At 37.7% G+C, this 71,515-nt stretch overlaps 7 protein-coding genes across 9 annotated transcripts in view; 3 read left to right on the plus strand and 4 right to left on the minus strand.

The window, feature by feature from the left end:
* Window positions 1-3,007: 3,007 nt before the first annotated feature.
* Window positions 3,008-6,488, minus strand: Trs20 (TRAPP subunit 20). The gene is made up of 2 exons (XM_065239520.1): window positions 6,265-6,488; window positions 3,008-3,388 (listed from the first exon to the last, which is right to left on the minus strand). The coding sequence occupies exons 1-2, from the start codon at window positions 6,352-6,354 to the stop codon at window positions 3,056-3,058; spliced, it is 423 nt and encodes a 140-aa protein (XP_065095592.1). The 5' UTR covers window positions 6,355-6,488; the 3' UTR covers window positions 3,008-3,055.
* Window positions 6,489-12,552: 6,064 nt separating this feature from the next.
* Window positions 12,553-31,568, minus strand: Girdin (protein girdin). 2 transcript variants are annotated; one of them, XM_065239427.1, is made up of 9 exons: window positions 31,478-31,568; window positions 30,981-31,419; window positions 28,101-29,098; window positions 27,746-28,037; window positions 24,237-25,961; window positions 23,931-24,169; window positions 23,794-23,869; window positions 23,446-23,726; window positions 12,553-13,750 (listed from the first exon to the last, which is right to left on the minus strand). In XM_065239427.1, exons 2-9 carry the CDS (start codon window positions 31,029-31,031, stop codon window positions 13,231-13,233), a joined length of 4,182 nt encoding a protein of 1,393 aa, XP_065095499.1. In that variant the 5' UTR covers window positions 31,032-31,419; window positions 31,478-31,568; the 3' UTR covers window positions 12,553-13,230. The 2 variants fall into 2 exon arrangements, with proteins under 2 accessions (XP_065095499.1, XP_065095500.1); XM_065239428.1 differs by having other exon boundaries at window positions 30,981-31,156; window positions 31,478-31,561.
* A 6,055-nt stretch (window positions 31,569-37,623) lies between these two features.
* On the plus strand, window positions 37,624-40,582 carry eIF2A (eukaryotic translation initiation factor 2A). The gene is made up of 3 exons (XM_065239385.1): window positions 37,624-37,713; window positions 37,939-38,591; window positions 38,655-40,582. Exons 1-3 carry the CDS (start codon window positions 37,683-37,685, stop codon window positions 39,876-39,878), a joined length of 1,908 nt encoding a protein of 635 aa, XP_065095457.1. The 5' UTR covers window positions 37,624-37,682; the 3' UTR covers window positions 39,879-40,582.
* A 3,776-nt stretch (window positions 40,583-44,358) lies between these two features.
* On the plus strand, window positions 44,359-46,170 carry LOC135717452 (uncharacterized protein K02A2.6-like). Its single transcript, XM_065239542.1, has one exon. It carries the CDS (start codon window positions 44,359-44,361, stop codon window positions 46,168-46,170), a length of 1,812 nt encoding a protein of 603 aa, XP_065095614.1.
* A 6,290-nt stretch (window positions 46,171-52,460) lies between these two features.
* Window positions 52,461-52,966, minus strand: LOC135717330 (small integral membrane protein 8). The gene is made up of 2 exons (XM_065239329.1): window positions 52,763-52,966; window positions 52,461-52,697 (listed from the first exon to the last, which is right to left on the minus strand). Exons 1-2 carry the CDS (start codon window positions 52,886-52,888, stop codon window positions 52,542-52,544), a joined length of 282 nt encoding a protein of 93 aa, XP_065095401.1. The 5' UTR covers window positions 52,889-52,966; the 3' UTR covers window positions 52,461-52,541.
* Window positions 52,967-57,876: 4,910 nt separating this feature from the next.
* LOC135717331 (adipose-secreted signaling protein) lies at window positions 57,877-60,682 on the minus strand. 2 transcript variants are annotated; one of them, XM_065239332.1, is made up of 2 exons: window positions 60,670-60,682; window positions 57,877-59,964 (listed from the first exon to the last, which is right to left on the minus strand). In XM_065239332.1, exon 2 carries the CDS (start codon window positions 59,943-59,945, stop codon window positions 59,409-59,411), a length of 537 nt encoding a protein of 178 aa, XP_065095404.1. In that variant the 5' UTR covers window positions 59,946-59,964; window positions 60,670-60,682; the 3' UTR covers window positions 57,877-59,408. The 2 variants fall into 2 exon arrangements, with proteins under 2 accessions (XP_065095404.1, XP_065095403.1); XM_065239331.1 differs by lacking the exon at window positions 60,670-60,682 and adding an exon at window positions 60,028-60,282.
* Window positions 60,683-65,289: 4,607 nt separating this feature from the next.
* The window catches only part of kto (kohtalo), a 10,086-nt gene continuing 3,860 nt past the window's right edge, over window positions 65,290-71,515 (plus strand). The window contains exons 1-3 of the mRNA XM_065239398.1: window positions 65,290-65,772; window positions 65,837-67,592; window positions 67,651-70,034. Coding sequence (XP_065095470.1) covers window positions 65,841-67,592; window positions 67,651-70,034 — 4,136 coding nt within the window. The 5' untranslated portion in view covers window positions 65,290-65,772; window positions 65,837-65,840. The remainder of the gene's footprint in view (window positions 65,773-65,836; window positions 67,593-67,650; window positions 70,035-71,515) is intronic.

Below are 71,515 nucleotides of genomic sequence, written 5' to 3' on the forward strand. Positions count from 1 at the left end.
TTTGGTGAGACCGGATCGAATTCAACTTTGAAATCTGTGTTAGGAAAATCGCTTTTCGCAGGCAATCGGTGATAATTTTAATTATCATAGCAAAAGTTGCACATTCGTGCAGTTTTCAATAGTGACAATTTAAAAAATGATAAAGTCTTAAATTTAACAGATGCGTCGAAACATTTCTGATCGAATGGGGATAAAATTGTTGAAATTGGTTCAGGGGCAGCTGAGTTATTACCGTTTAAAAAAATCATAATTTTGTTACATGTTCCATTTTCTGTTTTCACAGAGTGTACCCCATATAGAAATCACAGACGTAGTCCTACGTCAATAAAACGCGCGATAACAATAAAAGTAAACTAAATAATTGGATTGTTTTCAACCAAATATATTGTAATGACGTTAGGTGGTGTGTCGAACAGGAAGGTTCTGTCCTCTGCATGATGTATGGAAAATCTAAAAGTGAACTTATTGTTAATATAGTAAATTTGGTTCAACTCTAAAAAAATAGTTGAAAATAATCCAACTTGGTTCGTCAGCTCGCCCGTAGCTTTTGACACAAGCAACTGTGTTTATATTTCGGTGCAAGTCACGTGATAGTATGTTTTTTCGATAGCAACTCATTGTTGCGGTGCCTGATGTTCATTCGCTTTTGCTGTTGCCCCTTTGGAAGTAAACAACTAGTGAAAATGTCGGTGGAAATAAAACTGACGATAAGATTCAGCTTCCGACATGTATCGGCGAAACCATCAATGGAAGAAATTGCGAATTTTGTGAAATCGCTGGATGCGGATCCCACTCAGGTGATCGCTACATATCGCATAATTCAGCAGCCATTCAAAATGTTCGTTATTTTATAAATTGTTGTTATGGTTCGAGTGACACTTGCCTTTGATAAAAAAACACGTCTACTGAGGATTCATATTTATGAAAAAATCATATATCAATGCAAGAGCAAATTTTCATTACGTCGAATGTAACAAAGGTAAACAAAGTCGAGCTATCAGTGTCAATCGATTCTCCTGCTATTACACTATATCAAGAACAACATGTGAAATGGGCATACAAGCTTTTTGCAAACAAACTTCTTATGCCTTTTTCTCGCCACCTATACGTCACCAACGCAATTCATCAACATCACCAGTAATTGGAAGCATTCACCTTCCCGATGATGTTGTTGGTTTGCGTTGGTGACCCTCGGTTGGCGAGAAAAGGGCCTTCAAAGGTTTGTTTACAAAAAGCTTGTATGCCCTTTTTACATGTGGCTCTTGATATAGGGTAAACGCTCCTGTAGTTGCAGTACGTTAGAAGCGTTAGGTTCCTATAGTTGTGTATTGAGTCTCCATGCACAACTGTAGGAACCTAACGCTTCTAACGTACCGCAACTATAGGAGCGTTTCCCCTACTGTCCGAATATAGGATCAAATCCCATTTTTAAATTTATTTGCCAGTCAAATTGCTTTTTGACGTAATCACCTTCCGATCAAAATAGTTTTCGATGTTACTTAAGTCACCCAATTTCTATGGAGATGCCGTTTGACTTAAGTAACAGCGCTGAGAAACCCGTGAAAAGTGTACGTTCGTCGTTTCGCTTTCTCATTATTAAAGTGAATAAATCGAACTGTTTGTTGCTAAGATGATTTCGGTAGTCCTAAAATGATGAATGGGCTGCACGTAAGGAGACGTAATTGATAATTCTCCCGAATATCCTGGTAAATACACTTTGACTTAAGTAACAATAGGGGCCACCAAACGACGTATAATAACTTTTGACTCAAAAACCAGTATTTTTTAGCATGAAAGCTAGCGGTTTGCATTTGTATGATTAAAACCCTGCTAAATATGTGAAACATTGCTATCACTATGAGATTATATGTGTTTACTTGGAAATAGGAATAACTTTTCGGTCATCAAAACAAAACTTTATTTTTCTCGGATTGGTGCGAATGTTACTTACGACATAATGAAAATTTGCTCTTGAATGAAACAGTCATCGGTCGTCATTGAAAAGCAATGCAACTATGTTCTGTCAATCTAATTGACTTTATTGGTTCTGTTGTCTTGTGAATTTTAGCTAAACGGCCTCTTTTCTGATTTTTATCTCTCAATCTATGAAATATACACGAAAACTATGTTGGAACGAAACTTCTAAAACAATATGAGGAACATTATGCCGTACACTACACATTTTAATATCATATGGGTGGAAAATTCGTAGAACAAATACTTTAAAATTCTTCACATTTTAAGATATCTTCGAGCATGAAACTAAGTGAAAATTCAATAAAATCACTTCGAATAGTCAACCTTTGACCACAAAGTTGGTAGATAACACATTAAGCTTTGCTATGAAAGTTGTTACAGCAGCTTTCGTTGTTTCAGTCTCGAGATACAAATATTATAAGCCGTAAATTACCTTGAAAACATAAAATTAACTAGAAGCACCTCTAAATCAACACCGATTTTGCTGAAAATTCGCACAAAAGTTCAAATTAACATGACGAACAGTAATCACGGTTGACCCGTTACATTCCGAACATTTCATTTAAAATGAACAGGTCTAATGTAGATATTATTATTATTAACTAGCGTACGAGATTAATAAATTAAGAATATCTTACAATTCATAAAACAATATTGGCGCTTGAAATTATGGCACTTCACGTAGGGGAAATGTTGGCTTCGGCCTATTATCGTCAGGGGGTAAACAACGTCCTTGAGAGCTCAATTTTAGCATGTGGATACATTGTGTTTCAGAGCATCTATTGGCCAAATTTGAGTGCTCTAGGACTTTATTTACCCCCTGACGACAATAGGTTAAGGTATTGCCGGAGCCTACATTTCCCCTAGCACATCTTAAGCTTTTTGGTCAACATTTAATAAAAATATTTATGAGTTTTTAACATTTCGGTTGCCATCCCACAAGAAAAGGAAAAGAAGTTTTCTTTCAAATAAAGAATCAAAATATGCTTTTGTATTTAAATAAACGTTATCCTTTCTTTACTTTAACCCATAAGAACGACATCAAACAAACCGCGATAAATGGAAACGGAGCTTAATTTTATGAGCCAAGAAACTTTCTTCCATACAACTGAGCCTTTTTTTCGAAATTAGCAGACTTGATCGGAGTATTTGGAGTGTAGAAAGGATTCATCAAATGTTTGATGTAGGTCTCGTACATTTCATTGAAGAAACTTTTAATACCTTCATCATTTCGATTATCATGCACCATGACGAAGCGTAAATGGGATGCAGTTACAAATCCTGATACGAACCATTGGTTAAACTTGTCGATAGATTTTAAGAAGGTGTTGTTCGTTTTCCATTTATGCTCATCGATCAGATCAAGAGCAGCATGGGCTATGAACTGGTTCAGATGTCGATGGTCCTCTTTCTGAAATGAAAGCAAATAGTATACACGCCTAGTGAAAACTTTGTCATTTGATGTGGGCCTGTGGAGAATAGAAGAATTACTATGAAAGTGATGACGATTTTAAAATTTGGCACGGTGAGGTATAGGGGTTGAATTCTTAGAAAACTTTTATTTCGCAATGAGCATTTCTTTAAATCTGGTTTTTGCTACGGTGGTAGAAAAATTAAAATCGGGGATTTAAAAAATGAATGGCTTCGTGAAAATAACGCGCACTACTTTATGTCCGCAAGGAAGGAATTAGAATAATTCTCATTGAAACCAGGCCGCCATTGACACATGGTCTTTAAATATTTATATATATCCGCTTGACTGGTCGAAACTGATGAGAAAATTTGATTGCCACTTTCCTTAGCTCAAATGCCCCTTGCTCGCCAAGGGGCCTTACAGTTTTCTAAAAAGTTGAATTTCTAGCAATTCTTGACATATTTACCATGTTAAATCTTTGAAATTGAAATGAAAATGGAACGCTACTGCAAACACGTTAATAAAACAGCAAAAAAAGGTTATCTTTCAATTAATTCCACTTAATTAATTTTGATATCCATGATTGATACGTATTTCGACTATAGATACTATAGATTCCATAGATAAGCGGAGGCACAAAAAGTTACTGGCATCCGTGAAAAACGCTCATGTCATCATAGGGTGTTTCGTTGTGCAGATTTGTTTTGTTTCGTGCGTAAAAGTTCAAAATGCTAAGCAAATCTTTGCAACAATGTATCGAGGAATGGTTTAGTTTATCTTTCCTTCTTCCGTTGTCCGTGAAATAAATCGGAATGTGGAGTGTGGAACGTGTTTTGTGCTCATAATATTACAATACTTCTCCCTCAAACAACACCTTGATGACGTCATGTTCGTTTGACTACACTAACTGACCGTTCGTTCGGCTACATAATACTTTTCCTCCGCTTATCTATGGAATCTATAGTATCTATAATTTCGACTACAGCGTGCAGCCTTCATCAGTGTCATTCCCACTAAACACCTATCAAAATCTAACCCCCTTAAGTACTCATCCCCTAGGTAAAAATGTCAAGATCACACGTGATGTGATGATGCTCCTTTACTTTACTTAAATCTTTGGTTATTATTAGTTAGGTAGGTTCCGATTCTACATGATGTAGCTTCATTTTTATACCTGTGATCTTGGCATTTTTATGAGAACCTAGGGACACGCAATAACCTTTAACTCTAACGCAGGCAACGGCTGTAATTAAATTAATTCCATTAACTACTGCTTGAATTACATTAATTACACAATGTAAAACATTAACTACTTTTTAACTCCATTAATTACAGTTGAAATTTCGTAATTAAAGTCCATTACTTACATTTTCAATACTTTTAATTACATTAATTACGGATAGATAATTTTAATTACCGTCAGTACTACTTCAAAACGCATTAATTACTTTAAGTACTTTTGATTGCATTTTAACTTCAACTCACCGGTTCTTTGTATTGCGTGCCCCTCGGGTTTTAGTAAGCCAGATATGGTAACAAGAAGATGAGTTTTACAAACTAATTATTAACAAGTTCAAATTATTGGAATTTTTTTACCCGGATGTGGAGATAATCCTCAGTATATTTATTTCAATGACGACCAGCAACTACTCAAGATATATTAAAATGAGTGACAAAATAAGGGTAGGTTAGTAAAAGAAATTTTAACGAAAAAGGATTGTCGCATTTATATTTCATTTGCTAGAATTTGAACATTGATATTAAATAGACCAGGGACCCCAAGGGTAGTTAAGACGGCCCTGGTTATGGTACATGGTTCGCAAAATGAATTCATTCTAAGATTGCTCTAGTATAATATGGTATGGTTTGAGAATATCATCACTATCATAATTCTTCTATTCTCCACTGGGGCTAACTTTGATTCATCAATAAAGTTCCTCATATCCCTAATATTTTTATATGATTTTGTTTAACGTGTTAGCTGTATCATCCAAACCATCTGTGGAATAGTTCTATCATTTATGTTATCGTTCGTTTATGGTATTTTTTATTAGGGCTTTTTAGTACGTTCAGACCGAGGTTCAGACTACAGAGTTATAACAACAATCAATACGAAACTAACGATTTTAAATTGTAAAGTAAAGTAATGAAAGATTTTAAATTGGCTCACCACTTTAGTAGCCTATTGGTCCCAAGCAAACGATTAACGTACCCTATTCTAGTTGAAATTCTATTACTACACTATGTTTGTTTTGATTCGCTATGAAAGTTTGACAGATAACATCAGGGGTGTGTGGATTCATGCAGAACATGCAGGGGTGAGTGAAATAGCTTGGGACTGCTTGGGACCGTTGTTCTGGTACTGAGTGAGCCAAAAATAATAATGATTTTCTTCGGGACCCAGTGGTCTTAGAGTTACCTCTATGGTTATAACGTTGTCAAATCATTTCAACACAGAAACCACAATCAATATAGCGCTATAACATGTTATAACGAAAGAGGCTGAATTGAGTCGAACAAGGCATTAGGCATGTAAAAAAAAATTAAATTTTTTAAATGAATTTTTGATTTACGAGTTCCCAACTCCTATATGTGGTGTCTACATCTATGCATTCTAGCATTGCCAGCGCTAGTACTAGCACTGTGCTAAAAGTAGCCAGCATAATGTAAACAGGGCATCGTCGTCTACCAGTATGAGATTTCACGAGCAACTGAAATTCGTGCTAGTTGGCTACTATAGCTAGCAAATCCGCACAGATGTAAACACCCCATTAGTGCACATTTTCAGTATTCTGTGCATTATCAATACCGACTCATTTAAATTTCGTTGAGAAAACATTTCAGCTTTGAATTTCTGTTAATACACCACTAACCTTTGCTTCCTTATTGGCGTTAATGAATTCCATTTCAAAGATCGGATTATCATTGTGACCAACGATAGCGAAATAGTAGCTGCTACTCATGATGTTCTTTACGCGAAAATTTATTGCCGATTAAGCTTGATGCAGAACGTGCAGAACAGAATCGGAATCCAGTAATTTGTCTGATTGAAATACTTCCTAGACTAGCAATATAATTCTGCAGGTTCCATGCAAATTTAGCGAACCTTATTCTTCAGAAGCCGAACGATAATAATACTTGTTTACCAAACACAGTATTTTTACGTTTGACATTTGCGTTGACGGCGACGGGACTCAATCTCATCTATACAAGGTACTGAGATCTAGCCCTCACGTATGTATTGGTTGAGGGAAAAAGGTAATATTGCGGGAGAGGCTGATCACGACGTCATAACACTTGAAAGTAAATTTGCGAAATTAAAATGAAGTGCAGCAAATCCTAGCTATGTTCGAGGGGGACGACTCTATCTACGATGCAGGAAATATTGTGTTTTGCTGTGGCTAGTTGCACGTACGCTGAGTAGATAGAAAGAAGATTTATCACGATTTTGAAGATTTCCTGCAAAAAGATGATACGCGATGCACGAAGATGCGAGAAATGAAAGAAGATTTTTCGAAGATTTATTCGCTAGTGTGAGATTTTTTGAGCATTCAGAATTGAGATTTAGATGTGTCGTCCCCCTCGGCTATGTTTGCATGATGATTGCGCTTGGCTATATTCTTTTGTAAATTCTACGGGAAATATCAGCTGGCGTTCTGTATTTTTACGATAACTCCTTTCTTGAAAACAGGCACAAACTCATCGGCAGGCTGCTTATTCATCGTATACAGTATGATAATACAACAATCAATAAATTATCTCAACATTCAGTAGAAGAAATTCATAAATTTTGGTTTAATACAGAAATTCTATACCTATTCGATATTAAATTTCTTATGCAAACGTTGATTGAAACCTAAGAGAAGAGGTGACAAAACGGGGGTGAAAATGAACCACTTTTCTGTCAAACGTGAACCAGCTCCTGATTGGCCGATTTCATGTGCGTAAGATAGAGATAGAGATAGATAAAGATAGAGATAGAGATAGAAATAAAAGAGGAAGAAGCCAATTGTCACCTCTTCCTCTTAGATTGAAGCAAACGTTATTACAACAATCAATACGAATCTAACGATTTTAAATTGGCTCACTACTTAACTAGCCTATTGGTCCCAAGCAAACGATTAACGTACCCCATTCTAGTCGAAATTCTACTAATACGCAATGTTTGTTTTGATTCGCTATGAAAGTTTGACAGGTAAAATGAGGAGTTATTGGTTTTTCCTATGTTTCGAGGGGTGAATCGATTAGCTTGGGACCGAAGAGAGTACCAGAGCTGAGCCAAAAAGTTGAGCACGTTATTTCAGAACCTTCTAGTCTTAGAGTTACCTCTATGGTTATTACGTCACTACACGGTAACCGCAAAATACACGGAGAAAAAATACTACCCAAAATTTGAGTTCTTTTTACTTAATATTGACTTCAGCCTCTCACTTGCACTCGTTATTGTTGTCAAAAAAGGAACGAGAGATTCGACCCAACGATATAGTTCAGCCCAATAAGCTACTTTTGAGTAAATTGCATATTCTCAAATTTGCGTGAATTAAACTTAATTTTGGGTAGAATATACTTAAGAGTAGGTAATTTTTTTGCTGGTGTTAAATGGAAACTACTATATGCGATTTACTCAAATTTGGGTTATTGGGCTGAACCCCGGAATTGAGGGAAAAGTACTTAATTTTGGGTTGTTTTTCATCTCCGTGTACCCAATAATGACTACAAGGTAAGCATTTTCGAGGAAGACAGGTAGTCCCATGCGAGGTCCCATGGACTACCCATTAAATGAGTAAACATATTACCCATTTAAGAGTATTTGTTATTCAAAAAAGAAAGAATATATATGATAAAGAAGGGAATATTCCCTTCTTTGAAAATATAAGAAAAGGAAATAATTAATTCTTTGGATAAACGATAAAGATGGGAATATTCCCTTCCTTTAATATATGAAAGAGAACATGATTAATTCGTTAAATAAATGATAAAGAAGGGAATATTCCCTTCTTTGAAAATATAACAAAAGGAAATAATTAATTCTTTGGATATCCAGCTTTCCATGCTCGGTAATGGCGGCCTGTTTGTATGAATAAATTTATGCTTCACTGTGCTTTTTGACACTAACTGGAGGGCGTATGTTGTTCCATTTTCTTCTGTTCCTGGGAGAGGGAAAGGGAAGGGGTTGAAATTCGAACATCCAGATAGTGTCAAAAAGCACAGTGAAGGATACATTTATTCATACAAACAGGCCGCCATTACCGAGCATGGAAAGCTGGATACAATAAAGAAGGGAATATTCCCTTCTTTGAATATATAAAAGAGAACATCATTAATTCGTTAAATATATAATAAAGATGGGAATACTCTGTTCTTTGAAAATTTAAGAAAAGGAAATCATTAATTCTTTGGATATACGATAAAGAATGGAATATTCCCTACTTTAAATATGTAAATAATATAAAAAAGAAGGGAATATTCCCTTCTTTGAAAATATCACAAAAAGAAAGAATTTATTCTTTGGATATACGATAAAGAAGGGAATATTCCCTTCTTTGAATATATAAAAGAAAACATCATTAATTTGCTAAATATATGATAAAGGAGGGAATATTCCTTTCTTTGAAAATATAAGAAAAGGAAATAATTAATTCTTTGGATAAACGATAAAGAAGGGAATATTCCCTTCTTTGAATATATAAAAGAGAAAATAATTAATTCTTTGGATGTATTATAAAGAAGGGAATATTCCCTTCTTTTAATATATAAGGAAAATATATAATCAATAGCTTTTCGCTATGACCATTTGGGATAATAACGAGTGGAATAATGTTATAAATTTGTAGTCGGTAGTTCAACGTTCCATGCACCGATTTTTTAATCCATCACGAGAAATTCTTCAACTCAGGTCGAACAATTCTTCGATAAGGTTTAACAGTTTCCGACTGGTTGAATTGGATTGCATAATAGACCCATAGAGGTAACTCTAAGACCACTGGGTCCCGAAGAAAATCATTATTATGTTTGGCTCACTCAATACCAGAACAACGGTCCCAAGCAGTCCCAAGCTATTTCACTCACCCCTGCATGTTCTGCATGAATCCACACACCCCTGATGTTATCTGTCAAACTTTCATAGCGAATCAAAACAAACATAGTGTAGTAATAGAATTTCAACTAGAATAGGGTACGTTAATCGTTTGCTTGGGACCAATAGGCTACACAGCAAAAAAAATTGTAATATCGATCAACGTAATTCAAGCTGATGTATGAAATAATGATGTAATAGCAAAAAGCAGATACAAAATTACATCAATGGATGTAATTTTGTTCGCAAAATTGATGTACACCGTATAATGTGATATTACACAACCGATGGATTGACCTGGTTGCAGCAGTTTCGATGTAATATTCAACAACTTTTTTTGCTGTGTAGTCAAGTAGTGAGCCAATTTAAAATCGTTAGTTTCGTATTGATTGTTGATAGACCCTTTGACTTATTAAATGATGAACGAAGTGCTCGAAAACTTGAAGGTTGTCATTTTATAAAGAGCTAAAAAATGGGTTGGAATGATGAATACATAGTTCCATTAAAGTAAACATAGTGTATTATCAATAGTAAAAAAAAAAGTGAAAATTACTAATTTCATCATCTTTTCTGGGGAATGGTACATTCTGGGCAATGGTTCATGTCAATATTCATTCACCAATCAAAAGAGCATCACACGTTTCCGAATAGAAAATCATCCGGCTGATTTTGTCATACGGTTTTCAGACAAATTGAAATTGGATGCAACTGAATGATGTTTCATTCTATTAATGGAGGATGATTTGGTTCAGTGTAGCCAGAAAACAATTCAGCGGCTGTAGTATATGAGTATTTTTATCGAAATATCTTAACAACAAATATTACAAATTCTTATTACTGATAATTACCAAATGTAGCTCACTGCGTGTTTATGATAAAGTACCTTTCGTAGAGCTTTCATCACCGACAAACCGACATGAATGACCATAGCAAAAACAATAAAATTTCTGACCAAAGCACACTACTGACATCTTATTTGGTCTTGTGCTGAGCATCGTGCAGTCAGATCTGAGCTGTACAATTCCCTTCGGGCTAGAGGTAGACAACCTAATGTTCCAGTTCGAGATATTTTGGGTAGACGCGATCTGGAGTTTATGAAACTTACACAGACAAACAGACATAACACATTGAATATTTCTTACTGTAAAACATCGTCGCTAAAACATTACCGCCATCTGTTGAGTACACTGTGGTGGGCACTACGCTGAACAGATGGCGGTAGTGTGTAAACGTCAAACGCAAGGGAATTCACTATGCGCGCCACATGTGGTGGTACTACCAACTACGATACTTTTAAATTGACCGTTAAATGCTTGTTCGATGAACAACTAGCGAGTGTTATGTCTGTTTGTCTGTGAAACTTATATATGTTTTCTTTAAGAATATTAACCTTAGATTGTAAGTTTGACTAATCTTGTGTTTAGTTTTTGTTTTGTTCGTGTGGGTTTTTTATAATGTTTGTTTCTGTAATAATTGTATCATTACACAAATTGAATAGGAATAAGTTCATGTTTTAGGAATAATGAAATATTTGTATCGTAAATCATAACTCAAACCTCCTCCTCCCTCTCCCCATCCATACAACTGTAAATCTCTACTAACCTCGAGATGACCGCGAGTAATCGGTTCAGTTCCTTTAAATCTAGACTTAAGACATCAATTATGTATAACGCAAATGATAACTTGGCTCTGTAAAGTTTATTCGATTGAGCCTGTACAAATAAATTAATTAATAAAAAAAAACACTACTGACATCTGGCTCCTTTTTCGCGGGAAATATTTAGCTGAGCCATGAACCCACATGCAAAAGTTATGAATAGGTTTGTGTCTGATCTATTCTGGACAAATTATTTTTATCTAGATCAAAAAATCCTATGGTTTTGACAGTTCGGATCACTGCACATTTAAATCGGCCGTTTAAGATTTTCGGGTATAAGTCAGAATTAAGGGGGGAAATACAAGTAAAAATTTTTTTTTTACATCGATTTTTTATATTTTACTTTAATTTTTTTTAAAAAATGCTACGAGCACGAGGAAGGAGTGATCTATGGCCCCGGTATCGCCGATTAACCGTAAGTTCCAGTTTTTTTATTTCTCGAAAGGGTGTTTTCCAAATTGGCGGGAAAGATAACTCAAAAAGTGCTCATCCAAATGACTTGAAACCTGGCGCATCTTAAAGGAAATAGATTTTTACTCTATGTGAACCACTGATATCATGAAAAAATTTACAATAAATAATTTTCAGGTCTGCCTAAAGGGGGAAAAAAAACAGTGAAAAATCAACTTATTTTTTCAGATATTTTTTTCTAAATTTTTAAATTGTTTTTTTTGGGTTTTAGAGGTTCACATAGAACAAAAATCTTTTCTGAATAAAGTCCAATTGATAAAAGTAAGTTTTGTCCATTTTTCAGGTCTCTAGAACGTCCGCCAATTGCTAATCCCCACCGGAGGCGATCTCCTTCCGATGTAACCCCAAGGAGCCACAGAGGTCACACACCAATGAATAAAATCTCAAATGTAGAGGAAGACTTAGGAATATATGCAAAAAAAAAACCCCAAACGTTTGCGTTGTATCATTTGCTCACAAAAAAATTCCGAAAATCGTCGAGTTTTTGACGTGTTACTTGTATTTCCCCCCTTAAGTGTCATGTCGGTTTGTAGGTGCTTTCATAGCACCGCTATATTTGTTTACTTTGCACGATAAGTAGCCGCTTTGACAGTTCAACGGGTAGACTCTTAAGTCGTCCGTGCAAGGGAATTGACTATGCACGCCACTGGTGGTGGTGCTACCAACTAAGAAACATTTCAGCTTGTGATTGTCTGTGGTAAATTAGTGTCTTTTGATCTCCCGCTGTTTAAATGGATGACGAAGGGATAAAATTTATGTAGAACTTTGATTTGTAAGATCAATTTTATTATATTGATACATCACTACCCTAGCTTGGTACATAAATATCAAGGGATATGAGATAATTTTTATGAAGTAGCTTATATATATATATTTGCATTTCATTAATACGTTAAGACAGAACTCTACAATAAGTACTATTTTAAACGTTAATGAATAATGATTTTTCGTTTATACATGTTTTTTTTTCTTTATCGTATAATTTGTTGGATTTCATTTATTTACACCAAAATGTTAAATTAATTTGAAAATTTGTCTTAAAACTAGCGTTAGCATGGTTAACAGTTACGTTTAAGTTTTATCACATTTATACATAATTTCTAGTAGTATTCCTTGTCTTATAATAAAAAAGCTTCAAATCGGCAAAAAGCATAACAATATAAAGCGCCATTTCTTATTTCTCAAACAATGAATGACTTATATTGAATATTTCCATAATCAGATCTTTTGAGTCAAGTCGAATGAATTAATTTGGTGCCTATCTTATTCGTTTTTACAGTCGTTGTATTGGTCACACATTTGTGCTATCTTACTCCTTGGAACGATTCGCGTTATGAGAAAGGAGTTGCATTTACAAAATTCTATTTCTTAGTACCAACAATATTCTGTTTCCTTAGATTTACATGTTTAAGCCTTCTTTCGTGGAATACGTTCTTTTTCAGTCTACTTGTTTTCTATAAATACAATTTTCTTGCGTGTTGAATGTCATGGAAAACAGTGTTGTGATTTTTTTTTTGAAATAAATGCATTTTAAACTGCCTGATTCTAAAAACAAAAATGGTCAGATGGTGCAGTGACGAGTTGCACGACAAAGACGAAATACCTCATTTTTACAGAAGGTATCATGACCTATTATCAAACACATCCGTACTCATACCAAATTGCACTATCGCGGTTTTTCGATTCATTCTTGGCTTTCTTATTGGTTGGATCTTTCTTGTTCGCATCATCAGTGTTGAGGACAACGGTTGCAGAAGTCGTGTTCGAAGGACTTCCAGAAGGATGTGGATTAACTACCATGGTTTGTGGAACGGAACTAGATTCCGTCGTTTTAAGTGTTGTTGTAGTGGAGACTCGATTAAGCAACAGAAACGTGTCGTTATTGTTGTTATTTGTGGCATTATTTGTCGAGTTACTGGAATTTGTATTATTTTGCATGTTCTGACCGCTGGACATTGCTTGAGCGTGAGTGGCACCCGATCCTGATGGTGGTGAAGTTAGCGATGCTGGAGGAGATGAACTTGATAATCCAGCTACGCCGGTCGGTGTACTAGATCCCGAGTTTGTAGCATTAGTTGCTTTTCCATCCATTAAATATACTGTACGTCGTGTTCCTGCAGTTCCAAGATTCAATGTATCTGTAGTAGTTTCGAATCTGAAAATACACAATAATTTATATAAACATTTCTAGATAGAGCTGGAATTAGGACGTAACAACCTTTTGTAAACAATGACTTCTCTCATTGATTTCTATGAATTCAAGACACGGTTGCACAAACCAACAAATCCATCGAGTAGGGGAAGACTTCCCCTACTCGATGGTGATGTCGATTTGCCAGGGAGAGCCATGACTTTCGAGAAATCATCGTTAAAGAAAAGGGCAATGAATGTTTTTAATAAATGTGAAATTTCCTGGTGTTCATACTTTCTATCACGTCCCTTGATCACCCGGTAGTAAGCCGACTCTGAGGCCCAGTTCGAGGAATCTCTTGCTTCTGCGAGTTGTTGGGTTAACTGTTTCGGCAAGGGACAGTTACAATTTCTTCGTATTTAACAGCTTCTTGTCAGCCCATGATGTTTTCAACAGCTAAAGATACTCTTCGAATATGGTAACTGTACCTAGATTTGGAACTGAATTTACCTATTTTTGTGTGATTACACTACCTGTTCATTTTACACCCAGTTCCGCTACCGGATATATACATGGCAGAGAAATGAGTTTTAAATTCAAATGGATTTATTTTTGGCTCAGGGCCTAATATATTTTTGGTATTGATTCAAATATAGGGGTAAGAGGGGCATAGTGAGCATCCCGTGCACCAGCTTGGACATCCGGTCGTTTGGAACAAATTTATTGGTGGTAGGATCAAGATCATAATGATATTGAACCTACTACCAATTGATTTGTTTCATGCAGCTAGAGATCCAGGGCCAAACTGCGGGATCCTCAATATGCCCCTCCTCCCCCTATTATTCGGTTAATTCAAATATTTTTTTAATCAACAAACCGGTTGTAGAATCATTAATCTGCTTGTTGATTCTAAAAACCATTTTGTTGATTCAAATATATGTTTTTTTTTAAATAGTAATACAATATGTTTGAATCAATAACAAAATACATTACGCCCTGAAACAAAAATCAATTTTTCTGTGTGTAGGATGTTTTTAGCGTGTTGAATTGGATACCACATGGTGGTTGGTACTAGAAAGTTCTGCCGGGACAAAAATCCCAAGCCAGCCATATCTAACGACCTTCTGGGACTAGTTACATATAAACGATGGATGAAGTTCATTAAAAACGAACTTTCTATCTATAAGTTGATGGAAGCTTGACATTCGGTTTGAAAATCATATAAACTAGCAGTATGAAATGAAGCCAACGTTAACGGCTACTAAGAGAGTTGCTATAAAATAACATCATCTCTCTCCAATAAAAGCAAAACTTACTTGCTTTTTTAAATTTTATTTTAAGGAAACTGGCTACTAAAACTAAAATATGACCAGTTTTCAAGTCTTAATACTTTTTCTGAAGCTTCGATATTGCATAAATGTACTAATTATTGTAAAATTTACGATTTTTAGTTGGTACAACAGTTAGTTATTTTCTATTTCTGTTTCTATTTTTTATTTTTATTTTATTTGTCGAGTCAGTTTTTTTCTTCCTTTAACTTTCAGCCATAGGCTGGTTCGCCCTTGTCGAGTCGGTACACACAAAGAACAAAAATTGTTGTTATAAAAATAATGCACTTTCGAATTGAAAGTTCCTCAAATTTCATAGTTTCAACCGAGGATTGAACAACGAAAATAATCAAAACGAACGTTATTTTTTTGGTTTGAAAGTTTTTCTTTCACTTATGACTCGTAATTTTAAAACTGCATTTTTTTTAAAATGAAAATTGTTTAACTGTTAAAAATACCTCTACACTTTTGGCAGCACTGAAATTTTGCCGCAAAATTTGAAGATAAATAAACAAAACAAGATAGAACCAACAGTAGTGCCTTATCAATCCATTCCGAAACATAACTTCAACCGGCTTCTCGCTGTCCTTAAAATTGGCTTCCGCTTTTAGCTTTCTATGAGTGGCCCTACTCGACGATCCAAGCAAGTGTTTTTTTCATTTTTAAACAACCTTTATAAATGCTTACTAGCTTCACTGTTTACAGAATTAATTAATTAATTTATCTTTATTAGGGAGGCTTTACAGAATTACCTTAAAACGATCCAAGAGGAACGTTTCTCGGGTTGATCATCTCTCTTTACCAAACTCCCCAGTTAGAGTTTGGTAGAGATGATCAACCCGATTCGTACTTTCATCAAAGTTGTCCTTGTTCACTTTCTACTCTCTATATACAATTTTCACACTGCCGGACTTTAACGGAACTTTCATCTCCTCATCTATCGTATAAAGATTACCACTTTAGAATGTTATTTGAAATCAGCATCTTAAACTATGTAAATCGTTAACTTCACGCAGAAGTAATACAAACAAAATAGTAATCAATTACTGCCAAAAAACAGTGAAGCCCTAGGCTTTTCCCGGATTTTTTTTCCCAGATTTGACTGTTCTTCGGACTGTACAATGTGCATCATATTTACTGTAGATGTAATATATTACTTATGAAAGATTTTTAATCATAGACCCTTCAACATGTTCACAGATACAAGGATTATCAATCGTCAAGGAAACCAATTCATGTCTCCAAAACCATTGATGCCTACTGGCTGAATTCATCAGTGCATCACGAGTATCTGCAATATCTCAGCAGCAAAGACAAAATTAGAGCTTGAAATTCAAAAGTCAAAAATTAGTTTAAGTATTGCCTTACTGCAAATGCTGGTATTTAGATTGAAAATATTTTAATTGATCAATTCAGAGTGAAAAAACTCATTTCAATTATACCACACTTTCATGATAACATTTTGTTTTGAATTGATAATAATCCAATTTTAATACCAACACTGCAATGCTTTTATTTTGAAAGAAGTACAATTCGTTTTGATAGTTTAAACTTTTAAAAGTATTGAGCGGTGTTTGGGCACACGTCGAACATATGTGCAACTACCCTACACACTGTAACGGGTCGGGAGTGTTTTAGCGAAAGAGGAAAATCACGGCCTTCACTTAAGCGCCAGGTAACACTAGGTTACCGTGAAGGGGCAAGTTCTCAGAAACCAAATCCCGTTCCGGCTAGAGACCTCAGGGCAGGTTTATCAAAAATCCTACAAATGGCGGCAAGAATTGCACTGAACCCAACAAACGAATAAATTACCAACAGGGAGAAGACAAAAATCATCGGCAAGTGGGGTTTCCTATGATGGTTTTCCTACAGGGATCTACTAACGGAAAAAAAAACTATTTGTTCCAAATGTGTCTCAAATCCAGCCTCGCACTACACAGATTCCACGGTTTACTAAGGACATGCAGTTTAAATTAACGAATTCGTTTCAACATTATTTATTGCTTCCTAGCTAGGGTTAGTGGGCTTCACTTACTGGATGTGGCACTGTTCAATGTTGCTGGGTGATGTTCGTTGCGCGCGTTGTTGCATGTTGGTTGGTGTCTGCGATGATGGTGACAGGTAGGTGTAGCAAATACCTTTTCAACTTGCTTTTATTTGTGGTATAGCACAAGATGGCGAGACTGATGTTAGTCGATGGATGGCTCGCAGTGGGGAGCTTTTTTTTTCTAAATATGCCGACTTGGCGCGGTGACAACGAGGTGGCAGGGTTTTATGCTCGTGGACGACGGGATTCGACCAGCTAGGCCGACAGAGCGCTGTCGAGCGGGGTTGCACGTCGGAAGTCGACACGTGCAACACACAACTTTCCACCGAGGGTAGACGGTAGGGTTTTACGGCCTAAGGGTAGGACCTTCGTTTGAAGGATTTTCCTGGAGTATGGTGGTACACTAAACAACGAAGGTGCTAGTATTCCTGAAGTTATATGTATATATATCGCTCTCCGTGTATGCTTTTTACGTCACTTTAACTGCCTGGTATGTCTCACTGTCTGACCGTTAATTTTATTCGTTAACTTATACTTTCCCTACTTGCCACCTTACTATTGATCTACTATGTCCTATGTTTACCTTGTTCACTGTCTCGTGGTTGGAAAGCTTTTCAAGAACACATCTGGAACAATCATGGCTCTACCCTCTAGGGAGCTACAATACCCGAGGGCATTCGTTAGTTCGGCTCGGACTCGGACGTATTTTTCCCGTGGGCTAAACAAACTCCCATTTTTAATCAGTTTGACAGATCTGCTCTAAGTTACCAACCGCAACTGAACTCAGTGACCAAGAACGGTTTTTTTAAACTAAGTGATGCCAGATTATATAAAGGATAGGTGGGATACTTTTGTAACCTCGTTACAACACTAAAGATGTATCCATCCACACACAGATGTCATTACTTGTATATACAGTGTCTATAGTCTTGTTCTGTACTGTTTAATATTGTATTGAATGATAGACGATAACAAATAAAAAGCCAATAGTTCGCATGCCTCCACCATGGCAGGATGGCCCAACAGTCGGTCTGTTTTTATCTATTAAATATATCACAACGTAGGGAAACAAAGTTCGGTGCGCGATCAAGCGTGTAACTTTTGAATTGATAGTAGGCGCATTTTTGTTTTAAATTCTAAAGACTTTCTACCAAAAAGAACCAACGCAAACTGTTAATTCTACCAATGTTTTTTTTTTTAATTTTATTAATGATTATTTTTTGCATGTCGACAAGCCGTTTGAGCAAGTTAATAATGAATGATTTCTCCTTGTTTAATTTTTACTCAAAGCTAATAAAACTATCTAGTAGAATGCTTATAATCGAATTTTTAACTGCACTACTAAATTCCAGCCTCTGAAACTATTGCTAAAAAATAATAATCTGGATTTGACGATGCATAACCAAAACAGTAAGTGTGACAAACATATTAGTAAGAGGAAATAACCTTTCAAACGGTATAAAAACATTACAAAACGAATAAATAGAATCTGAGATACATCAATTTTGAGGGTGGTGTACAAGACACGACCGCATTGTGGACTCCCTAATAAAAATAACCATAAAAGAGAGCTTAACGACGTGTTCGGGTATCATTCAAACCATTTGTGGGATAGTTTACCCATCCGGCATACAGTTCGTTTATGGTATTTATTTATTAGGACTACGAAATTTTTGTTCTATTTTATAGTTTGTTGTTCCGGATATTGTTTTGGAATAAAGTGAATTTCATAACTTTCTTTTGTAGAAAGTTGTGGTGGCCCTGAAAAGGGCCGATGGTTTGGGTGGTTTTGTATAACAGTGTAATGTACAACAAAACTTGCTACGTTTCCTTTACTTGAGCATTTCGACAGTGAGCATGCATAAGGGCGTAAACACGATGATCGATTCCTTTCGTCGATTTTCTCTTTTGTTAATAACTCGCTAGAATTAACGTTTCTCGGTGCGTTTGCTGTTGCTTTTGATAGCCAATACAACCTGTTTCAACTCTGAATTGAACAAATTCTAGAAAATTGATTCGCTTAGCTGTAATAATGCAAAGAAAAAATCGATGAAGAGAATCGATCATCGCGTATACGCCCTTATGCATGCTCACTGTCGATTTGTATTAGCATTTTATGCCCCTCCTTTTTTCTGTATTTTGCTGACGGAGGTGAATATCAAAGGAGCTTGTAAAATCAATATCAAGCATGATATTTTGCTACAATATCACGCGTGATATTTAGGGCGTATGAGAGTGGCAAAATATCAATTTGCAAATGATTATGCCATCACTGTCTCCAACAATGTAAATCGTTAACGCATGAGTTAATAAAAACCCGATTTGTTAAATATACCCATACTTTTTGTAGCATATGATTTTCTTACAGCAACTTACAAGAGTTTTTAATATTTTTTTTTTTTAATTCTTCATTGGGGAGATTTTTAACCTTTGGCTAGTTAATCTCCGATGCCTGCTAATGATTTGTAACGTTATACACATTATTGTACTGATTATTGTCGAAAAAAATAACTTTTGCTTACATCGATATGAGCGGTAAATGGAGACCCAACCTCAATAGAGGGTTTCGTTTACCGCCCACTTTAAAGATAAACATAAAATAGTCATTACAACCGAAATTTCATAAGGAATGCGACTGTGCAATCAACATCTTAAGCCTCAATGGTGAATGCTCAATGTAAGAAAATGTAAAAATTTCTAAAAGTAAATATATCCACTATGGAATGAGCGGTGAATGGAACCCTTGTTTGCATTTGCTAATGAGTCTCAATTTTTTTTTCTTCGTTCTTCTATGATAATGACCTTCAAGATAGCACAAACCTTTTCTCACGTCTTGGCATATGTCATTGACAGACACGTTTCCAAAAAGATCATCCATATCGACTCTCGCGTCCCGTGGATGACGAAAGATCTTCGCTCGTTGAAAAGAACTAAGAAGGCTGCTCTCAGAAGATTTACTAAACTACGCACACTGCCGCTGAAATGCTACTATGTCAGACTCAACCACGAGTATAAGCGGTTAAGTCGTCTCTGTTTTCAACGCTATCAAAGGAGGATTCAAAGGCGGCTAAAATCACACCCGAAATCCTTCTGGAACTTCGTAAATGAGCAACGCAGGGAAGTCGGCTTACCCTCTTCCATGATTTTTAATGGTGAAACTGCTGGAAATCAACAAGACATTTGCAACCTGTTCTCAGCCAAATTTGCTAGTGTGTTTGAAGCCGAGCAACTCTCCGCTAATATCATTACTTCCGCGGCCAGTAATGTTCCTTTGATCAACCAAACGCTCAGCATGGTCGAAGCCACTACAGATACGATTTCTAGAGCAGCATCTAAACTTAAGACTTCAACTAAGGCTGGACCCGATGGTGTTCCGTCGATTATTCTTAAAAAGAACATAACTTGTCTTTTAGATCCACTGCGCCGCATATTCCAGCTCTCTCTTTCCAGCGGCATCTTTCCGTCTTGCTGGAAGACTGCGGATATGTTTCCTGTTCATAAAAAGGGAAGCAAACGCGACGTAAACAACTACCGGGGAGTCACGTCGCTGAGTGCTGTATCAAAACTTTTTGAATTGGTTGTCATAGAGTCCCTAAATGCGCATTGCAAGCAATATCTAAGTACAGATCAACACGGATTCATAACTGGGCGTTCCACAACTACGAACCTGCTGTGCCTAACGTCTTACATCACAGACAGTTTGATTGCTCGGACCCAAACGGACGTTATCTACACACATCTTACGGCAGCCTTCGATAAGCTGAACCACGAAATTGCGATCGCTAAGCTTGATAGGCTAGGGATCGGTGGAAATCTTTTGAGATGGTTTCGTTCATACCTCACGGAGCGCCAATTGACAGTAACTTTGGGTACTTGTCGCTCAGCAAGCTTCTGCGCAAAGTCCGGTATACCTCAGGGTAGCCATCTGGGACCATTGGTATTTCTCCTCTACTTCGACGACGTTCACCATGTTATCACAGAGCCACGATTATCGTTTGCAGACGATCTGAAAGTTTTTCTGCGCATCCGCTCACTCGCCGACTGCCGTTCTCTCCAAAATCAGATTGATATCTTTGCTGACTGGTGTAGTCTAAACCGACTGGTGGTCAACCCAGCTAAGTGTACAGTTATTACTTTCTCACGCAAGAAACAACCGATTATTTTCAACTACAAACTACTAGGCACGACTATCGAACGGGTGCACTGCGTGAAAGACTTAGGCGTTTTTCTAGACTCAAAGCTGACATACTCACACCATATATCGTATGTCGTCGACAAAGCGTCCAGAACGCTTGACTTTGTCTTCAAGATTACTAAGAACTTCACGGACAAGACGAGGCTCGGTAGCTCAGTGGTTACCGTTTCTGCTTACTGAGCAGAAGGTCGGGAGTTCAATCCCAGGCCCGTCCCCTTCCTTGCAATTTTTCACTTTTCTATACCCACTAGATTTTAATGAAAACAAATTCTTCTTTAATACCAATCGCATCACTTACCAACAGTGTTGGTCCTGATCTAAAAATAGAAATTGGATGAGTGCGCGCGCGTGTGTGTGTGTGTGTGTGTGTTTGTGTATTATAATCGCTCTACCAAAAACGATCCCTGCGTGTGCGTGCAACCTTTCCCCCACATCCAACATCCCAGTGATTTCTCGTGGAAGCGCAGAGGATTTCTCGGTTTCCTTCACAACGAGTAACCACGTCAACACATTCCTTTCCATTCCCTAGTTGACCTGCATTCGGACACGGCCGGCGCTGGTATTGCTAAATATTAGATCTCCAGTTCTTACACATTGAAGATGAATGTTAGTCCCAAACATCATCTGTTGGTTCTCTGTGTAATTGCAGCTGATCTGGTAATAACAGAGCAGCAACCGTGGGCGGTCAATCATGCTCATGCTCATGCTCATGCTCATTACTAAGAACTTCACGGACATTTACTCTATTGCTCTCTCGTACGATCTACGTTGGAATACTGCTCTGCTGTCTGGAGCCCGAACTACAATAATGGGGCCGAGCGAATTGAATCTGTTCAACGACGTTTTCTTCGCTTCGTGCTCCGTAAGCTGCCTTGGAGATACCCACTTCGTCTTCCAAGCTACGAGAATCGCTGCCAATTGATCAATATCGAGCCCTTACGTATCGGAAGAGATGTTTTCAGAGCCTTAACCGTCGCCGATACTCTGCAAGGAAGAATCGACTGCGAAGCAATTCTGCAACAAGTGAACATTAATGTTCAACCTCGATCACTACGCAACAGTCTTATGCTGAGACTTCCACTTCTTCGAACTAATTATAGCATAGGGAGCGCTATTTACGACTTGCAGCGAGTGTTCAACCGAGTAGCGTCGATGTTCGATTTCCACTTGACACGGAATATGCTTCGCCGAAGATTCTCTGCCTTTTTTACTGACCGAAGGCGCTTGATGCCCAACAGCTAATTGAACAATTTAAGACTTATAAATTTTTAGTAACTTGACAATGCTTTCCTAGTTATTTTCGTTTGTAACAGTAGTAACTGTAGTATATGTATGTCGTCTGTATAATCTGTACTTTTTTTACAACACATCATTGGGACTATTTTTAGTCTGTTGATGCAACCATAACAAATAAACAAATAAATAGAGCAGTGTTGGAAAAGTTCACCAAAACTCACTATGACTCGCGAACTTTTCCCTTGGTGAACTTCGTGAAATATCGCGATTTTTTCTAACGCTGAAATAGAGTAAACATATTCTCTATGCACCTATATACATTATTATACTAGCGATGTAAACATAATTTTGCTCTTAAGTTTTTTTTTTTAATTCTTTATTATGAAGTTTTTTAGCCTTTGGCTAGTTGATCTCCGTGAATGCTCTTGAGTGGGACACGGTACAACGATTGTTATTTGTATCATTTTTGCAGGACATATGATTAAATCTTATTTGAGGGGGTTAGAAGGAAAGGGGTGTAAGTGACTTTGATTGATTCTCTTCATCGACTTTCTCTATTGATAGCCACAACTTTATAAACAGATTTTGCGCTATTTCTCCCACATAGTTTGGTAAAGGATGTTTTATCTAGCAGCTGAATTATTAACGAAAGAGAAAGTCGATGAAGAGAATCGATCAAAGTCACTTAAATACACCCCTTTCCTTCCAATTCCCTCATTTGTGATCAGCAGAACTTTCATTTGTTTCACATGTTTTATTTATTTAATCGACATTTAATAGTGATTCAATCCTATAACATTATTTTTTATAGAATAGACTACGGGTGCGGATAGTCATTACATGCAAAGTTTCAAAAAAATCAAAACCTATGTTGTTCACTTTACTCCCACCTTTAACAATAATCTCTACTTACCCAGGAAAACTATTCCTGTGGGACTGGTTTACTTCATCTCTGCGAGATGCCTGCAAACTACTCCGGATACCTCCTCTCAGGAGGCTAGTATTCAACGCTTCATTATTAGGTTTTCGTTGCAAACTTTGTCTAATTACAGAGTTTCGCTGCAACAAATTTGTATCCGATGCAACGGAGTTTGGCTCTTCTATACTGTTATCTGATTCATTTCCGCCAGATTCTGACCCAAGAGTGAATTGAGATTGGGTAAGTCGTGATTCATCTACCCATGAGCGTCGGTTCTGAAAGAATAAATTGCGCATTTGAGACATAAAGACATCATTTAAGCTCAGCTAGTTTATGCATTACCCTATTGGGCACTCGATTCATCAACTCTGATCCAGCTTTTCGCACCTTCTTGACAAAATTTAATCCAAATGGTTTCCTATAAAAATACAATTGAAATTATTAAGAATGAACCAAGGTGAAATAGCTGTAAACTATACTTTTTTGGTGAGCAACTATCCAGTTTGCGATAATGTTCCATTATTTTTTCTTCGAGCTTCTCTTTTTGACGATGTAGGTTGTTCACACGATCCGTAAAACTCTTTTCCTCATCGTGGTAGTGTTGTTTATCTTCAAGTGAGTGTGCCAGCAACTCATGATATTGAGCCAACAATTGTGATACGTGGTCCATCAAGGTTCTTCTATCAATATCTAAACTAGAGTTCATTTGTAGCAGCATCTAAAAGTTGAAAAACAAGACGGTGTGCAATCGGAATAATATGAACAGTACGACAACATTTTCTTACCTCACATCTTTGATTCATTTTAGTATATTCAATTTCAAGGTTTGTTATTTGCTCCACCTTGTTACTCAATTCACCGGTAAGCTCGGTATTCTGAAGCCTCATTCGACTATTTTCCGAACGACATGAACGATACTGTTCTTGTCTATTTTTGTACTCCTGCTTCAATCGTTCGCTATTTGTGAACAAGCAACGGAAATCATCTTTTAATTTGGAGTGCTCCGCTCTTAAATTTGTCAGGTTTGTTGTTCCATCTTTCATAGAAGCTAATTCCATTTTACTATCATCCAATTGCTTTTCCAGCACTAAAGCATGCTCTTTAATGTCCCGATTTTCGGTCTTCAAATCACGGATGGAATTTTTCAGAATTTCTTTTTCATTGTTCAGTGAATCATACTCACTGCTCAACTGTTCATGAAGGCATTGAAGAGTGATCTGATCATGCTGCAGCGATTCATAAGCTTGTTTTTTGGCTTCTACTTGCTTAACTAACATATCCTTTTCAGCAGCCAACTGCGAGTTAGCTAACTGTAATGCTACATGTTGTGTATTCAAAGATGTAATTTGTGAACCAAGAGTGGCCACTTCAACTTTTTGACGAGCATTTTCCGCTTGCATAGATTCGTTAGCTGCTTGGAGCGCAACATTTTCGATTTTGATTTGATCCAATTTTACTTCTATTTCACTCGGAGCTGCTGAATCTTCATAATTTGTGAATTCAATGTCTTTTTCAACTGTATAAATTTCTTGCCTATGACATAACACGCAAATGTCAGCCGATTTTGTGGACTCTTTTCCAACGTTAAGTACAATTTCTCGAACAGTTTTGAATGATTCCGGATTTTTGCAAAGTTTTTCTACAAATACTTCCACATTCAAATCGGTCTTTTCTATATCACTTTCGTTCAATCCAAGCCTTTCAAGGTTTTGTTTCACTTTTTTCTTAGCCAGCGTGCCATCGTAGAGATCCTTCTTGAGCGTTGAAATGGTTTCATCCTGAATTTTTTTATGGGACAAAAGCTCTTGGTTTTGCTTTTCCAATTCTTGCACTTTTTTATCTAGTACAATACTATCTTCTCGCTGTTTGATAAGTTGGCAAATTTCCTTATCTTTCTGTTCTATTCTTATGCTAGCATCATCTAGCTCAACGCTTTTCTGTTCTAGTATTTCCTTATATTTAGACAAATCTTTTCCTTGACTAACATTCTCTTTTTCTAATGATGTCACTTTGTTTTTCACTTCATACGATTCCTTTTTGATCAATTCTAGTTCAATACACCGTTCATTTAGTTGATGAACCTCCTTTGTTTTACTCTCGATCGAGCGTTCCAAATCTATCGTCCTTCGCTGAATGCTTTCACACAAATTTTGCACGCGTTGCTTATCCTTGGTTAGACTTTCGATTTGCTTTTCAAAGTCAATTTGTCGTATCCGATCTAACTCACGATCGTGACTTTGCTTGTCTATGATTCCTTGTTTGGCGTCCAATGCATCTTGAAGTTTTTTATTCTCTTCCAGTGCATTTTTAAAAACACCTTCAAGCTCACTGTTCTGTTGTGCCAACCGATTACAGTTCTCTTGTACTTGTTCAAGACGTAGGGAAAGTTTCTTTTTCTCTTTTTCCAACTCCAGTATTTTGTTCGACGATTCATGGAAGGAAGATTCTTTCAAACTGTCGAGTGCTGCAAGAAGTCGTCGATTCTCCAGTTCCAGTTTTAAAGCACGTGACTGTAAATAAAATGTGAAACGTTAGCGTTAAACGAATTTCCATTTAATTTCCTACCTTAATTGCTAATCCTTGGCAGATACGCGTATTTCGGCTACAATGTGCAGACTTTTTCAGCGTCTTGTACTAATATTCAACTGTATTGGTGCAATGCATTGAAGAAGTCTGGTAATTGTAGACGAAATACGCATATCTGTCTTAGAGATGAACTAGCCTAAGGCTAAAAATCTCATTAATAAAGAATTAAAAAAAACGCATATCTGTCAAGGATTATCAATTAAGGCAGTGGTATTAAATGAAGTACTAATCCTTCTGGCTTTCTTTATAAGAATGTTTTGTTTATTTTTTTTTTTTTCAAGTATTCAGCATTAAGTGTGGTAGGTAGGGTTACGAACGAATTCAGCAGGGTATACCACTGCGTGAAAACCCGACTTTCGATCCGTGGCCTAGTGACGAGATCGGAAAATGTATGTATGTGTTTGTGCCAGTTTCTGACTTGGGTTAAAATCCAGCATGCGATATCATAAAGAGCATGAGAATTCGAAAACAAGTTCAATGGTAGTGATAAAGAATGCCCAGGACCATATTGGCCACATCCTGGCATATTCCGGATACCCGGGGAAAGTGACCAGTTTCAGACATAGATCAAAACCCGTCATGCGATTAACACTATTCGGAGAATCTCTAATATATATCATACCAAACAAAGTTGGTAAGCTACTATCCTGCCGCTCATCGCAAGTCGGTCCCATTTGCGTTTTTGACAAAATTGTTTTTTCAATGGAAATGGTAGCTAATCACCCATATTCTTATAATACTCATCAACTTTGTTCTAGAAAAGTAAAAAAAAAAAACAATAAAACGCGGCTTGCTGATTTGTGCTATGGGACGGACTTGCCATGAGCGGCAATATAGTGGCTGGAGTACCACAGATTAACACATGAATGTAGATTTTAATATGGAACAAATAACGAGTTTTTGATTCTATGACATTCCCCAGAATGAACTATTCTCCAGAAAACCATGCCCCAGAAAAGTATGCCATGTATTAGATTGACTATTTTTGTTTATTATTGTCACTCCTGGAATCTTCTTTCGCGTATATAAAAAAGAAGAGAAAAACTTCTTAATAGATCAAGGGGTTTTCCCTTCTTTGAAAATATAACAAAAGGAAATAATTAATTCTTTGGATGTATGGTAAAAAAGGGAATATTCCCTTCTTTTAATATATAAGGAAAATATATAAACAATAGCTTTTCGCAAGGGATTCGGGGTAGTGACCATTTGGGATACTAACGTGTGGAATAATGTTATAAATGTGTAATCGGTAGTTCAACGTTCCATGAACCGATTTTTTAATCCATCATGAGAAATTCTTCAACTCAGGTCGAACAATTCTTCGATAAGGTTTAAAGGTTTCAGACTGGTTGAATTAGATTGCATAATAGACCCTTTGACTTTTTAAATGATGAACAAAGTGAACAAGAATATGGGCTGTCTTACAATGAACATTCATACGATACATTTTCCCTGCAAATCATATAATGGAGGTGTACCAGTTATATTACTACTTTAAAAATGTACCTGTTATGACATGAAGCAGCTTATGGCATTTGGAGTTTGTATGAAGTAGTGCCGTAACTAATTGCGTAAATGGGATAATATCATAACTGGTACACCAACCCTACATGACATTTGTTAACAAGATTTGTTATTTTACGTAATATGTGCTACAGTCTGGACCTAGTATTATATTGTTATAACTGCTACTCCGAATTTCTCTTACCTGAGCATTTGTTGACAATTGTTCCGATAAACTGTTATCGTTGGATGGTACATCGTCTTCTGTATCTGAATGACTCAGATTCACTGCAGCTTCAGAACCAGCCATTAAATTTTTCGTAGCCAGCTGTAGTTGGACGTTTTCCTCCAGGAGCTCTTGAAGTTTACTTTTATCGACATCACGTTCTAGAGACATATCATTTAGCATTTGTTTGAACTTTATTATCTCGGCCTCTAGAATCATCACTTGGTCACTACGCTTTCTAGAGCGAAGTAGCTGTTCTTCAAGCATTTCCCTTCATAAACAAACGAAAATAAATATTTATAAAATAATCATATGTATATCAACTGAGCCATACTTAGTTTCCAGAAGCATTCGGTTATCTTCTCGTAGTTCTTCAACCCGCGTTCGATAGAATTCAGCGTCGGATAATTTCTCTCTCAGCTTCTGCACTTCTACCTCGAGACGATCTGCACGTTCTCCACGTTCTCTCAGAACGTCAACTTCATCTCTGTATGCAACAGCTCGCCTAGCTTCTGTGTACCAATCATGGCTTTCTGATCTCAGCTTTTCGTACTGGTTACACTTATGGTCAAGCTCTTCTTTAACTTCCATCAGTAATTCGGATTTCTCTTCCAATTCTTGGCGTAATTTTCGTAGTTTTGATTTGAAATCTGCTAGTTCCACTGCCAAATGATTGTTTTCCGAAGACGTAGATGGTGTATTGGCAGAACTAGTCATCGAAGAAGAGGAATTATGCAAACTGGATTTGGATGTTGAACTGTTCATCGTATCATTTTCCAATATTACTGAGGACATCCATTTACTATGATATTGATCTCGTTCCTTAGCAAGTCGCACGATGTGCTTACACATTATGTCTGCGGGTAATTGATCAATTGCCTCTTGTGTTAGCACCAAAGTTTGGCTATCAGTAACCTGTTTTATAACCTCTACAATTGCATGTTGTGTATCTACGTCCAGCTCTTTTATTCGAGCAATGAATATTTCTTTATTGGGACATTGTACTGCTGCACCCAAAAGCAAGGTAATGAGAAGTTTCATCTGTTCCAGTCCACCTCGAGATTCCGGTGAGTGCCCCAATATGGTGCAGTCTGGTAGAGCTAATATAGTCTGTCCTAGCTCTTCATCATACAAATTCCTCAGATTTCTCACAATAGCGTCGAAGTTTTTCGAGCGTGCAGAAGACAACGTGAGTCCTTCAGCATTTTTCAATTTCACCGGATGATACTGCGGTTCTGGATCAATTTGAAGATAAACACTGTGTAAAATTGTCCCATCAAGCAGTGACACATAGCCGGAAATAATCTCATCCCGTGGCAAACAGGATTCAATCTAAAAAAAAAAAATTACAAAATTAGTAAGACAACAAGCAAACGTATCGTTAAACATATATTGAGGTATTGAATGAGTGTATTAGTATGACTTTTACATTCTCAAGTTTGGTAACTTTGGGTGTAATTTATTAACGGAGATCCGTGTAATTCCTGCTTACAGTCAAGAAGAGAAAACAAAATCTCTAAATAAATAAATATAATAGTAACAAGCATTTCAAGAAAGAGTTAATTAATTAATTTAGCTTTATTTAGGAGGCTTTCAGCCTTAGGCTGGTTCGCCTCCAAGAAAGAGTTTTATAATAGGCGTAGGAATCTGATTTTATGAACAAACATTAAAACGTCATTTTATCGAAGCTATTAGCATTACCATTGTGAATTTTACCCAATATGATGGTGATATTAGAACGCGCGGGAAGGCTAAGACTATCGACTTTTTTACGTTTCAATGTGTACTGAAAAAACCATAAATAAACTATTTGAAAATATATCCTTGAGCTATTCTTGCATCTTAACGAACAAATGCAGTTCAAATATGATTAGGTGAAGATCATACAATTAACTTAAATTCACATTTTTAAATATCTTTACATTGTTTTGTATTGTCAACTGGAATGTCCAAGGCCTTTCAACATCTTGTAATATCAGACTTTAGTAAAGCAAATATTGAAAAGTTATTTTTTTTTATAAATGTTGTAAGGAACTATCCGATTCACAAGTGACAGTTTTGGACAGTATTCGCGAGATTTGAGACCTCTTTTTCACTCTGAGTGAACAATGATTCATGTTTTTACCCTTCTTATAGAGTGTGTGTATGCGTGCGTAACACAATATTGTGACTAGTGTGTCTCAGCAACCACTGAACCAAATTGGACGCAACAATCACCAAATGAAAGGTATCATTTCATGGTCCCATGAAAGCAATAATTGCACAAAAGTTATCAAGATTATTAGGTTATAAATCAGTGCATCGAAGGTATCAAGATGATTTGATGGAAATAAAATATATTATATTAACAATGTAGTCCACTGTTCACTTTTTCATACACATCTTCAGTGTCGCAGAAGACAAGAATGTAACACCACAGTGTAACAGTATTATGAAAGGTCTATAACGAGTGTTTTATTACAGGGATGTGTAAATAGCAATTATTACACAAGAAAAATACAATTTTATTCGTTCATTACAATCAGGGAAAAATGTGATAAAAGGGGGGGGGGGGGGGGGCAAATTTGCGTGACATAATTAATTGACCATTCCTTATGGTTTTTTGGAAGTGAACCTTACAAATAATAGGATATTAAGAACCATTACCATTCAAAATAGTTGTTTTCACCATACATTTAAGGAAAAAGAACTATATTAGGACCCTTTTACGTCTCGATCTTGTGTTCCGTGCTGAGCACCAATGCACATGATATTTTTCCAATAACAAAAGTAATGATGTTTTATCTGAAATTCACATAACATTAATATGATCACATGAATTCTTGTGATAAATCACATAAACTTCATTGGACACATAAAGTTCATGTGATTTTGTAGTGCGATTCTCAATTATGAGATCACATGAAAGTTATGTGAAATGCTAATGGATATTTTCCATTGGAAATGTGATTTATTTTTTGAGTGTAAACCAACTATCCTTCGTTGTCTTTCGTAGTTTTTATTCAAGACTACCGGATGATATATATACCTATTTATATATAACATTCTATTTAATCCATAATTTTATACACAAAAACTAATCAACTGTTAAAAAAAATACTGCAAGTAGTCTCGATACTTAGTCAAGCGCTTTATTGTTTACATCTACACAGTACCCATTCAAAACCTCAATAACTCTTTTAACATTATTTATTTCAATGAAATCAAAACTTACCCATGAAATAAGTGCCCCATTTACAAATTCTTCAATCTCACTAGTCGACATTTTTCTTTGCCTCTCTTTTTCCCATGCACTCCTAAATGGAGCTTTAGAAACCAGCTGCCGATGCTTTAGCTCTTGTTCACTTCTTTTTATTTTACAAGGCAGCAATTCACTGACAATTGATGGTACTGTTTTACATAGGAAACACCGATTAAATATAACGGAAACCAAATTTTCACACTAAAAACTTAAAGCACGACTTTCAGAGCACAGAAACTGACATTTTATTTCGTTATAGACAGTTGTTCACTTCTAAAAACTGAAAAGAAAATCACTACAAAAAAATCCACTTCACACTTCGACTCCAACGCAATTTTTTTCCGTTTTCGCCTCTTGTCTTTCTTCACTATAGTGGTATATACTTTCGGGTGGGCAACCAAAATATACATTGCTGTAGGTATAAACATATTTCATACCTATGCGAGTGTATCTATTAATATGTCACATACCTTAAGAAAATATGTACCTATCACTGAACAAACCAAGTAAAAATAAAATTTAAAGAAAATGATAACTGCCTGTCATTGTATATCATACTCTCAATATTCAATCTAGAAGTTAACATAATGGATTTAATATACTTGGACCAAAAGCTATAAATTTCCTTCTCGGTTTGCTTGCTTCTTCATATTATTGTTCGTGTTAATTCATTCTCATTCGCGTTGACGGCATAGTCCCCTCCAGGCGGGTTGGTATTGGTGAGATGATTTTTTTAGCTGTGAGAATTTTTTTGCTTGCTGTAAGAACTGTCATTCGAAAGTAAAAATAAACAACAAAACTAAAACAAACCATACGCTTGCACGGTAAGAACAAATCCCCTTTTATGAGTAAAAGTTAACCCATTTACAATAAAAGTGGCTTTACTCATTAATGAGGAAATTATTTTAACAATAATGAGTTGCTGCTAACAGTATAATGGATATAACAAATTACTCATTAATTAGTAGTGCCACTTTGATTGAAGATGGGTTAACATTTACTCATAAATGGATGTTTGATTCTAACATGACAGCATTGGAAGATTGCCGCAAAAGCTCAACGCAGATGTTGCCACTGCATGATGATGATAATGTTGACAGACTGCTCTAATAAAATTGTTATGGTTATTTTGCTTAACGACGTGTTCTGGGTATCTTCCTGAAAGTGGGAAAGTTCAATTATTTGGGTTATCGTTCGTTTATGGGTATTTTTTTATTAGAGTGCATATAAAATTCGTGAAAATTAGCATTAAATCATAATTATCATGAAGCCTGCGTGAAATACTTCCAATATAACATTCGAATTGAAGAAGAAAACGTTTTTACGATCAGACTGATGTGCATATTTGACTTTTCCAGGTGAACTTTCATAAGATATATTCATTTCATTTCACGGCTCCATTATTGCTGCATCGTAAATATGATGGTAAAAAGAAGTAAATTGCTCAATTACTCAAAATAAAGATGATTTGATCAAGTTCCGGTGCGTTTTCCGTCGAAAATTGTGAGTATCAATATGTTTGCTTAAAAAAGGCCAAAATGAACATTTATTGAATATTGGCGTCCTATACAACCAATTCTCTATTACCACCAGCATGATACAACCTTTCCTAAGTAAATTCACTTAATTGGCGTCTTGCAGTGAAACTATTCCAAGCTTTCGCCTCCTACATTTCGAAGTGAGAACTACTAGAAAGAGGATAGTTTCCAATTTTTCCAAGTAAAACAGACGCTTTTTAGGGCAAATCGGTCCATAAAGAAAAACTAATAATTTCCCGTGGAAAATTTTGCTTGAATCGTGTAAGAAAACGTTTTTGAAAACTATTTGTTATTATTTCGGTATGAATCGGAGATGTTATCATGGCGAATTATGCATAACAAGTTTGCACCCACAGGGAGAGGTTACCTCCTGCGCAGCTGCATTTTTCGGAAAATGGTGAATATGTGCATTTCCAGTAGGATGAAAGTGGAAATTAAGTGAATTTACTTAGGAAAGGTTGTATCATGCTGGTGGTAATGGAGAATTGGTTGTATAGGACGCCAATATTCAATAAATGTTCATTTTGGCCTTTTCTTAGCAAAAATATTGATACTCACAATTTTCGACGGAAAACGCAACGGAACTTGCTTTACTCAACACGCACCATACTATAAAATGGTGCTAGATGGTCTTCAAAGTGATAGCAAGATGACAAATCATCTTTATTTTGAGTAATTGAGCAATTTACTTCTGTTTACATCATATTTACGATGCAGCATTGTTGGAGCCGCGAAATGAAATGAATATATCTTATGGAAGTTCAACTGGAAAAGTCAAAGATGCACATCAGTTTGATCGTAAAAACGTTTTCTTCTTCAATTCGAATGTTATATTGGAAGAATTTTACACAGGCTTGATGAAAATTATGATTTAACGCTAATTTTCACGAATTTTATATGCAGTCTGTCAACATTATCTGAACATATTACGCCTGAGCGTCTGTTCACCATGGAGGTGCGGCTCAAACAGCGTCTGACTGGCATCCAGCGGCTGAATAAGAAATGCTGTATTGTGTCAGCTAAATCTAAGATGGCAGCCCCATCTACACAATAACTGAGCGTCTGTCCACCATGGAGGTGCGGCTCAAACAGCGTCTGCCTGGCATCCAGCGGCTGAAACAAGAAATGCTTATCCCCGAAAGCTATACCCAAGATGGCAGCCCCATCACGGCGGATAGGAGACCTTAGGCTAACTACCTACTGTCCCCGAAACTTTACAACTGTTACAGAAACCAATAGAGAAAGATCACGGACTGATATTACGGCAACGACTTTTAGCGCAAAACAACGGACAAGAATTGGAACATGGAATGTACTAACGCTAGCCCAACAGGGGAAGCTGGCACAACTCGCCGGCGAGGCTCGACGCATGAAGCTCGAAATCCTGGGACTAAGCGAAGTCCGTTGGCCAAACTTTGGAGAACACAAGCTGCCGTCGGGACAGGTACTACTCTATTCTGGTATTCGAGGTGAAAACGCTCCCCGCCACCGTGGAGTTGGTTTCCTGCTTAGCGCCCAAGCAAATGCGGCGCTCATCAAGTGGGAACCTATCAATGAGAGGATAATCGTTGCCAGATTCAGAACGCGGGTTCGTAACCTAACCATAATCCAATGTTATGCGCCAACCGATGCTGCCGAGTTACAGGACAAAGAGAACTTTTACAGTCAACTGAATGCAGTCGTGGATAAAATTCCGAGAGGTGACATCAAGATCTACATCGGCGACTTCAATGCGAAGATCGGCTCCGACAACACGGATTATGAGCGTGTCATGGGGCGCCATGGTCTTGGCGAAATGAGCGAAAACGGTGAGCTGTTGGCAGAGTTTTGTGGCAATAACGACATGGTGATCGGGGGTTCGCTCTTCCCCCATCGACCAGTGCACAAAGTCACGTGGGTTTCCCGTGATGGACATACCGAAAATCAAATCGACCACATCTGCATCAGCCGAAAATGGAGAAGGAGCCTTCTTGACGTTCGGAACAAACGCAGTGCCGACATCGCGTCTGACCACCATCTCCTCGTTGGAGAGATCCGCCTTCGTATCGCGCGGGTCCAGCGGCGGGAGGAGCGGCTCGGACGGCGATTCAACACACGCCGATTGGAAGATCCAGCAGTAAAAAGGTCATTCGTCGAGGAACTGGAGACCAGAGCTGCGGATATTCCTGATGGTGGCAGCGTAGAAGAGCAATGGACGGCGATCAAGGATGCCTTTACTGAAACGAGTGAAAACAACCTGGGCGAGCTGCGCGCTCAGAGAAAGGAGTGGATCACGGATGACACCTGGAGGAAGATAGAGGAGCGGAGAAATGCAAAAGCCGCGATAGAGCGGGCGAGAACCAGAGGAGCGAAGAACCAGGCCCGCCAACTGTATTCGGCTCTCGAGAAGGAAGTGAAGCGCTCGTGTAGGCGGGATAAGCGAGCGTGGGTGGACTCCCTAGCCGATGAAGGTGAGAAAGCCGCAGCAACAGGCGATATCCGTCTCCTCTACGATATCTCACGACGCCTGAGTGGAGCAAGGATGAATCCTAGGATGCCAGTGAAGGACGCGACTGGTCAGTTGCTCACCGACCCCACTGATCAGCTGAAACGCTGGTTTGAACACTTCGAACAGCTTCTACAAGTTTCGTCGGTCAACCAGCCATCAACATCTCGGCATGAACCGCCAAGAGTGCGACGCATCACTCGCGTCAATTCTGAGGCGCCATCCCTACCGGAGATCGAAGCTGCTATCCGAACCATGAAATCCAACAAGGCTCCCGGGGTCGATCGCATATCAGCAGAGATGCTCAAAGCTGACCCCATGCTATCTGCACAAATGTTGCATCAACTATTCTGCAATATCTGGGACACCGCGACTTTTCCGGCTGACTGGATGCAGGGCGTCTTAGTGAAGGTCCCAAAGAAGGGGGACCCAACTGTATGCGATAACTGGCGTGGCATTATGTTACTGTGTTGTGTTCTCAAAGTTCTATGCAAAGTTATCCTCAACCGGATACAGGAGAATATCGACGCGACTCTCCGACGGCAGCAGGTGGGATTCCGTGCTGGAAGATCCTGTGTGGACCATATTGTCTCGCTCCGCATAATCTTGGAGCAGGTCAACGAATTCCAAGAGTCCCTTTACTTGGTTTTCATTGACTACGAAAAAGCTTTCGACCGACTCAACCACGAAAACCTGTGGGGCGCCCTAAGGCCCAAGGGAGTTCCGGATAAAATCGTCAACCTCATCGAAGCTCAGTATGAGGCTTTCACGTGCAGGGTGCTGCACAACGGAGCCCTATCTGACCCTATTCGGGTAGTCGCTGGAGTGAGGCAAGGATGTATTCTATCACCGCTACTGTTCCTCATCGTAATCGACGAGATAATGGTTGGTGCGATCGACCGTGTGCCGAACCGTGGGTTGCTCTGGCAGCCTATTACAATGGAGCATCTAAACGACCTAGATTTGGCGGATGACGTTGCTTTAGTATCACAACGGCGTTCTGACATGCAGAGTAAGCTCGACGATCTCGCCGAACGCTCCTCAGCGGCAGGTCTCAACATCAACGTCAGCAAGACTAAATCGTTGGATATCAACACGGGAAATCCATCCAATTTTACGGTAGCTGGTCAGGAAGTGGAGAAGGTTGAAAGTTTCCAATATCTTGGCAGCCAGATAGCGTCGGACGGTGGAACCAAGAGTGACATAGGTGCACGGATCAAGAAGGCAAGGGCTGCTTTTGCGAGTTTACGAAACATCTGGAAGTCAAATCAGATTAGTCTCCGCACGAAGATCCGAATTTTCAACTCTAACGTGAAATCTGTACTGCTGTACGCTAGCGAAACATGGTGCGTATCAGCGGAGATCACACAGAAGCTGCAGGTGTTCATCAACCGATGCCTGCGGTATATAATTCGTGCTTGGTGGCCTCACAACTGGATTTCGAATGCCGAGCTCCATCGACGGTGTCACCAGAAGCCGATATCGACAGAAATTCGGGAACGTAAGTGGAGGTGGGTTGGCCACACTCTACGGAAGAGCGGAAATGAAATCTGCAAACAAGCGCTGGATTGGAATCCAGCCGGACATCGCAGCAGAGGCAGACCCAGGGGCTCATGGCGGCGAAGCCTAAACAAGGACATTAAGCAAGTCGACCGGAATTTGACCTGGGCCCAGGTCAAGGCGAAAGCAAACAATCGCCCAGGATGGAGATCTTTCACGTTGGCCCTTTGCGCCAGGGATGGCGCTCAGGACACTTAAGTAAGTCAACATTATCATCATCATGCAGTGGCGACATCTGCGTTGAGCTTTTACGGAAATCTTCCAATTAAAAAGGCCTATACATATTTGATAATATATTTGGAATTTTGCAACCATCCATCACAGAAACAAAATCCATTGGCAAAAATACTATATTGATGGTTTAAATTAAATACTCCCACCTATAGATTTGTGCAGAAACGAAATTCATTTAATTTGACTAATTTTTCCATCGAAACTACTATACCGTTTGAGTAAGCATAGTAGTTTTGACAGAATGGTAGTTAATTTGATTATATTTATAGTCAACTATACTGAAATCATGGTATATTTAACGGTATTAAGCGTAGTTATACTGAAAATAAGTGTTTTCTGCAAAATAGTATTCCTAACTATTATCACAGACAAACAGACATAACTCGTTGAATATTTCTCACTGTAAAACATCGTCGCTAAAACATTACCGCCATCTGTGGAGTACACTGTGGTGGGTACTACGTTGAACAGATGGCGGTAGTGTGTAAACGTCAAACGCAAGGGAATTGACTAGGCGCGCAACAGGTGGTGGTACTACCAACTACGATTCTTTTAAATTGTCCGTTAAATGCTTGTTCTATGAACAACTTGCCAGAGTTATGTCTGTTTGTCTGTGCTATTATCTTTGTTTCAGTGATCTCTTCATTCGTCATCATCTCTTCGAAATGTAGGTGGCGCAGGCGCAGTTTTCACTATCGATTCAAAGGTGGCGTATTGAGTGATTAAGAGAGTTAGGCTTATTTGGGCAGTGAGATTTTAGTCTTCAACTTGGCAGACTATTTTGACTTTGGGTACGTGCATGACGTTTAGTGAGGTTAGTTGAAAAGTTGAAATCGTACTTTAGGAGCACTGTGAACAATGGCAAACGGAATATCTCCTACTTTGGCTAGTAAGTATTATGTATGGATTTGATATTAATTTTATATTGAAAAATAAATCTTGTGCAGCAAACCGACACAGGTTTGAATAGGTAGATAGTATTTCTGAAGTGTATTTTTTATGTTTTATTACGACCAGCTCTACATTTACGGAGCGTGTTGACGTCATTATTCTTTTACCTCATGAGGGAAACCGGATTGTTTATAATGTTTTTTTTCCCTATTCCTTTTTGTAGTTCGCTCATCTACCGGAGTTGAGGTATGGAAGTCGGAGGGATTCAAGGCTCCGTATGTTCCGGACACCGGATTTGCTCGGGATGAGAGCAAATTATGTCGTGCTATTGTTTATAGTCCTAATGGTCGATTTCTAGCATGGGCCAACGGCACCACGGTTCAGATCTGTACGGCTACCAACTGGAAAGTTTTGCACAAACTCCCGCGGCCAAAAGCTTTCTGCCTCAAATTCTCACCCCGAAGCACCTATTTGATGACGTGGGAAATCTACACAGAAAACTCAAAGGACGAGGTTAAAGAGAAGCCGAATTTATTCCTATACGATGTGGCCAGCGGACGAGAAGTGTTTTCAACAATCCAAAAGCGTCATGCTGATTGGGAGATGCATTGGGCAGCGGACGAGAGTCTTGCTGCTTTGATGGTCGGTGGTGAGGTGTTGTTCTATGAGGTAAAACCAGATGACGATTTTCCTACGAAGCCTACCAAACGTCTTGGAGGAGCAAGGAATGGAGGAGTTTCGGTGTCTCCTGGTCCAAGCCCACCGTATGTAGCATTCTACGTACCGGGTACAAAAGGAGCACCGTCAATGTGTCGTCTTTTCCGCTATCCAAATCTGGAAGCAAATCAACCAGTTGCATCTAAAAGCTTTTTTCAGGTTAGTTTTTAGCATACAAAATATACCTATACTGTGAATGTTACGTATGTTTCATATTTCTAGGCTGATAAGGTTGAAATGCTGTGGAATCAAAAAGGTACCGGAGTATTATTGCTTACTAGTACAGATGTCGATCAAACTGGTGTATCTTACTACGGAAAACAAGCGCTACATTTCATGACTGTCAAAGGAGACTCGTTTGCCGTTCAGCTCAATACCGAAGGATCGTTACATGCCGTTGCATGGAGCCCACGTTCAACTGAATTCTGCGTTGTATATGGCTTCATGCCGGCGAAAGCGACGTTGTTCAACTTGAAATGCGACGTCGTTTTCGATTTTGGAACCGGAAATCGAAACTCCATCTATTACAATGAATTTGGCAATCTGTTGGTGTTTGGTGGTTTTGGAAACTTACCGGGCTATATTGAAGTCTGGGATCTAAACCAAAAGAAGCAGATTACTGAGCTCAAAGCTCCTGATACAACGTTACTTGAATGGAATCCAGTTGGAGACGTATTCTTAACGGCGACGACTGCTCCAAGACTACGAATGTCTAATGGTTTCAAAATCTGGCACCACACTGGCGCTTTGTTGCATGAAACGCATTGGCCTGAGAAGCAGGAACTGCTAGAAATTATCTGGCAAAAATATGCTCCAGGAACATTAAAGGAAAACAAAGTATCAAACGAAAAGATTGAAGGCATTGCATCCAAAACACCTCAAGCTAGTAAGCAAAAGTATGTGCCACCAGGAATGCGTAATAGTCTGAGCGCTGGCAGTGGGGAAACGGCTACGGCTGCTGCAACTGCACGAGCGCCTATTCCGGGTCTTCCACCTGGTTACCGCTCCTCTGTACAACAGGCCAAGGACAAGAAACAGAAAAATAAGAATAAACCCAAACCCAACGATGGAGCTGTCAGCCAAGGTAACAATATCAGAACAACTAATGGACAACAGAACAACCGTGTCGTATCTGCTGGAGCAAACAGTACGGCTGGCGGAAATCTGGAGAAGAAAAGTCGTCCAAAAACAGTTCCGAATCCGAATCTGAATTCAATGGTCCAGGAAGAAACCATATCTTCGCAAGCTACACCAAAACAGGTTCAGAAAGGAAGCGGAGATCCAGAAAAAGACAAAAAGATTAAAACGATTAACAAAAAACTAAAGGACATCAAACTATTGAAGGAGAAAAATGAACGAGGCGAGAAACTTGAACAAACACAAATTATCAAGATGAATTCAGAAACCGATCTTCTACAGGAATTGAAAGCTTTGAAAACATCGTAAACATCCTTCCTTATTTTCTTCTTTTCTCCTTGCATAGCTGCATCAACATTCTTTTAAGATTCAAGAACCATTGAATTTTTCAAAACACCCCAAACTTCAGCTATACTTTCCTGATACCACCTTAATCAAAGTAAACAAAAAACTCAGATTCCAACCAACTCCGTTAAAACCAATCGATTACAAATAAACTTCATTTCTATGCAGTTTAGGCTAGTTTTCACTTATTTTTTTTATTGTTCAAGAAATCATAAATTTCACAGTACCTTTCACAGGACAGATTAAAACAATATTTGTGGAAATTATGACAAGCCGCATAGATTTGAATACTGTTTGTATATATTTGTGATCGAATGAAGAAAACTTGATCTAACATTGCTAAAATCTGACGGGAAGAGAGTATGTTTCTAAACAATGATGAAAATGGCATCGAAAAGTTTTGCATAGTGCTAGTGTGAACTGCTGAATTATGTTGCTTTTCTGCTTAGAAACGGTTGCCTTTTAGATTTATTTATTGGTTACCAAATGCGTTCTATTATTGCATAGTACACAAAAAGAATCAGTTTCAGGTTGATGAAAAATAAACGAAAAGGAAAGACTTGGAAGACCTGCTTAAATATATGAGAACATAAATCATAATTGATAATACCATCAGCAACATAACTACAATTTTGACCAATAAAATCATTCGAGTTGGAAACAAGGAAGTCAATGTGTTATCGCTTTCAAAAAAAGAAAAAAAAACCGCAATTAAGGTAGATGTAAAGATTGGTCATGGCTACCACCCATATTCTTGTATTCGTTCGAACCATACAACAACACCATATAATGCGTTAAATGGTCAGAAAAGATCGATGATTCATAAAGTAAATATTTCCACTATGATGAATGTTTTTTTTAAAGCTTTATTAGCGGGATTTTTAACTCGTTCATCTCGTAAAAAGAGCGGTGAATGGGACCCCTGTTTACATGCACTAATATGTATCGAAATCAATTTTAACATTATTGTTTTGGATGTTTTATATTTTATCCACAATCTTATGATTGATATGATCTGTAAGCTAGTGCAAAAATATGCTCAATATATTTATGAAAAGTAATTTTACTAACTATGTGAACTTGATTTTGCTTTAAAGTGTAAGTGATAGCGTCTTTGTTTCGAGGAGTTTTTTAGATTATCGTGGTGTTCCGATAAATTGTAGAAAAATAATGGCAGGTAGTGTTCGTGAGTGTTGTACCGTAGAACGAAACAATCCACCCCACCGATAGTTGTCACCAGTTGGACGAACACCTGCCTGTTGGGAGGCCATGAAGGGTGGCGATAGATTTGGCCATTTTGAATGGAGGATAACGGGCACGACAAACTGGCGATGAACGACAAATGGCCCGGGTCACTAACCGACAGCCTGGAGCAGTGACCCAATGACTCACTCAACTTTCAAATTAATAATGACTGATCGTAAGACCACCAGCGAAAACGGTTGATCAAGCAAGCAAGCTAGCTAAATTTAATTTGAATAGCGAACCAACGTGAAAACATAAATTAATAGTGGAAAGGGAAACAGCGAAAAGTGTGAGAAGAGAGTTTTTTCAATGGCACTACAAAAATTCTGCCTGTACTAATCGCTCCGAAACTAAACTGTATGTGTGTGCTAGGCTACGATTTTTGGCTAAAATTTGGGATTAGACCAACTATTCGAGATGATACAGTTGAGATCTTAGATGATGGTTTTAGCAGGGAAGTCGAAGTCGAGGATGAGCTAACTGAGGAACAGAAGATACAACTGGAAAACGTGAAAAAGGAGTTTTTAGTCCCAGAACCTGGAAATTTCAGAGCACCGAATTTAGGGAAGCAGATCCGGTTAAAAAGAATCCGTATCCATGTAGTCCAGTGATATAGCAGGAGTGCTGGACGATATGATTCGTCATGCGATCGTTGAGCAATCTAACTCAGATTGGGCTCTACCAGTAGTGCCTGTTGCAAAGAGGGACAGTCAAGAGGTGAGACTGAGACGCCAGAAAATTGAATGAGAGGACCGATTACCGCACCAGAACATAATTTTGAGTCATTTGGGTCCGGTCAAATATCTGACGACCATCACAAGCCTTTCTTCAGATTCCTTTGAGCCCGAACTCTAGAAAGTACACTGCTTTTTCGATCCCAGGTGGAGGGCTATTTCAATTTACACGACTGGTCGTGTCTGGGTCACTGGCCGACAGCCTGGAGCCACCTGGAGCAGTGTCCCAATGACTAATTCAACTTTCAAATTAATAATGACTGATCGTAAGACCACCAGCAAAAACGGTTGATCAAGCAAGCAAGCTAGCTAAATTTAATTTTTTAAATTTAATTTGAATAGCAAACCAACGTGAAAACATAAATTAATAGTGGAAACAGTGAAAAGTGTGAGGAGATAGAAATTTTAAGAAACAAAAGAGGGAGAATAAAAGTTGTCAGGAAAGTGAAATAAATCTTTAAACTTGAGTAGCGAAGTGCTTTCCTAATAAAAATTGTATGGTTAATTTGCTTAACGACGTGTTCTGGGTATCATCCAAACCATTTGTGGAATAGTTCAATGATTTGGGTTATCGTTCGTTTATGGTTATTTTTTATTAGGGTTGTGGACTTTATTTTTCTGTGTGTCACGTGCCATTATTCCTTGCCCCGCGTCATTGCAATCGGTAAACGTCGGTGCTCCTTACTGAGGTGACCGAGGTGACTGAGACTTACAAAAGTGAGCGGTGAGCGGGCACCACATGGTACCTGATTTTCCAAAGTTTAACGAAATTTAAAGAAATTCAAGATAGAAAATTAAAACACATTATTTTTTTCTTGTATTTTCAAACTTTACATAAATTAATGCAAAACATCGTTATTTTCATTTTATTTTCTCTTATTACGTAACGGAAAGCTTTACTCCCCCTGTCCTATGTAACAATTCGTACCGATCGGAGATGAACTAGCCATAGGCTAAAAATCTCCTTAATAAAGAATTAAAAAAAAAATCGTACCGATTAAGGTGACTGTAGGGTTCTACTGTTCTATCATTATCCACATACCTTGGATAGTAGATTAACATTGAATCAGTAATGACAGAGAGCGAACGGGAGAAGGGAACGAAGGAGAAAAAGGACAGACACACGAGAGACAGAGTGTGAGATGATCGTGCCTTGCGGGGAATAAAGATTGTTTGATGTGAAGGAAACCACCTGTTTTAATCAGACTATTACACCTGGCGACGAGATTGGAGTGACGAGTCATTACTTGAGGTAAATAATATGAACTAATTTATTTGCTAATTAAATTTCAGCGAAAACGAGATTCAGAGAAAAATCAGCGGGGGTGAAGCCCAAGCCCCCGGCGGTAGAAATACAGCAAGATGGCTGACGATTTTTTTTTTATTGAAAACAAGAAGACCGATACCACAATGAAAAAAATCACTCATTCATAGAGAATGTTGGTTATGTTGCACAGGATTCGTTTTGTGACTGTCATGAAGGATGTGGATAATAATAAAACATATAGACATGTAGAAGAGCTGCATATTTTGTTGCTGTGAAATAAATAACCTTGTATTCCGGAATATTTTCCTCATTCTGGTGATGCGAAGGAGTTCAAGAGCAGGAGTAAAAGCAGTTATTTGGGTTTTTGTTTACTGTGCGAATCTTTAAAAAAAAAAAGTTAAATCGTAGCGGTCAAGTAGCAGGAAATATGAAAAGTGACGTGATGTGGACGACGTGTGATGGTGTTTTAATTGCCCAGTGCGAGAGGCCTGTATGACGGTATCGAGGCAGGATGTTACCTAATGCTAGGGGGCCTAGGCGGATGATCACAGACAGGGTGTCTGGTGGAATTCCTGTATGATGTATCCGAGGCAGGGTGCCCGGTGGATGTTGCCTAGTGCTGGGGGGCCTAGGTCGATGATCACAGACAGGGTGTCTGGTGGAATTCTGTATGATGTATCCGAGGCAGGGTGCCCGGTGGATGTGCATAGTGCTAGGGAGGCCTAGGTGTATGCCTGCAGACAGGGTGTCTGATGAAATTCAGTATGATGTATCCGAGGCAGGGTGCCCGACAGATGTTGCCTAGCGCTAGGGGGCCAAGGTGAACGACTTCAGACAGGGTGTCTGGTGATCTTTCCAACGCAAACCGGCAAGGTTGACATGTAGTATGAGTAGTATGACATGAGTATATTGACAAATCACAGTAGAGGTTTTTTTTTGTTGTTCTTATTTTCGATTATTGAAATTATTAATTAAAGGTTGAATTACCCACAACAGCCGTAAAAAAAAAAAAAAAAAAAGGTGATAAAATGGTAACCAGTGCATTTTATTTTGATTATGGTTTCAGATGGATGAAAGTCGTCCGATACCTATGTTTAAATGTGAGCAGATAGAAAGTGCACGACTTGCAAAAGAATGGCAAGAGTGGAAAGGTGCTCTGGAGTGCTACTTTGATTCGTATCAAATAACGGATCAAAAGATGAAGCGCTCCAAGATGTTGCACTTGGGTGGTCCACAACTGCAGAAAGTTTTTAGAAGCCTGGATGGGACTGAAGATTTTCCATTAGTGCTGTTGGAGAAGCCTTTTTATGACATAGCCGTTGAACGGTTGGATTTGTACTTCAAACCTCGCAATCAGGATGTGCTAGAGAGGCATAAATTACGCAACATGAAACAGGGATCGAATGAAAGATTTTCACACTTTTTGCTACGTTTACGTCAACAGTTGTCAGATTGCGGTTTTGAGAAGTATGCAAAGGAAGTCAAAAACGTTCTTGAAGAAATTATGCTCGTCGATGTTATTGTCGAAGGGTGTAATTCCCAGGAACTGCGAAGGAAAATTTTGGAGAAGGATCAGTCCTTGCGGGAAATCGAATCTCTCGGGGAATCATTAGAAAGCGTTCGCTTGCAGGAAAAAGAGCTGAAAAGTGGCAATGAAGGTGGTCAATCGGAGGTCTTCAAAATCCAGAAGTTAGAGCCCCGTGCAGGATTGAAAACGCGGAGTGAACGCAAGCAGGATAGGATTGTGCGCCGATTTTCAGGAGGAAGATTTTTGGAAAGGAATGAGGCAGATATCATTTGCTTTGCCTGTGGTCAATACGGTCACATGTCAAAGACTCCATCCTGTCCTGCGAGAGGCAAAACTTGCCGAAGATGCCAGAAATCAGGACACTTCGAGAAAGTCTGTCGGAAAAGGCCATCTGATTCTCAAGTTACGCAGTATACGAGAAAAGTGCATTCGGTAGAAGATAACGATGCTACACCGGAACTTCCGGTTTCGTCCGGCGATTCGGAAAAGAAGGTGTATTACACCTTCTATACAGGCAACGATACAAATTCCTTCGAATGTAAGATAGGAGGAATTTCGACAGCAGTGTTTATTGATTCTGGCTCTGAAGTAAATCTAATCACAGTGAACACATGGGAGATGCTTAAAGCACAGCAAGTAATCGTGTCAAATTGTACAAAAGGCAGCAACAAAGTTCTCAAAGCGTATGGATGTAATGAGCCTTTGCGTATCGTGGGGACATTCGAAGCTTCAGTGGAAATCGATAATCGTTCAACAGAGGCAGAATTTATTGTGACCGAAGAAGGACAGAGAAACCTGCTGGGGGATTCCACCTCCAAGCAACTTGGAATTCTCAAAATAGGCTTGGAGATTAATCAAGTTAACAAGGATTGGAAGCTGGTGCCGTTTTCCAAGATAGCTGGTATCCAAGTTCGCATTCAGATGGACCCAACTGTGACTCCTGTTTACCAGCCGTTACGACGGGTACCGATTCCTCTTGAAAGTGCTGTAAACGAAAAATTAGATGAGCTGTTGGCAAGGGATATAATCGAAGTAAAACGTGGACCGGTATCATGGGTTTCTCCGCTTGTAGTAGCAAACAAAGCCAACGGTCAAATTCGATTGTGTGTGGATCTCAGACGAGTTAATCAAGCGGTAATCCGCGATCGTCACCCGATGCCTGTGATTGACGATGTGCTCACTAAGATTGGGAAAGGAAACGTGTGGAGTGTTCTCGATGTGAAGGACGCCTTCTTCCAGCTGGAACTGGAGGAAGAATCTCGAGATGCCACAGTCTTTATCACTCATCGTGGCCTTTATCGGTTCAAACGCCTCCCGTTCGGTCTGGTATCTGCGCCAGAAATTTTTCAGCGTACCATGGACGAGATTCTGGTGGATTGCGAGGGTGCATACTGGTACCTTGACGATGTAGGAGTTGAAGGCAAGACGTTGGATGAACACGATAAACGATTGAATGAGGTATCTTGTAACGATGTGGGTTAATAAACAAGGAGGGTTTTAATGATTTCCTTTTTATTTTCCTTTTTTTTTTGTTTCTTTTTTTTTATTCGGAAATGGTTCTTTTTCATGATCACAGGTATTGAGAAAAATGAAAGACCGAGGAGTAGTCCTTAATTGGGATAAATGCAAGATATGCGTCACGGAATTTGATTTTCTTGGATATAAAATTAATTCTGATGGCATAAGGCCATCTGATGAAAAACGAAATGCTGTGTTAACCTTCCGTCAACCGGCTAACGAAAGCGAGGTTCGTAGTTTCCTGGGACTCGCTAATTACATGGGAAAGTTCATTCCTAACTTAGCGACGGTGGACGAGCCTTTGAGGAAGTTAACGCAGAAGGGAGTGAAATTTCACTGGGATGAACCGGAGGAGTCAGCATTTCGTGTAGTCAAAGCCAGCATAGCGAATGCTGGAAGCCTCGGGTTTTACAAACTGGAAGATAAAACGTCGGTTTTGGCAGATGCGAGTCCGTTTGCTTTGGGAGCAGTACTAATTCAGACAAATTCTCAAGGATTGTCGAGGGTGATCAGTTTTTCATCTAAATCTCTCACAGATACCGAGAGAAGATATTGCCAAACTGAAAAGGAGGCGTTGGCACTGGTATGGAGCGTTGAGAAGTTTCAGGTGTACTTGATCGGTCGTGAATTTAACCTTCTGACGGACTGTAAAGCATTGACTTTCTTATTTGCACCAACATCTCGACCGTGTGCTCGTATCGAACGATGGGTACTGAGGCTTCAATGTTTCCAGTACAAGATTGTTCACATTTCAGGACAATCTAACATAGCTGATGTTCTGTCTCGTCTTTCCACACTGATTCCTCAACCATTTGATGAAGCGGAAGAGTTGACTGTGAGAGAAATCGTATCCTCTTCAGCAACAACAATGGCTTTGAAGTGGGAAGAAATTGGGCGCGCTAGTAGAGAAGACGCAGAAATACAACAGATAATTGAAGCTCTTGATTCCGGGACAGAAGAAGACATGCCGCTGCCATTCAAAATGATTTCAACTGAGCTTTGCCGCCTAGATGACGTGTTACTAAGAGTAGACCGAATTGTAATTCCTGAGATTCTTCGGCAACAAGTGTTGCAGATAGCACACGAGGGCCATCCGGGTATACGGATTATGAAGAGCCATTTGCGTACAAATGTGTGGTGGCCCAAAATGGACCAGAACGTCGAAAAGTATGTAAAGGAATGTCGTGGCTGTATTTTAGTTGCTGCTCCCAGTCAACCAGAGCCAATGATCAGAAAGGGACTCCCATCACGGCCTTGGGAACAAATCGCGGTAGACTTTCTAGGTCCACTTCCGAATGGCGAAAATTTGCTAGTGTGTATTGATTACTATAGCAGATTTATGGAAGTCGTAGAAATGGATGAAATAACAACAGCATCAACTATTAAAGAACTTTTAATCATTTTTTCGCGGTATGGAGTTCCAGAGTTACTTCGTGCAGATAATGGCCCTCAGTTTTCTTCTGAAGAGTTTCAAGCATTCTGTGATGAATATGGCGTACATCTGGATAGCACTATTCCGTACTGGCCGCAGATGAACGGAGAGGTTGAACGGCAGAACCGTTCCATTTTAAAACGATTGCGTATAGCCCAGGAGTTGGGACAAGATTGGCGAAAGGATCTGCGACAATATCTGCTAGTATACCATTCTTCAAACCATTCAACTACTGGGAAACCACCTGCGGATTTGATGTTTGGTCGCCGGATGCGAACAAAGTTGCCAAGAGTTCCTACCAACACTTATGACGATGGAGAGATAAGGGACCGAGACGCAATAGAAAAGGAAAAGGGTAGAGCATACGCTGATAATCGCCGCAAAGCAAAACTTAGTACTATAGAAGTTGGAGATCAAGTGTTGGCGAAGCGGATGAAGAAGGACAACAAACTGCATTCGAATTTCTCGCCTGAAGAATATAGTGTGATCAAAAAGCGGGGAACAGATGTCACTATTAGGTCGTCATCTGGCAAGGAATTCCGAAGAAGCGCTGCTCACCTGAAGTCATTACCAAGGAAATCGATGCAGGAGAGTCAGCCGAATGAGAATACGAGTGGTTCTTGTCGTCGACAAGAATCGTCAGATACATTGGACCGTCAGGATGAATCAGTGGGTCAACCGAAAACACTGCACCATGAGGACAGCTCAACCGTAGTATCTAAGAGAGCTAGAGTTGAATCCAGTCGACTGAAGGATTATGTAACTTATTAAGAACATAATATTGTTTGTTTCAATTTAAGGAAAAGTAGGGATGTAGGGTTCTACTGTTCTATCATTATCCACATACCTTGGATAGTAGATTAACATTGAATCAGTAATGACAGAGAGCGAACGGGAGAAGGGAACGAAGGAGAAAAAGGACAGACACACGAGAGACAGAGTGTGAGATGATCGTGCCTTGCGGGGAATAAAGATTGTTTGATGTGAAGGAAACCACCTGTTTTAATCAGACTATTACAGTGACCCTCATCGCCTTGTAAGCGTTACATCACAGACAAACAGACGTAACTCTTCATTCTGGATCATCGTTTACGCATTTAACGATTAACGCCGCTTATAGAAAAATATAAATTAAGAACAAACCCCTCACTCTGAGCGAACGTTCACGATTCATTAAATCGCTGATGACCCTCTGAAACTGAGCGTTAAGTGATTAATGATAAATTATTAAACAAAATTTCTATTTATGAAGTTTTTATACATCAAACTTTAATGTTTTAAATAATCATGCAATCTTAATCAATTACCTCATTGTGCAATGAGACTCGGTTGCTAAGTGGTTACCGTTTCTGTTTACTGAGCAGAAGGTCCAGGAGTTCAATCCCTGGCCCGTCCCTTCCTTGCTAGTCTAGATTTAAATAAAAACAGTCTGCTACTTTTATACTGATCTGATCGCATCACTCTTACCACATTGAATCCGGATCTAAAAAAAACAATTCACTAACACAACTAAGGGGCTGTTCATTAACTACGTAGACAGTTTAGAGAGGGGGGGGGGGGGGTGTTGGCAGTTATCCAGTGTCGAAAAGTTCCTGCCTTGGCAATTCAGTAATTCAAACAGGTTTTTTTTAAACCTGCATGTCAGTATAATAAATTAAATCTTAAAACTAAAAACTAAAACTAAAGCTTGTCTAAGTATAAATTGAGGATTGCAACGATTTTTGCCTGAAATTATTAATTATTTTGTTCGACATTTGACTTTAGTCTCAACATCCGAAATTCTAAGTACCTCGGTAGTACTGTACCAGGGAGGCAACTTCAACATCATCTTCAGAACTTTGTTCTGAATCCTCTTAAGTGCTTTTTTCCTGGTAGTGCAACAATTAAACCATATTGGCACAGCGTAAAGCATGGCCGGTCTAAAAACTTGTTTAAATATTTTAATTATAAGTTTAGATTTCCTGTTTATAAGAGGATACAAACATTTTATATATTTGTTACATTTGGCTTGAATGCCCTCAATGTGATCTTTAAGAGATATTTTTTGGTCAAGTACTAATCCAATATATTTCACTTGACTTGACCAACAAATTGGAACTCCGTTCATAGTGACTATGTGACTACTACTAAGCTTATGTGGAAATATTATAAGTTGAGTTTTGGAAGCGTTTCTCCCAACTCTTCCATTTTCGTAAATAAGAAGAGAAAATATCTAAACTTTTCTGCAGTCTGCTGCAAATAACACGAAGACTTCTTCCTTTAGCGGAAATGCCCGTGTCATCAGCGATCAAAGATTCCGAAGTGAAAATGTTATACAATATAGGCCCAAGATTGCTACCCTGAGGAACTCCTGCTCTAACAGGTAGTCGATCAGATTTAGAATTTAGATAATTAACCAGCAAAGTTCTGTCAGTTGAATAATTTTGTGTATGCTTGTCACATAATATAGGTTAGATTAGGTTTTCAATATTAGGTACTAGTTCCAGGCCAAACAGGATAAAACGATAAAAAAAATTAACTTCACCTTCCCCAATTTGTATGAAACTTTGTATAATTGTATTTTATGGACAATCATTCAATTTTTTCAAAAATTTCGGCCATTTTGGATCTTGTATTTCTTTCAAAATGGCGACATTGACATTTTTAAATAAATTGTAGCACGAAAACCTTATTTCTGATCGACATAAGGTTGTATAGATAAGAAAGGTCCTTCTAGAAAAAGTATACACGGTATTTCTTTTATAGTAATGTTGAGTAAAACATAATAAAGGTGTTACAAACTGAAATATTTAAAAACGTTTATCTTCAATATTAATGATATACTTTGAAATAAAGCTAACAAAAAATGCAAATTTTTGGAGTATTTAAAACCATGCACACTTATCTTTAAACTTATTGTTAACAAGCTTTTTTATTTAATGTTGGCATAGATCAGGCATAAAATTTGATAACGGCACAATAGCATTTGTAAACAAACTGTAAGGGCCTTATAGTACGTTCAGACTAAACATGTTATAGCGCTATCTTGCTGGTGGTTTCTGTGTTGCAATTATTTGACAACCGTAATAACATGTTATATGTACAAGGCATTAGAACACTTACACGCTAACCAAAGTACGCCCACGCAAACCAACAACATCATCGGATAGAGGCAACTATCACCTTTCCGAAAGTGGTATTGGTTTGCATGGGCGTACTTTGGTTCGCGTGTAAAGGGCCTTAGACAATTTGTTTACAAATGCTTTTGTGCCGTTATCAAATGTCATGCCTGAGATGACAGTTTAAAATGTCTCAAATATTGTTTCGTGCTTAGATTACCGGCGTCGGTAAAATTTTACTGGGTTTTCATACAGCTGAGTTTTCAGTAATCAACCCAGTACTTTTTGATTTCAATGAAAACTCCGTAATCGCAGCATCTCTGACATGTCAGACATTAGCGGTGCCGGTGGTGAAGTGGTAAGCATGATTAGCCCTCACCTCAGCAGGCCTGGGTTCAATCCCAGTCGGCGCCGCCGGGATGTTCTGAGGCATAATATCTCTGATCACGTCTTTCTTCGGAAGGGAAGTAAAGCCGTTGGTTCCCGGTTCATGAATTGATGGGTCGATAGGTAGGATCCTGCACGGAAAACAAGATCGACGGAGGTTAACATGTTTAGTGGCGGAGTAGCAGTGATTCTGAACTAGTTCTGGTTGAGCGGTCAGCGCTGCCTGATGGTTCGACCGGATTTTGGCTCTCTCGGAGTGATGGATTGCGTGCCTAAGTCTGGAGCTCTATATGAGGCAATTGTATTGAATGGTTTTACTTCAAACTGAAACATCTGGAAGTCGATGCAGAAGTACAGAAACTGCACAATCTTCCAGATATTTAATTGATTTTCACAATGGTTTGCTATTTTCACGAGGATATTTCTGTTGTCAGTTGAGCTAAGTAGAACGGAAGAAGATGGCACAAGTAATTTGATTTACTGGTGTGATCAGTAATTTTGGAATTTCGTTTGATTACTGTTCAGTAAAAAATAATGAATACTGAAAACTCGGTACTCTATTTTATTGAGTTTTATTAATTCAAAGCTGTTATATTACTGTAAATTCAGTACTTGCTTTTACCGTTCAGTAGTTTGTCGCAATAGCTACTGACCATCAGTAATTTTATTGAGAATATCTGAATGATCGGTAATTTTTGTGACTTACAGTTCGAAAACTGTTAAAAAAAAATTACCGAACATGGAAACCGTGATTAAATGTGTACTAGTAAAAAGTTCAAAAAATATACCATAAATTCTTGTTCACACATTTTTGTCAATTTTAGTTTTAAATATTCCATAGGTTTGCATTTTATATGAGCTTTAAAAAAATATCTATGAAGATATACTTTTTGAGATATATGGGTTTTTGAAACTTTATTGAAATATTTACTCAACATTACTTAAAACAATTCCCATGTATATTTTTCCCAGGACATTATTTTTCTCTACGACTTTGTCTCAGACGTCATTTCGATTAGAAGGGACGTTGTCATGTTACAATTTATTGAAAAATGACAGAGACGCCATATTGAAAAAAAAAATACATCATTCAAAATAGCTAAATTTAGCGACACAACAAAACAATGCAAATCGGAGAAGGTCGAGTTTTTCCGATTCGTCATTTGGTGTGGAACTGCTCGAGGCTTTCATCGTGGGGCTAGTTCGCATCCAAAACATAATATTCAAATTCATGCATTGCACAGCCGAATAAGCGTTAAAATTCTGGGAGAAAAAAAGTGGTGACCCTACACCGTATGGCATTTCAAGAGTTTTTCTAAAGGTTTGGTTCGGATCAGATGAATAAAATTTGACCTATTCCATTAATTTTATTAACATGAAAAAATAGCTATTTACAAACCTGTAGCATACATGTATGTCTACTCCCATTTGGACTTCCTCTTTACAAACACCTCCTTTCCGTCCTCTTGGATAGCGGAATAGTATCCAAGTCCGTCGTATTTTGAGCGCATGTATGCAATGTAACCGAAAGTGATTCCTATTGCCACAAGGCCTAAACCCATTATCACAGCATTCTTGAGCCAAAGTAAATAACATCATAATATTGAAATACCAACAGTATTTGTTCAAACAAGCTTACCGGTTTAGCGTACAACTCAAAATTGATTGCCCGAAAAACATTGGTGGAACGCATCGAGCGAATACCATCACCTGGTGCTTTTGCTGGTGCCTGCGTTTTTTGAGGTTTCTGAGCTGCATCACTCATCTCGATATTAGTGACAGTGAAGAGTTTTAAGGATATGGATTAAGTAATCACTTGATTCATATAATTCGAATTCAGCGAGACAAATAATGAAGAAAACAAAAATCAAAACAAATCTATACATAGAGCTTTTTGACGTTTAATCGGCACCTTATACAAAGGTAACACACAAGGAAGAAGTGTTAGTTTGTTTACTGAAATGATAATTCATTTCAGTAAACAAACTAACACTTCTTTTACCATTTTATATGAAAAGTTTTGCTATAAGCAATGCTTCTCGAGTTTATTCGCGAAATTCACATCAAAGATTGATCACTTGCGTAGGAAATCAATTTGGCAATGCATTTATGACCAGCATGCACCTTCCAGTTGTATGAAACAGGTCCAAATCCATCCGTATTTTTGTTTGTTTTGGCATTGCTTATGGCAAAATAGTGAACTTTCCATAAGCATTAACGGCAAATAACTCACCAACACTAGTGGACCGTGAGTACTGGTTTACCTATACATACTTCTATCTTGTTAAGTTGTGTTAGTGGCACCATATACCTTTTTGACGTTTAATCGTCTTTCTCTATCTAGCACACATGAATGAATTGACGGTTTGTTTTCCCACTAATCTGTTTCCCTCTTGTTCGCACTCGTTCGATTTAAATGGTGCAGTAGTGTGCGCCGATTAAACGTCAAAAAACTCTATAGAGCTTCTTGACGTTTAAGAGACCTTACTTTAATTATGTCACGCTAAATTGAGGAAAATAACCCCCGCCCTCCATTCCCCTTTCGAAACGTTTTTCCTATACCTAATGTAATACTTGTCACAAATTCTTAAACTTAAAAAAACTTAAACATAAAAAACTTAAACATAAAAAAAACTTTCTCAGTGGAAAAGTGTGTGAGTGATCTGGTGTTAATGGTGCTGAACAAAGCAGAAATTCATATGAGAATAAACTGTCAGTTCTACTGTGATCTGTCAAAAGTTCTTGGTAAACAAAAAAGTCAGCTGATCGCAACTGTCTCGTGGACAGCCTTAATGATCATTTTTTAATTTTTTAATTGATATCCATTTTAACGCTTATTTCGAATTTTACAAAATATTGGCTCATTCATTGTAGACTATTGGCAAATCAAAGTTGGCACTCGTGGAGAATAGAAGAACTATGAAAGTGATGATTGTTTCAAAATTTTCCACGGGGAAGTATACGAGTGCAATCTTAAAATGCTTTTATTTTGAAAATGGAGCATTTTATTTAAATCTGGTTACTGCTACAGTGGTAGAAAAGCGGAAGTCTATGTTTACACCTAAAAATCTGAAAAGAAATTATGTTTTCTGTATTATATGTCTATTGAGTAGTCCTGAAGTTTTCTACTAACGTAGCACTAACCAGATTTAAATAAAATGCTCCATTCACAAAATAAAAGCATTTTAAGACTGCACTCGTATACTTCCCCGTGGAAAATTTTGAAACCATCATCACTTTCATAGTTTTTCTGTTCTCCACGAGAGTTAACTTTGATTTGCCAATAGTCTACACTGGCTTGACGAAATGAATAAATAAAAAAGAATTCAACGATCGGCACCATAAAAAAGCTTAAATGATTTCGATCGAAAGATAAAGCATTGCAATCAATGTTCAAAATATTTTTCATATGTTAAGAAACTAACAATAACAATGTATTACGAGAACTAACAGATTTTATTCTAGCTTATAAAAGAATACTGTTTAAATTTTGCAACATACATTAATCGAAAATCATTAATCCTCTACTATGAACGCTACTACCAAATAAATATACTTTTTTCCTGTGCAAAACTTTAGAAAAATAGAAAAAGTTCTGCAGCTGCAACAGGAGGATTCACATTGGAATGAAATATTTTGTAAGTATTTGAAACTAACGGTATGATTTTATTTGCAGGCATCTTGTGCTATAGTTTGTTTCTACTGAAAAAGTCAATGATATTTTTTTGACTGTACCTTTCCACGCTGTAACTCGCGTTACGGAAGTTTTTATTCGCCAAAACAAATTAAATAAATATATTTTATACATTTCTTTGACAAAACTGGTTTTATTATTATGAAAATTCGAAGCAACGCATCCTTAATCAAAACTTAATCAGGATTTGAAGTGAAAACCGAAGAGAACCGAATTCCGTATTTACAACAGGTGGGTCAGTTTGTTTGACAGCGTTTGGTAAATATTGAGTAAACCAATGTTCGGTTATTTCTGCTTAATTTTTTTTTTCGATAACTTTGACAGATTGTGGGAGAGATTTTCGATAACTTTGACAGATTGTGGGTAACAAAAAGTACTAACGACAGCTCGGTTATTCCTCTTTGAACTGAACATACTACCGAGCGTTCAGCAGAAAAAAACTCGGTTGAAATCAAACCGAGTTCGGTAATATTTTCTAAGTGTGTTTGTTGATCACATTGCAAAAATTCATGTGTGGGACTCATAAAAGCAATCTTTGAAACTTTAGCAGTGTATATACAATGATTATTACAATGTTTACCTACATACTATGCATTATTTCTATTCTGTTTTATACCCCGGACCCCCGGACAGACTATGGCTTATATCATGTAATATTGGCTTGCAATTTGTGCTTGCAATGAGCACTCATACATCTAGTTTTCACTGGAAATCCTATATATGAGTGCTCATTGCAAGCCAGCCTATATTACATGATATAAGCCATAGTCTGTCCGGGGTATTAGCTTAGTTTTTATTTGCTCTGCTTGCACCTGTTGATTTTTTTTTGCATCACTCAGCTTTCTATTTACAGTGAAGTTTATTTTACGAAATGACAATCTGCTGTGTTGTCTGACAGAATTTGATGATATTGATGTTGTTTCTTACAGCCGTTAGGAAACCGCCTCTTGTTAAAGTTCATTCATAAGTTGAATCAGAAACATTTCGTAAAATGCTCTATTTGTATTGTTCAGTGCACGACGTGTAAATATTTACATCATTGACAAATCTCAGTTAATCATGATGTTTTGATCTTTGAAAATAACGCGAATGAAAACAAAAAAAGATCTACTGCGTCAGAATCTGTCATGATTACCCGTATGCAGCAAAGAATTGACGGCGACTCTGTAACCAACAATCAATACGAAACTAACGATTTTAAATTGGCTCACTACTTGATTAGCCTATTGGTCCCAAGCAAATCGATTAACGTATCCCATTCTAGTATAAATTCCAGTACTACACTATGTTTGTTTTGATTCGCTATGAAAGTTTGGCAGATAATATGAGGGGTTAATGGATTTTCCTATGTTTCAAGGGGTGAATCGATTAGCTTGGGACCGAAGATAGTACCAGAGCTGAGCCAAAAAGTTGAGCTCGTTTCTTCGGGACCTTCTGGTCTTAATGTTAAGGTGTTACCTCTATGCTGTAACTCTTTACTCCTTTGATAAAAACTAGAAATACTCAAAGGGAGAGATGGGCGGAGAGAATGTTTTGAGCCAAATGAATTGTCAAATTCTGAGCCAATCGAACATTCCCATTAGAATTTTACCGAGGATTTCTTATTCTCACTCGATTAAATTTGAGAGTAGGCACCGGTGGTGCAGTGGTAAGCTTGATTACCTCTCACCCCAGTAGGCCTGGGTTCAATCCCAATCGGCGCCGCCGGGATGTTCTGAGGCATAACATCTATAATCACGCCTTCCTTCGGAAGGGAAGTAAACACCGTTGGTCCCCGGTTCATGAGTTGATGGGTCGATATGTAGGGTCCAGGTGTTGGAGCTGCCTCCCTGGCGTCGGTGGCATTGGTGCTCAGCACGGAAAACAAGATCGACGGGAAACACATCAAGGAAAAACAAAAAAATGAGAGTATTGCGATCGACCAGAAATTCAATCACATTTATGTTTCGTGTGCTTCTCAAGATCAACTACTAGAGACTCGACTAGAGATAAACTAGCCTTCGGCTAAAAATCTCTTAAATAAAAATAAAAAAAAATCAAGATCAACAAGTTTTTGGAATCAATAACAATATTCTAACTCTAATGCGAGCTCTAATGATTAATTGATTTTAGTTGGTTAATTTTTTTTTTAATCTTCATTAAGGAGACTTTTAGCCTATAGCTACTGCGTTACCTGACTTATAACGAATATACGTTGTATACTAGTACCCCGAATACAACGTATGACTCGTCTTATTTTGCATAGCATTTGCAATGTAAAATTAGACGAACGTTGTATTCGGAGTACTCGTATATAACGTATATTCGTTATAAGTCAGATAACACAGATGTAATCAATCGGCCGGCGCCGGTGGTGTAGTGGTAAGCGTGACTATTTTTTCACGCCAATGGGTCTGGGTTCAATACCAGACGAGGTCGGTGGGATTTTTCTGAGGCATAAAAATCTCTGGTCACGTCTTCCTTCGGAAGGGAAGTAAAGCCGTTGGTCCCGGCCCATGTGTGTTGTTGAATAGGTGTGATATCCTACGCAGGTGTGGAAGCTACCTTCCTTGCACATTCGATTACCGTCAATGGATGGCAATCGATGTCCGTCGGTGATTGGCACTAGATTGCGGAACAGAGACCGACGTTAAATAAAGGAATGAAGAGATGTAATCAATTATTATTTTGCACGTACATCGAATCAAAAATAAAAGTCTGCTGCCGAATTGTATTTTGTTTTCTCCGCCAATCTCTCCCTCTGAGTATTTCTAATAAAAACCCATTAGCAAACTTCACTCTGTTCGTGAAGCATGTCGTACTACGTACTATCATCGACTAACACAGTATTTGTTCGAAGAACTGATCAGCTCACGGTGTACCTACCAACAGACGCTCTTATGCTAACACATTGAATTGGTCAACGCAGCGAGCCAAATACTTTTTTCAAACTCTAACGACTACTGCTTTCAATATATTAAAAACACTCTTTATTTCTTTAAATACTTTAATTTCTGTAAAATGTGATAATTTAATTACATTCAGTTATGATATTTCATTAATTATCCTTAAATATTTCTTGATTACTTTTAAAACCACTCAGTATTTTCATCCCTTTAAATACATCAAACTGGATTTCAATACGACGCACTTCGGTATCAGAAAGCACCTTTGCTGATGAAATCTAAATTCTAAGTACATTACTTTCAAAGTTTGGCGCATTTTTTATGGCAACTCCTTTGAATTTAGTTTTTCGATCATAACTTTTAGTACACAATGATCTAGACAACTATCAGAACCGCAACACCTTTTTTTTTTACGTAGACTGTATGTCGCTATAATTATTCCTTGAAGAGTTAAAACAGAAAGAAGGCCTTATATTTAATTCCACTTAATTAATTTAGGTACACACGACATGTGGAATTAATTGGAAAATAAACTTTTTTGCAGTTTTATTTAAGCATTCCCTAACAACTTAATTTAATACGCTAATAAGGAGAATGGGGCAAGTGGGAACTCAAAAACAAGCACTAGAATGTTATGAAGGTTTTGTTTGTTTTATCTACCCATATTTGAGTACGGCAGCCTTATATGTCCGTGTTTTTTTTTAATATATTTTAACATACTTTCAGTTTGTATACATATTTATTCTATATTTCATTTTTCCCAGCCTTTCTAACTAGGGAACCTCTTTCTGGGGTTTTCAGAGACGAACCAGCCCACGGCTCAAAGTCTCTTTAAAAAAGAAATCAAATCAAATCCATCAACCATACACTGTTCTAGCTGTTCTGCTGTACAGCTTTATAGCTCCTAATTTAAGATTCAAGAAGACTAGTTGACTTTGTATTTTCACTTACCCCATAAGCTCATGAACTAAAGAAAAAAAATATAGTTACAATTTGCTACACCATTGCAAACACATGTGTTTTTTTTTACTATTTCAATCGTTCTTCGGCAAAACAGCTTGAAAATCGTATGTTTGAAAAATTATGAAAAAAAAAAAACATAAAATATATATATATATATAAGCACATGAAGTTAACAAAAAAATACATAAAAGATGTGCTGTTTTTTAGCAGAAATGTGCTATTATAACTCGTCAAGGAATAATTATATCGACTTGCAGTTTTGGACAAAATCTTGTGTTTTTGCAGTTCTTATAGTTGTCTAGAACAATGTTGGCTGAAAAAGTGAATCAGCAAGGAATTATGATCGAAAAACAAAATTTAAGGGAGTTGCCATAACAATGTGTAATGAGCATTACTGAAAATACTGGACTTAGAATTTCGATTTTCTCGGCAAAGTTGCTTGTATTGACATTTTCTGCAAATTGGCCAGAGACGTAATTCCTCTATATCTTCAAATAAAAAAGCTTGTTTTTTTTTTTTATTTTTATCATAGACATGACTCATTTTTGTTTCGTTCAAAATGTGGAGGACAAACAAATTTTCTGAAGACACTTTATGGCTGATATGAATTGGTCAGGCTCTAGGAATAAAGTTCCACCTCTTGCCATTTCGGACCACAGTGCGTTGCATTGAAAGTTTAAAAAGAATCAGAATCGACAAACTAGCTTTACTACTATAGGTTCATTAAGTGTTATTATTATACATTATTCTTTCTTAGGAAAACCCTGCCAATCAGAAAGCTCTGATTCTTCGTCGTCCTCTACAGCAATTAAGTGAATGCCATCACGCAACATTGGTGTACCTTTTCCACGACCCAGAACGCGGGCTACTAGCACCAAATGAAGTTTTATTCCTGGATCTTCTTTTCCAGAAACGAATAAATGCTCCTTGAGAAGTTTTTCTTTGTGAGCAAAAAATTCCACTTTAGCATTATATTGTTCGTTACCATCTGCATCTACTATCGGTTTAGTAGTAAATTCAAGTAGTTTGCAATTAATATTTGGCAACTTGGATTCTTCAACTACAAAACAGGAGTTATCACCAATATTTAATCCACTTTTCGACAGAGTAAGGGCAGGCATGTTCAATTCAATTTGATATCTGTGCTTAACTTGCAAGAAACCTAAATGAACCGTGATTGAATTAGCATTGGCAGCCACTTGATAGATAATGGTGTTATCATGAAGTTCGTCATTTATCACAGCCGTATCGAAGTGAACGTGATGATGAGCTTCCTCCATTCTTGGTGTTTGGTGTTGTCTGAAATAATACAATGCAATACAATGATTTGATCCAGATCGAATACAAATTCAGTATACTTGCCCACAGCAAAAGTTCAAAATGAGCACTCATTGACTCAAGTCGTTATAATTTATTTTAGTAAAAAACCTCTTCTTATTTGTTTACATAGAAAGTATCTATTTTAAGACTTTGCAACCACTTCACACATGATCATGACCTCGTTTCAGCGCGTTTTTTTAAACATCAAACATTATTATTCAACTAAGCCAGAAGTTTTTTAAGACGCAAGCGGTTCTGATATCGTTTGATTTAATGAAATCGGTTATCTTAGATAGCAGCTTACATTATATAAATCTTAATTAACGCCAGCAGACCACCATTGAAGACTGTATTTAATAAATGGAAGAGTTTGTGATCGGCTTATTACTAACTCGTGCGTGTGAATTTCTGTGTGAGCATATATAGTATTTTCATGTATATACAAACCGTATATATGAGAACACACTGACAAAGCGAGACGCTTTGTGTTTTGTTGTCCCTTGTTGAAGTTTATGAATCGAGGCCTTCAAATCAATTCAAACATAAGAAATAAAAACAACAAACTACTTACTCAAGTGGTACTTGGCTTTAAAAAAGAATAATAATGGCTACAGATGCTGTTGAGGAGACGACCACAGAGTTTAATACTATGATAAACTAAAGTATTATTTATGAAGTACTCACAAATTGCAAGCTCCTTTCTTTACTCATAAATTACAAATTGTTGTTCCTGCAATAATATTTGACAAACGTACTCACACATACATACAAAAGCTCCCACCAAACACTCATATTTAAAACTAGACTTATTATTGAGTAAAATATCACCCATTTTCAAGAAAAGTTGCTTAACCCATTAATGACAGGGATCTCGGAGACTATTCGATCAATTTTGCAGATTATTCTGTCTGCGATGTAAAAGTGAATTATCTATAACCTAACGCAGAATTTTTCAGATATGATACACGGCTAACATAGGCCACAAAGCAAAAAATTAATTTTGATATCACATCAAAGTGGATGCACTTCAATCGTGTCAAAATTATGGTGTAATATTACTTGACAAAATTACCATTAATACAGTGCATGAACTGACATTACGCTGTTTTTACTGCATTTGTTTATTTTTGTGGTCATAAAAATTACATGAGATTTTCGACATGATTGAAGTGCATCCTTTTGGATATAATAAATATTAAAATTTATGTTTTTGCTGTGTACAGTTCAAACTGTCTAACGGAGTCAAAGAGCTCAAGTCATTCAGGGTCTTTCATCTGTTTTAAATACTTCCACCTCTGATACAAACTCCACTAGTTATATCAATAAGCCCGAAGTCTATCACGACTTCGGTACAGTTGAAAACCTAAATAACCCACTAGCGAGTAATCGCACAATGATGCGCTTAATAGCGCACTACTTCCGACGCTATGTTCAACGAACAGAACGAGAGTAAAATCGATTGTCGCTAGTGGGTTATTCTGGCTTTAAACTCCCAACAAACAATTTTAGCTGCAGATAAGCTTATACAGTCAAAATTTGCCTTATGGAGCTAATTTTTGTCTGTATAAGCTAAGCTGCAGCTAAAATTGTTTGTTGGGCTGTATCGGTAATAATAAATATGCGGGTACGTACCAAATGTTGTATCTATTCGAGCTTTTCCATTCTACTCTTTCCGTTTGGATACATCGGCTGATACTGCACATCTATTACATGCAGGAGAATTCTACCACATGAAACGATAATGAAGGAATGAATTCCATAAGTCCATAAGATCCTATAAGAATGCATGTGTGACCATTTATACATTTCATTTAACGCATGATATTCATTAAGTTTTTTGAAAGGCGTCTGCTTTTTAGCTGTATCAGTCATCTGTATGAATAATCAGCAATAGAAATTTGCCAAAAAGTATAAGGGGATTTCTATTCGTGCACATATAGATGCATCATAGCTCACATGATTTTGGCATTTTTGGGTCATCTGACACTTTTGGGCAAATTGACAGCGGTATGATAGAACAAAACAACTTACTCTTTCACACTTGCATCGTAGTGCAGAACCCAAGTAACCACCAAGCCTGTTAATAGCCCGATAAAGGCTCTTTTTACAATCTAAGGATTTAAATTTTTATATTAGCCTTATATTAGCATTATATTGCACTTTTCGCATTAGTGGGCTTGATGATAACTTAGGAATGCTAGAAAGAGTAGTCTATTGCAGTCATTATAACCCTTATATTCATCACATTGATGTGAGCTGCGACGAAATTCTTGATTGTTGCCCCCGTGATTACATAAGTTATTATAGATTGATATTAAAACAATAGCATAGGGTAAATGACGGCTTCGGCAATACCTTATTCTATTATCGTCAGGGGGTAAACAACGCCCTAGACAGCTCAATTCCTGCATGTGGATACATTGTGTTTCAGAGCATCTATTGGCCAAATTTGAGTGCTCTAGGATTTTGTTTACCCCCCTAACGATAATAGGTTAAGGAGGGTTAAGGCATTGCCGAAGCCGAAATTTCCCCTATTTAAAATTTTGATTAGCTTTACTTGTTAGTGCATATGTCATTGCAATCGGAATTTAAAATTTCACTCGATAATTACTCAATTTTGGCTTCTTGTAAGGAAGTTGATGGTTAAGTCGAATCTTTCGTTATATTTTTGGCAACAATAGTGAACACGGTAACCAGCGTAAACACATAAATGTGTAAAATTTCACACATTTCGTGAAAAAGGGGCCTACTCATAAAATGTGTAAATCCATCAAACGTCAATAGAAGTGTATTTTTTACACATTTTTCAATAATGGTTTTTACTGCAAAATGTGTAAAAAGTAATCATTCAGAGAAATTAATTTTTAATTTTGTCAATGATAAAAAAAAGATTGATCGGATTCAATAATATTTTATCAAAAAAAAAAAATCACAGCCAGACACCGGACAATGAAAACCTTAATAAAGAATATTTGTCTAGGGCTTACCTATGAAAATAAAATAAATCACTTACCCTCTAGCTTGTCCACCGTTGCTCTGCTACAGTTTGGACCGTAGTTTCTCAATTTTTTTTTATTAAAATTGCTGAAAGTTTTTCGCTTAGGCAAATTTCGTCATGTTTTTTTTACCCATTAAAGAGTATAAAAATGCTCATTTTTGGACTGGTACTACATTCTTAAAATGTGTATTTTTTTACACATTTTAAGATCTCCAAATTTACACATTTTTTGACAGCTGCATATATATATATAAAAAATGTGTATTTTTTACTCATTAATGTGTTTACGTTGGTTACCGTGAAAGGGAATGAAACGGAGAGAGCTACAGGCTTATTCTGGTCAACACATAATTGAGCCGAATGTACTCATCTCAGCCTTATGTTGACTCAATTTTGAGTAAACTACGTTCTCACGTAGACTGAGTCAAATCCACTCAGCGATATTTTCAGTTGCGGAGAGTGTTTTTGTTTTGATTTTTATTTAAGGAAATGGAAATTTCCTGCTCCGGATTCATTCTACCGGAGCAAAAAATGCTTCAACACCGTTTCCCTAAGCAATTCCTTATTACCTGAAGGCATTTCAGCCGGTTTTGAGTAACTTTTCCTAGGAAGTTTCCTCCAACATGGTTGACATTTTTTTCCAAGTCCAGGATTTTGCTGACTGAGTGGCTTTTACTCAGTTTGACATTTCTCGTTTACTCAGTTTTTGACAACGCGATACATCGGACGAAAGTGAGTACGATCGACTCACCCGGTAAGTAAGCTGAAGTTAGCGCGTAGCTAAACTCAAATTTGGGTTTAGATAACCCAAACTTTGAGAAGTTTTATTTTTCTGTGTAGCAGCTTGAAGTGATATGCACTCTTAGCTACGATTACCTAAAATTATCGGTAAATTTTTTTCGGTATTTTTTACCGATAAAACCGTTACTTTTTACTTTAAATAGGCTATTTTTACTGTAAATTAAGTAATTTTCCACGTTAATTATTGGTAATCCATGATTACCGATAATTTAGGTATGTGCCCTTTCTTCGATTATCGGTCATTTTTACCGATAGCTAAGTATTCTTGACCGACTTTAAGGTATGTTCATCTTAGCTAGAAATGCTCAGAGGGAGAGATGGGCGGAGAAAACAAAATCGAATTCGGCAGCAGGGATTTGTACCTAAATTATCTGCAACCCTTACTATAAGCTAGCATTTCACATGACTTTTATTTTTGATTCGATTTACGTGCAAAATAATGATTGATTGCATCGCAATATTTGCACATTTCTTGGTGCCATTAATTGATAAAACTAAAATCAATTAATCAATAGAGTTAGAATATTGTTCTTGATTCGAAAAACTAGTTGAATTTGAGAAGCACACGAAACATAAAGATGATTATCTTATCTTTCTTTATTAAAGAGACTTTCAGCCATCGGCTGGTTCATCTCTGATAAAGGTGATTGAATTTCTGTTCGATTGCAATACTCTCAAATTTAATCTAGTAAGAATAAGAAATCCTTGGCTGACAGCTATTTGTTGACAAAAATCCCGAGTAAGTGCAAGCAACTTTGAGCTGTAGCATTGAGCAAGGCTTATGTGTGTTAAATTTGATCAGCTGTGGATTAATACAAATTCAGTCTCTCTATCACAAAGGATAATAAGTACATCGATAATAGTTTTCAAATGATTTTCATCAATAAACAAAATTAATGGAATTCATCTGAATTTCACATAACATTTATGCGATCACGTTAATTTTATATAATTTTTCATATGAATTTCATCGGCCTCATAATATTCATGTGATTTTGTGGTGAGATTTTTAGCTATGTGATCACTTGAAAGCTATGTGAAATTCACATGGTTTTCATCCATTAGATATGTGATAAATTTTTTGAGTGTACATATCTATCAAACATCATCAATTGTCAATTTATAGATATAAGTGACGTTTAACGCACACACACACTAACAGTAAATATAATCACATCCTCGGGTACAAATCTAATGTATGGAGTTCAAACTGTCAAAATAAGCTTAACTGTGGTTTGTTGTGAATTTTCCTAGGATTTTTTACTACTACCCTCGTACACTCCGCACCATTACTACCGGCCGTGTGATCTATACAGTTTTTGATGATAAATATTCTTCCTCTATATAACACGGGAGTGAATGGAGTCATTTTTTTACCAATAATTTGTATCCCTCTTGCTCGCACTTCTTAGATTTAGATGGTACAGTAGTGGGCACCGATTAAACGTCATAAAGCTCTATACCAATTTGTCACTGAATGTTAAGTACTCGTTTATACCTAACATCCCCAAATAGATACATTAATATTTCTCGCATCCATGAACATACATTATTTGGTACCAAACATGATTTATTTTTTATTTTGGTAGTAACTAACTGTGTTTGTTGGTAAGAAGTAGTATTACCTTCTCTTTATACATTGAGATCCTTCGGTCAAGACTGACTGACAACCGCACAGCCATATTTGTTTTCGTCGTCACCACTGCTGTACTATATTTTTCGCTGTCTTATTTTACAAGAAGTAGCGTCGGTCGTTATTATTTTAAGAAAAAAAAAAAAAACAGTTTTAAATTGAATAGTTCAACTACTATCTGGTGCGAAGTTTCTATGTGAGCTGTGAAGAACGCCGAACATACCGAAAATTACTGAATTTTGAGTGTAAAACCAGAATATTGTTACAAGATATCATAGCAGACACTTCTGCCTTTTGCTTAACATTTGCTGATCACAAATGGAAGACGAAACTGTGTACAGAATCTGACAAAGTGGTGAGTAGCGGTTAGTATTTAAGGGAAATTGTTGTGATTTTATATGTTTATCGATTTTATTTAGTTCGATGTGGGAAAAGATGAATATGCGTCCACTGAAGAGGCCTCGTTTGGGGCCTCCTGATGTCTACCCGCAAGAGGCAAAACAACGGGAAGACGAGCTTACCTCTACTCATGTCAAGCATGGATTTGCCACGGAGCATAAACTTTCAGAGGAGTTTGGTACCGCTAGGAATTGTAACGTAACGGCTAGTAAGGTAGGCGCGTACTTTAATGCAATTTTAGCCCGGAAAGAAGAATTAATGACGTTACCAGATTCGGGACGAAAAAAACAACAAATTAACCCAAAAGACAATTTTTGGCCCGTAACAGCTAGGACCAAAGCTACCCTGGATACATGGTTCAGAGATTTAGCGGGCACAAAACCTCTAAGTAGCTTAGCAAAAAAGGCACCGAGTTTCAATAAGAAAGAGGAAATATTTTCAATGCTTTGTGAAAATCAAGTTACAATGCAAAGAGCAGCATGGTTTATAAAGCTAAGTTCCGCTTATACTGTAGCAGTCTCCGAAGCAAAGATCAAAAAACGACAAATGCCAGACCCGGCTACCGAATGGACCGGAACATTAATTAAATTTATGAAGGACTTAATACCCAAACTTCACGAACACTTTTACCAGGGTACAGTCCAGGAAAAATCATCGTCTACTGGCTCTTCATGTGCCCCCGGCGGGATGACACCCAATTCTGGACAAAATCCAAATCAAACTATACCAGCCCCGATGTCTAGTCCAGTCGGAAGTATCCATAGTCCAGCTAGCTCAAGTCTTGGAAGCAGTACTTCACAGATACAGAATCAAGCCCCACCTCCCTCTCCACAGGAGGAACAAAAACTCGCTCAAAAGCAATGGAATTACTGCGCTCAGTTGTGCAAATATATGTATGAAGAAGGCTTGTTAGATAAAGCAGAATTTCTCAACTGGGTTCTAGATTTGCTTGACAAAATGAAATCATCGTCCTCGTCTGATGATGGAATTCTAAAAGTTTACATACCACTAGCTATGCAATACCTGCCGGATTTTGTTCAATCAGAACGGTTCGCCCGTCGGCTAGCCTATGCTGTTTGCAAGAAACTAGCTCATTTTATCAATGTAATGGCAGATAGTCATAATTTAAATTTAACCAACTCAGATACGTTCCAGACTAAACAAGAATCATTGGAACAAAAGGATAAAAATACAGAAAGAGTGTCCATTGAAACGGATACTAAAAATGATGATGCGTCTCGGCTCAATCCTTTTGATTCAATTTTCTCAGAATACATAGGCTGTCCCCATCATCGTGACATGATAATGCAGCTAACCTCGATCATTCAAGTTATAACACTAGAGTGCCCTACGGCTCTGGTATGGTGTGGTGTTGGAGAAACACGCTCGTCCTCTGTTCTTGCCGGAAGTCCACTAGATCATCTTCCAATTGCACCATCCGGACTTGCAATGCCAGCTCGTTGTGAAAAGTCTAACGAAGAAGTACGAAAGAAGTTAATACTAGCGGAAGAAAGTATAAAAATACGTTCGAGACATGCGGAATCCCGTTGGTGCATTGATAAATGGCAAACAGCGGCTGGAAATGCTAGTTTGAAAATATTGACGGTTTTGGATGCACTAGATGGACATTGCTTTGATCGTATGGACACAAACAACTCGCTAGATACGTTATATCAGAAAATTTTCCCTCCTTTGCAAATACAAAAGGAAATTTCAAATGCTAACAGCTGCAGCCCTGTAAATGTAAATGAAAGCACCAGCAAGCAATTAGAGTTTGTAAGTTTTCGCTTTTTACATAATACTTTTTTATACTACATATATTTTTGTTTTACAGAATGTCGAACAGGATGCATCAATCATCAAGATTTTATGTGAATGGGCTGTATCTTGGCAGCGTTGGGGAGAACATCGCGCAATGGCTGTTGCGTGGTTGTTGGATAAAAGACAATCTGAAGTTTACACAACATACGAGAATGAAAGTGGCAACAATGTGAATTCATCTGACGACAAAGACTCGGTAATTTCTGGAGGTGGGCCCGGAGGCGGATTTCCTATTTTTCAGAATATTTTAATGAACTTTTTGGACAATGATGCTCCGACATTTGAAGAACATTGCACACCGCAAAACAAGAGCCAATTTACAAATCTAGTACATTTGTTTAGCGAGTTGATTAGACATGATGTCTTTTCACATGATGCGTATATGTGTACATTAATTTCGAGAGGTGATTTACTGACTGGATCTGGAATGTCCGCAGTCGATGCACAAACGAATTGCAATCCTGGACTAATAACGGGTCCTGTTTCAAATAAACCGGTAACATCATCACCTAATGTGAATCAAAGTGTAGATGAAGATGTTATTCAGAACGACTTTAAGGCAAAGTTAGAAGATTTGGATGACTCCAACGTCGATGATGATTTGGATAAATTACTGCAGCACATCAAGGAGGATCAGCAAAATTCAATGGATGCCCCAGATAGCCCAAAAGATCCAGAACAAGCAACACCACAGCCGAACGTTGTCAACATTAAGGCAGAATCTTCCAGTCGACATTTTTTGTACACGGAACACTTCCCACTATGCCAGGATGATCCAATATCTCAACATGATTGCAATCAGCGTTACATACTTTTATATGGAGTTGGCAAAGAACGAGACGAAAAGAAACACGCAGTGAAAAAAATGTCAAAAGAGATTTGCAAATTGTTCTCGAAGAAATTTAGTATTGATGTTGCAGAGGGAGGTAAAGTGAAGAAGCATTCACGGAATGAGTTTAACTTTGAATCAACATCCAACAAGTGTCAATCTATGTCATATTTTGACCAATATGTTGTTACCTGGCAATGTGCGGTTCAAGTTCAAGAAATGTTGAATAGTTTTGCTCTTGGAAATAGCAGTTACCTCCCTGTTCAAGAGCATGTTGCCTTTATGTTTGATTTGATGGAATCTGCATTCAACATCTATGGTTTGATTGATACATGCATACAAATTTTAAAAGAGCTTCCCGAAGTAGAGTTACAACTTATGAGCAAGAATTCTGTTTTGGTTAAAAACTATACCACCTCTCTAAGTTTGTACGTAGTAGGCGTTTTAAGACGATACCATTGTTGCTTACTGCTATCACCAGAACAAACCAATGCGATTTTTGAAGGACTTTGCCGAATTGTGAAACATGTAACTAATCCAAGTGACTGTAGTTCTGCAGACCGATGCATTCTAGCCTATCTTTACGATCTCTACTCAGCATGTACATCCCTCAAAACTCGTCCTCAACAAGAACAAGCCTTTAATAATGCTTATCCAAAAATCAAGCAAGCTCTTTACACTCCATTACAACCGGCTCCATCTGCTCATACTTACAACGCGCAGTTTATGGTCGATATCATAAATTCACCCCGACGAGGAGGCAAAATCGAGCCATGTTGGGCTCGTCAACTAAATGAATCCGCATCGAATCGTTATAGTTTTGTGTGCAATGCAGTGATTGCTGTTACCCGAGACATTGATAATGATACATTAAATGACATAGCAGCAATGTGCGCTGAATTAACAGCTTGTTGCAATGCCTTGAGTACAGAATGGCTTGGAGTTCTTATAGCCCTTTGTGGATCTAGCAAAGATGCTGGGTACTACGTGGATGTGATGGCTCAAGTGAACATAAAGAATACCAACATCCATAATGCTCTATCCGTATTTACGAGCATCCTCGTTGCAAGACATTGCTTTTCATTAGAAAATTTCGTTGCTCACGTCGCGTTGCCTGCGCTGGTTCAAGCATGTAAAGGACGCAGTGAAACAACATCTGAGATTGAAGCAGGAGCTAGGTTATCCTGTCACCTTTTGTTACGATTATTCAAAACTATCGAGTGCCCACAGCCAGGACTATACTCAGTAAGTACATCACCAAACCCCATCACAACTACTGGACAAGTTCATAACATCAAGTTAAGCTGTGATCGGCATCTCCTTGCTGCTGCACACAAAAACATTGGGGTCGCTCCAGTGTTAGCAGTGCTGAAAGGAATCCTAGTGGTGGGCGATGCCACAGCTCACAAATCACAATCGTCGATTTTTGGAAGTGGAAAACGAAGTGGATTAAACACGCCAGTTCATCCTGGAAGTACTCCGAAGAATGCCGGTGATTTAAGCCACATTTTGGGTACAAGTGATCTCTCAGTCTTAGGCAACACCGATGAAGTGGTGCTGGACATTACGTAAGTAGATAAGATTCCATTATTTTCTCCGCACTAAATATAGGGGGTAATGTCAGAACATTTTCCCGCTAACATTTAATGATATTTACCACCTCTGATTGGGCCTCACTGAGTTCGCGATATTTAACGAAGTTCACCATGGGAAAAGTTCGCGAGTCAAAGTGAGTTATCGCGAACTTTTCCATCACTGGGCCTCAGTACTATATTTTCCCGTTTACAATTTTATGACCATAATATTAGTTACATAAACACTAGAGTGATGTTAAATCTGAAATATTCGCTCCACATTGTTCAAGCGATTCAAAATCGGGCTCTGATTAGCCTACCAAAATTTAAAATAATTTGGTTGGAAACTGACTGTTCACAAACCATTTGAAATGTATATGTAAATTACTTTGGAAAAGCCATACTTTATATTCATATTATACTATTAATTCTCCATATCGCTCTGCTTGAAAACATGATAACTGTGCTTGAAGAAAACAGTTGAGTCAACTACAACTTTGCTGAAGACCAGTTTTCGATTAAAGTTGAGAAACAAATGTTATTAACGATTTAAGACATAAGCATTTGATGATCAAGCTCAAACAATTACTCAGCAGACAACATTGTACAGATGTGTAATACATTGCTTGGGCCTATATCATGAGTTTTAGGTATATGGTGTCTTGGGGAAAGTTTTTTAAATTATTTTGCCATACGATCTACAGTATATTTGCTGAGAAAATTTCGTACAGTAATAGATATCGAACTTGACAGTAATTTATAAACAACCTAGAACTTAATTAACAAAAAAAAAAATGTTTTACCATAGTAATCTCCATTTTAACTGCCAATTATTATTCTTCTATGTATTTTTTACGCTTGTGTACCAAGAGAGCTTTTCCAGCTGTCAACTTCGTGTTCCATTTGCATTTCCACAGTTATCGATACTACAATAATACTGTATGCCCAGGGATGTTGATAAACCTTACAACCCGAAAAACCAAACCGGAAATCGTACCTGTCGTCTCCAGCTTGGTAATATCGTGCCCTACCGATTAGGCTATTTTTTTCCTCTGTTCGAGATCTAACACCACTGCGACCAGTAATTTGATCTATTATAGTATATCCCGTGTCCTAACATTAGTGCATGTCGTATTACTCCATCACTATTGAGAAATGATGATGTATTCGTTTTTTTTACAGTTGTCATTCTTGCATTTATGGCAAAGATCCGACTCTAATTGAAAGATCCTGCTATTTATACCCTTCGGAGTGTTGAAACACCCTTCATTTGCGCCCATTTTTCAGTCAAAATTTGATTTCTTAGCAACAAAATTAAGGAATGATACCGATAATGACCATGCATCAGAACCCTAGTCTTAACAACTTCAACCTTTGTTCCCTAGGTAGAAGATTAGGAATCAAATAGATAAAGATTAACTAATTTTTCCCTTGATTCAAGATCATCCTTGGTGGACAAAGCCGAGTCTTGTCAC

The sequence above is a fragment of the Ochlerotatus camptorhynchus genome, unplaced genomic scaffold (genome assembly GCF_037179485.1).
Source record: "Ochlerotatus camptorhynchus isolate MF236.1 unplaced genomic scaffold, CSIRO-AGI_Acam_v1.1 ptg000055l, whole genome shotgun sequence".
Taxonomy (NCBI): Eukaryota; Metazoa; Arthropoda; class Insecta; order Diptera; family Culicidae; genus Ochlerotatus; species Ochlerotatus camptorhynchus.

Excerpts from the sequence above, each read along its gene's own strand:
- LOC135717331 (XM_065239332.1), bottom strand. The coding sequence starts at position 59,945 with ATGGAGGAAGCTCATCATCACGTTCACTTCGATACGGCTGTGATAAAT.
- eIF2A (XM_065239385.1), top strand. The coding sequence starts at position 37,683 with ATGGCAAACGGAATATCTCCTACTTTGGCTA. Across the intron at positions 37,714-37,938 it reads AATATCTCCTACTTTGGCTA|TTCGCTCATCTACCGGAGTT; the intron begins GTAAGTATTATG and ends TCCTTTTTGTAG. Across the intron at positions 38,592-38,654 it reads CATCTAAAAGCTTTTTTCAG|GCTGATAAGGTTGAAATGCT; the intron begins GTTAGTTTTTAG and ends TCATATTTCTAG.
- Trs20 (XM_065239520.1), bottom strand. The coding sequence starts at position 6,354 with ATGAGTAGCAGCTACTATTTCGCTATCGTTGGTCACAATGATAATCCG. Across the intron at positions 3,389-6,264 it reads ACGCCAATAAGGAAGCAAAG|AAAGAGGACCATCGACATCT; the intron begins GTTAGTGGTGTA and ends CTTTCATTTCAG.
- LOC135717330 (XM_065239329.1), bottom strand. The coding sequence starts at position 52,888 with ATGAGTGATGCAGCTCAGAAACCTCAAAAAACGCAGGCACCAGCAAAA. Across the intron at positions 52,698-52,762 it reads TTGAGTTGTACGCTAAACCG|AATGCTGTGATAATGGGTTT; the intron begins GTAAGCTTGTTT and ends CTTTGGCTCAAG.
- LOC135717452 (XM_065239542.1), top strand. The coding sequence starts at position 44,359 with ATGAAGCGCTCCAAGATGTTGCACTTGGGTGGTCCACAACTGCAGAAA.
- Girdin (XM_065239427.1), bottom strand. The coding sequence starts at position 31,031 with ATGTCGACTAGTGAGATTGAAGAATTTGTAAATGGGGCACTTATTTCA. Across the intron at positions 29,099-30,980 it reads ATGGGGCACTTATTTCATGG|ATTGAATCCTGTTTGCCACG; the intron begins GTAAGTTTTGAT and ends TTTTTTTTTTAG. Across the intron at positions 25,962-27,745 it reads AATTGTCAACAAATGCTCAG|TCACGTGCTTTAAAACTGGA; the intron begins GTAAGAGAAATT and ends TTTTATTTACAG.